General features: G+C 41.2%; 2 protein-coding genes across 4 annotated transcripts; both read right to left on the bottom strand.

The window, feature by feature from the left end:
• Positions 1-25,525: 25,525 nt before the first annotated feature.
• bnip1b (BCL2 interacting protein 1b) lies at positions 25,526-32,677 on the bottom strand. Of its 3 annotated transcripts, none has more exons than XM_014136717.3 (6): positions 32,541-32,677; positions 32,200-32,292; positions 32,011-32,102; positions 31,808-31,912; positions 31,342-31,460; positions 25,526-27,175 (listed from the first exon to the last, which is right to left on the bottom strand). In XM_014136717.3, exons 1-6 carry the CDS (start codon positions 32,622-32,624, stop codon positions 26,979-26,981), a joined length of 690 nt encoding a protein of 229 aa, XP_013992192.1. In that variant the 5' UTR covers positions 32,625-32,677; the 3' UTR covers positions 25,526-26,978. The 3 variants fall into 3 exon arrangements, with proteins under 3 accessions (XP_013992192.1, XP_013992193.1, XP_082816350.1); XM_082960224.1 differs by lacking the exon at positions 25,526-27,175 and adding an exon at positions 27,430-30,796; XM_014136718.3 differs by lacking the exon at positions 32,200-32,292 and having other exon boundaries at positions 32,541-32,676.
• Positions 32,678-41,528: 8,851 nt separating this feature from the next.
• crebrf (creb3 regulatory factor) lies at positions 41,529-71,680 on the bottom strand. Its single transcript, XM_014136715.3, is given in 10 exon segments — positions 41,529-49,663; positions 49,936-50,055; positions 54,600-54,673; positions 56,126-56,315; positions 58,921-59,115; positions 61,780-61,870; positions 61,872-63,002; positions 63,275-63,400; positions 63,972-64,161; positions 71,557-71,680. Coding segments are annotated over 9 exon segments (2,055 nt in total). The 5' UTR covers positions 63,981-64,161; positions 71,557-71,680; the 3' UTR covers positions 41,529-49,544.
• Between the last annotated feature and the right edge of the window lie 409 nt (positions 71,681-72,089).

Here is a 72,089-nt window from a genome sequence, read left to right as displayed (position 1 = left end):
CTGCTCATGCTAATTAAGATGCTTTGCCACAGTTCCTCCGTCTGGGGAAATCCGATCTTGTCCTGATTTTAACACTACAATTGTCAGCTGTCTGGCGTGAGTAATCAGAAATCAGGGCGAGGAATTGAATGACCTGGCTCCGTTGCACTCTAGCTGGAAGTCTCTCGTCCTCACTCCCTCCTGTCTGTACCTGTTATGCAGGTCATAGTATGTGGTTGGGATTATCGACTAACACTCTTTGTGTTTAGGCTAAGTCAAGTAAATCCACTTATTACACACGCATAATACCAGTAACTCAATTAAAAGCAACGGCAATTTACGACCAGATGGTCCGAACACAATACTTTCTTTCTGAATGGTAAAGGTCAAGTGGTGACCAAGTTGTGTTTCAGAACTCTCACGACAACTTCATCTTCCTCCCACACAATGGAGGAGTACTGTACAGTGTACAGGGCAACACAAGGCTGTGCTGAAGCAGATGCTTTGGCAGTATCTCAAATGTAAGACAAAACCCACAAAGGGGGCATAGTGATCCAAACTAGCTAAGGGACATCATCCTCTAGCCGTGTCTCTTGAGTCTGGCTTGACATAGCTGACAAAGTATGATGTATCATTTCTGGCGAAGAACAATGTACGCAACCAATATAACAGGAAGGGGTATTAATTGGGAGATAGCTGGTCGCCTGTGGGGTTACTTGTTGTGCCTCGGCTCTGGTACTGGCTACTACCACTATTTTGTCTATTCTTGGGCAACAAATCATGACATGGAATCATGACTCCCTAATTGGAATTGTTCATATTGCATAATGATAACGATGAATTCAAGTTTTTTTTTATCATATTTGTAGGACAGAGCAAGTAAATAATTTATCATCAAGTGTAAAAAACTCAAATCCACAGATGTACCCAATCACTCAGTGATGAGAGAGGACACCAGTACAAAGAAAAATGTATCCACTCACTACTGTAAGTCGCTCTGGATAAGAGTGTCTGCTAAATGACTAAAATGTCAAATGCAAATGACACACATGGTTGAACAGTGCATTGTGTAAGGAACCAAGTGACACAGCACTTTTGGCCTTAGAACTGCAGCAATTCAATTTGGGGTCCTTGGGGGGCACAGGTAATATAGTGTGAACTTGTGTGTTCACTGCACATCTTGGGTGGGGAAGTCTCAGTTGACGTTGCATTTGTCTTCTGGACATTTTAAATCACTAGAGTTATTATTGAAAGAGGACAGAGGGGAGATAAAGTCACCCCCCCACGCTCTCCCCTTACCCCCATTAGAGCACAGCTGCACGTTGGTCCCAGAGTTGGCTCTCAGAGGCCCAAGCCACAACAATTAAATCCCCGTTCCTCTGCAAAGCCTTAGTGCATCTGTTCATTTTATTGCCCCTCAGATTTTTATCACACATTAGTAGGGGGATTCATTACATAAAGTGGCAGACTGAGGTTGCCCGATCCAGGCAAGGTCACTTTTACCACTAGATACAAGTTCCTCAGTCTCTTCTCTCCACTTCAGCCAGGGAATATGCAGACATAATGTGTATTGAAATCTGTGGTGTAGTGATTAGGGCGGCCGATAGGTGCAATCCTCTTTTAAAAGTCTGATGGAGGACATACATACAAACATAAAGTTTGATAGGTCCAAAATTATTGGCACCCTTGATAAAGATGAGCAAAAAAACTGTAGAAAAATAAATAATACAAATACTGAGCTACAGTTAACTGACAAAGTAAAGGAAACACGTGAGTAAATGAGGGATACAAAGTATATTGAAAGCAGGTGCTTCCACACAGGTGTGGTCCATGAGTTAATTAACATCCCATCATGCTTAGGGTCATGTTTAAAAATGCTGGGCAGGCAATTATTTTGGCTACCATGGTAATGCCCCCATAGGATGACATTGTCCCCATCCACAGGGCACAAGTGGTCACTGAATGGTTTGATGAGCATGAAAACAATGTAAACCATATGCCAAGGCTGTCTCAGTTACCAGATCTCAACCCAATTGAACACTAGAGTGGTGCCTGAGACAGCGTTTTCCACCATCATCAACAAAACCCCAAATTATGGAATTTCTCATGGAAGAATGGTGTTGCATTCCTCCAATAGAGTTCCAGACACTTGCGGAGTATATGACAAGGTGCATTGAAGCTGCTCTGGCTTGTGGTGGCCCAACACCCAATGAATTAAGAAACTTTATATTGGTGTTTCCTGTATTTTGTCAGTTACCTGTATATTGCATTCACATTTATTTTGTTTAAATTGCATTATTTTATACTAATACAATTGCTCAGAGAAAGAGATTTTGTTTAACAGGTAATATACAAAATTATTGGCACCCCTGTTTTCAGTACTCAAGCACCCTCCCCTTGTGAGGATAAAAAAAAAAAAAAATTCTAAATAGTTTTATGAGTTGGAGAACACATTGGGAGGGATCTTAGACCATTGCTCCATACAGAATCTTTCCAGATCCTTGATATCTTTCGTCTGCGTTTATGGACTGCCCTCTTAAATTCAAACCACAGGTTTCTGAGATTGCCATTGCAAAATGTAGATTTTGTGGTCAATTAACCATGTCTTTATCGATTTTGATGTGTGCTTGAGGTTATTGTCTTGCTGGAAGATCCACTCGCAGCCAATTGTCAGCCTCCTGGCTAAAAGATGATGATGCCGTTGACCTTAAGGGCCCCAGGACCAGTAGAAGCAAAATAGCCCCATAACATCAAACATCCACCATCATATTTTACAGTAGGTATGAGACCCTTTTCTGCATATGCTTCCGTTTTTCAACACCAAACCCACCACTGGTGTGTGTTTTAGACATTTTAGAAAAAGGCTCAGTATCCTTATCCCCACAATGGGAGGGTGCTCTAGTACTGAAAACAGCGGTGCCAATCATTTTGATTGTTTTTATTACTTGTTAAACTAAACCTCTTTCTCTGAGCAAATGTATTAGCAGAAAAGAATATAATTTTCAATCTTTTTTTGCATACAATATAGCAGTATTCATTGTATTTATTTTACAGGCCTACAGTCTTTTTTGCACATCTTTATCAACGTTTCCAATCATTTTGGCCTGACTGTACACATGGTGAATATCTTAGCAAATTTTCTTAGCAAATTTGTGATTTATATCCTATTTGGAAAGTTATATTTTGAAGTAATTAGTTGCGGAATAAGGACAGAGTATAGCGGCTGGCTACAGTATATATGTCAAAAAAAAATGAAGGATCAATTCATTACACAGAGAGAATTATTAGCAGGCGTATATACATATTAGGCAATTGTATTCATTGTACATTTTATTAAAAAAATATTATGAATTTGGCCATTACAAGCACATTCTGCTGTTTTTCAGAGTGAGAAAGAAGAAAGTAAGTTCGTAAACATGAGCACAGCTTGGCTATTCTATTCATCTGCAGATGTCAGCGCTGATGTAATTTCATTGATTTATCCACTTGTTTTTGGCATGAGTCTGAAGCACAATGCCCTAACAGGGCAAAGTGTATACAACTCACATGTTTAATGTCAGGCAATGTGCAGATTTGAGTAGACGTTGTGTGTAGTGGGCCCTGTTGTCTTTTCCCACGTGCTTAGGGGCCGCTAGTAGGGGACAGGACAAATACTCTCTCTGTATGCATTGTCATGACCTACTGTATCACAGTGGAACACAAACCAGGTGCCTTCAACACTATTAGAAAGTTTTACTTCAGTGTCTCACAGAGTTCATTCTCAACCCACATCTTCCATCTATTCACTCCAATACTTTTGCTACCATTATTAGTTGATTTAGAATGGGGAAAATGTACCCAAATACATTTACATTTAAGTAAATTATTTCCAAAATGCCAATCCCAAATGCCACCGTAATTCAAGAATGACCCCGATATCAAAATACAGTCTCTGGGATGCTTATACTACACCTGCATTACCTTTTCTTTTGTGTTTAATCCATCTTCATTTAAAAGCTACTCAAATTGTGTTCATACAGCATGCACACACAAGACTTGCATTTTACAACTCTGACAGTTAGACAATACATAAAACCAGTTTTACGTTTTGCATTTTTCATAACATCATCATGTGAGAGACAGGGGGTACAAGAAAGCACATGAACATTGTGATTTGAGACAATGTGTAGGCATATGTTTCTAGGGCAGGGGTCATTCAGTGGGTGATCAACACAGAGGTTGCCTGAAGTTGGAACTGTTCTCTTTGGTTGTTTTGAAAGCTCTCTGCGAGGATGAAAGAGAACTGGACAGTCACCAGTCCGAACATGGGGCCCACTATGTGTAAACCCACCCACCCCCACACACACACACAAGACCTCTTCGCCCCCTTCCCAAAACAAAACAGCTCCCCCTCCCATCTTCAATCGCCCAGGGCCAGGGGGAGGAGATCAGAGATCGCCATGTCTGTGTGGCGCTACTCCACTGGGACCATGTGATGTCATCATGGCGTGCTGAACATGATCATGCTGCCCTTGGGCTTTACTAAACTGTCACAAAGTCCAGGGGGATCGTTCACAAAAACAGGGTATGCACCCTGGGACTTTCCTCCAATGTGCCAGTCTCTGCTTCAAGACAGCACGCCCATCTGAGTTTTCCCCATAACACACAAGAAGCTGTTCTGTTTGACGGACAGTTCTTGTCGCAGCAAGATAGGCACTCAATGCCCTAACAGGGCAAAGTGTATGCAACTCACGACTCTCCAGTGAGGAGTAGGGAGGCAGGTGAAATGCTGCTATGATTAAGGGCTGGTTAACATGTGATGATGAAAGGACCTTTGGTAAGAATACTGGATTTGGCCAATGCTGGATTTGCCTTAGATCCATCTTCTGCTAAAGTGAGGCATGAAGGATGGGTAGAAAGCGCATGTACTGTAATTCTCCAACACGCTTGGCTGACACCAAAGCCAATAGAACGTCAGTCTTGACTGAGAGCTCCTATAGCTCAAGTGAAGACGGGCTCAAATGGTGGACTCATAAATGATCGTAGGACAACATCTAACTCCCATGAGGGTACTGAAGGAGCCTTGGGTGGCCGTAGCCTGAGGGCACCTTTCATGAATTGCGATACTAGAGGGTGTGCCCGTAGTAATGCATCCGTAATCTAGTCATGATCCATAGAGATGGCTGCCGTACATACTTTCAATGTAGATGAAAGCCATAAACTCCTGGAGGAAGGTCAAAATGACAGAAATTGGGCAGGAAGTTAACAATTCTGCATGGTCGACACACCACTTCCTGAACACACTTCCCTTGTAGGAATACAGGGTTTGCGTAGAGGATGCCTTGGCTGCCTGAATTGTATCAATTACCAAAGAAAGCAACCCTGCAGCTACAAGGCGGTTACTTTCAGGGGCCACATCCACAACTTCAGTATGCTGGTTTGGGGTGCCAAAGCTTGCCGTTCGCTTGTGACATGAGGTCCGCTCGAAGCAGGAGTTCCCATGGTTGGGAGGTTGTCAGCTGTATAAGGTCTGAAAACCAGTGATGCTGTGGCCTATGTGAAGCAACAAGCATAACTTACACACTCTCAAGACTGATCTTCTTCAAGACCTGAGGGAACAAGGGAATTGGTGGAAACGCATACAGCAGCCCCCTTGGCCATCTGTGTGATAGGGCATCGCCCCAAGTGGGCCTGCAGGACCCTTGGAGAACTGCATAGGACAATGGGTTGAATCTTGCGATGCAAACAGATCGGTGACGTCCATTCTGAATCGCGCCAAGATCCTCTCCACTACAGAGGAAGAAGGCCTCCTCTGGAGAAGAAGTTCTGCTGCCTGATTCTCCACCCATGGCAGGTGTATTGCTTTGAGGGATGTAAGGTGTCTGTTTGCCCAAAGCAGTAGCTCCTTTGCTAGTGCAGTGTCATTGACCTCAATCCTTCCCGGGTGGTTGATGTGTGAAACCACGGTTGTGTGTATCAGTGCATGTTGTCTTCTCAATACTGGGAGGAAGTGCCGGAGTGCAAGGTGAACCACCTTGAGCTCCAGTATGTTGATGTGAGCCATTGTCCATGGTGCTGACCATACACCATGGACCCCAGACTGGTTCAAGACTACACCCCATCCCTGTAGGGAGGCTCTGTGGTCAAAGACCCGGTTGTGAACTGGGCGTAGGAGAACTCCACTGGGAGTTTGATGTGGCAGGCACCACCATTGTATTGCTCTCCAGTAACTCATTGAAATTGTCAGCTTTTTGTGTTTGTCCCTTTTGGGACATAGATTATGTCTGTTGTACCAGCATTGTATTGGCCGAATGTGGAGCAAGCCCAATGGTACAACATGGACTGCAGCAGCTAGGAGGCCTAGGAGCCTCTGACTCTATAGTGCTGACACCTGTTTTTTCAGTTTGAATGTTGAAAGACAATTTGTCAAAGATACCACTCTTTCTGGAGACTGTTGCTCGCATGATTTGAGTGTACAGTGTCAAGGCCAGGAAGTGCACACACTGAGTTGGGACCAGAGAACTCTTTTCCAAGTTCATTGTTAGTCCCAACTCGGAGAGGTCATGTGAGATCATGGATGTGTGTGCCAAAGCTTGGTTTTGTGACCCTGCAAATACACTATATATACACTGCTCAAAAAAATAAAGGGAACACTAAAATAACACATCCTAGATCTGAATGAATGAAATAATCTTATTAAATACTTTTTTCTTTACATAGTTGAATGTGCTGACAACAAAATCACACAAAAATAATCAATGGAAATCCAATTTATCAACCCATGGAGGTCTGGATTTGGAGTCACACTCAAAATTAAAGTGGAAAACCACACTACAGGCTAATCCAACTTTGATGTAATGTCCTTAAAACAAGTCAAAATGAGGCTCAGTAGTGTGTGTGGCCTCCACGTGCCTGTATGACCTCCCTACAACGCCTGGGCATGCTCCTGATGAGGTGGCGGATGGTCTCCTGAGGGATCTCCTCCCAGACCTGGACTAAAGCATTCGCCAACTCCTGGACAGTCTATGGTGCAACGTGGCGTTGGTGGATGGAGCGAGACATGATGTCCCAGATGTGCTCAATTGGATTCAGGTCTGGGGAACGGGCGGGCCAGTCTATAGCATCAATGCCTTCCTCTTGCAGGAACTGTTGACACACTCCAGCCACATGAGGTCTAGCATTGTCTTGCATTAGGAGGAACCCAGGGCCAACCGCACCAGCATATGGTCTCACAAGGGGTCTGAGGATCTCATCTCGGTACCTAATGGCAGTCAGGCTACCTCTGGCGAGTACATGGAGGACTGTGCGGCCCCCCAAAGAAATGCCACCCCACACCATGACTGACCCACCGCCAAACCGGTCATGCTGGAGGATGTTGCAGGCAGAAGAACGTTCTCCACGGCATCTCCAGACTGTCATGTCTGTCACATGTGCTCAGTGTGAACCTGCTTTCATCTGTGAAGAGCACAGGGCGCCAGTGGCGAATTTACCAATCTTGGTGTTCTCTGGCAAATGCCAAAAGTCCTGCACAGTGTTGGGCTGTAAGCACAACCCCCACCTATGGACGTCGGGCCCTCATACCACCCTCATGGAGTCTGTTTCTGACCGTTTGAGCAGGCACATGCACATTTGTGGCCTGCTGGAGGTCATTTTGCAGGGCTCTGGCAGTGCTCCTCCTGCTCCTCCTTGCACAAAGGCGGAGGTAGCGGTCCTGCTGCTGGGTTGTTGCCCTCCTACGGCCTCCTCCACATCTCCTGATGTACTGGCCTGTCTTCTGGTAGCGCCTCCATGCTCTGGACACTACGCTGAAGGACACAGCAAACCTTCTTGCCACAGCTCGCATTGATGTGCAACCCTGGATGAGCTGCACTACCTGAGCCACTTGTGTGGGTTGTAGACTCCGTCTCATGCTACCACTAGAGTGAAAGCACCGCCAGCATTCAAAAGTGACCAAAACATCAGCCAGGAAGCATAGGAACTGAGAAGTGGTCTGTGGTTACCACCTGCAGAACCACTCCTTTATTGGGGGTGTCTTGCTAATTGCCTATAATTTCCACCTGTTGTCTATTCCATTTGCACAACAGCATGTGACATTTATTGTCAATCAGTGTTGCTTCCTAAGTGGACAGTTTGATTTCACAGAAGTGTGATTGACTTGGAGTTACATTGTGTTGTTTAAGTGTTCCCTTTATTTTTTTGAGCAGTATACATAAGTCAGTTCATCAAATTTCTGCACTGCTAGAGCTGTCCCAGTCAACTGTAAGTGATTTTTATTGTGTAATGGAAATATCTAGGAGCAACAACGGCTCAGCCGCAAAGTGGTAGGAAACACAAGCTCACAGAATTGGACCGGCGTGTGCTGAAGCGCATAGCGTGTAAACATTGTCTGTTCTCAGTTGCTACACTCACTACCGAGTTCCAAACTGCCTCTGGAAGCAATGTCAGCACAACAACTGTTCGTCGGGAGCTTTATGAAATGGGTTTCCATGGCCAAGCAGCCGCACACAAACCTAAGATTACCATGCACAATGCAAGAGTCGGCTGGAGTGGTGTAAAGCTTGCTGCCATTGGACTCTGGAGCAGTGGAAACGCGTTCTCTGGAGTGATGAATCACGCTTCGTATGTGGCAGTCTGCCGGACGAATCTGGATTTGGCGGATGCCAAGAGAACGCTACCTGCCCCAATGCATACTGACAACTGTAACGTTTGGTGGAGGAGGAATAATGGTCTGGGGCTGTTTTTCATGGTTCGTGCTAGGCCCCTTAGTTCCAGTGAAGGGAAATCTTAACGCTGCAGCATACAATGACATTCTAGACGATTCTGTGCTTCCAACTTTGTGGCAACAGTTTGGAGAAGGCCCTTTCCTGCTTCAGCATGACAATACTGCCGTGTACAAAGCGAAGTCCATACAGAAATGGTTTGTCGAGATCGGTGTGGAAGAACTTGACTGGCCTGCACAGACCCCTGACCTCAACCCCGTGAATTGGAACGCCAACTGCGAGCCAGGCCTAACCGCCCAACATCAGTGCCGACCTCACTAATACTCATGTGCCTGAATGGAAGCAAGTCCCCGCAGCAATGTTCCAACATCTAGTGGAAGGCCTTCCCAGAAGAGTGGAGGCTGTTATTGCAGCAAAGGGGGGACCAACTCCACATTAATGCCCATGATTTTGGAATGAGATGTTCGACGAGCAGGTGTCCATATACTTTTGGTCATGTAGCGTATGATAGAAAAATGTGTTGAATTGCAGGAAAATTGCTTTAAAAGTGCAACATTGTCTCTAAGCCTCATGGACAAATGGGAAAAATAGAGCTTTAAAATAGCCCATTTTTCTCTCTGACCCATGGCAAAAAGTGTAGAATTGCAGGAAATTTGCTTTTACTGCAAAATTCTCTCAGCCTGATGACAAAATGTGTAGAATAGCAGGAAACTTACTTTAAAACTGCAACATTTTCTCATAGACTCGTGAGGAAATTTGAAGAATAGCATTATAAAACTGCACAGAAGGTGTGTTCAAATGTGTAAAAGAAAAAGAAAACAGTTTTCAGGGGGCCCAAATGCGATAGTCCTGCCCTGGGGAAGGCCTGCCTGGCCCTGCAGCCTGTACTCTTTTATCAGCTTGGTAAAGTGTGTTTATTTGAATAGCAGCAGCAACCCTCCTAAACCCAAACTTACTACCCTCCTGAGAAGCCTGCTCCTTTTCTTGGCAGCATGCGGGGCCTGTTAAATGTGTCCTGACATTAGAGGCTGAGACTATCGTTGCTTTCCTCTGACAGTTCAGATTCACTTTGCAGAGTCAGCATCTGCTGCCACCAGAGACCCGAGACCAGCTCCATTAGGCCCGCTGCCTGAGAGCAGCACACCCACAGCACACCCAGAAAACACCACCCCTTAACCACACCGTCAACAGTGTGGTTAATCCTATGTCATTGTGTTGCCACAGCTAATGAGGACATATGCGTGTAGGTCTGGAAAAGCAGGCTATTCAATACCTTCCACCAGTCAGCAATAGCCACTTTTATTGATGACAACTGTTTGCATGAAGTAATTTTGTTTAATCTGACTCCAGAGTGGTTACACAGGTTTTACATGTGGTGGTATCGGTATTACACAAGAGACATATGATGTAGACTGTTTTGAGGACCACATTCTTTGGATGTGTTGGTTGAGAGTCAGAAGGGTAAACAGTATAGATTTACTACTGAACAACAGAGTATGGCCAGTATCCCTGTATCGGTTACCTGCATATGGGAAAAATGGAATCGGACTATTTCACAATCATGATTGCACACAGAGAAATATTATTGTGGGAAAAACTGTGGCTGAGCAAAACCAGAGGTTTCAGATATTCTCTCTTCCAACACTTTAGATTAAAATCCCCTGATTTCAAGCAGAGGTCTTGGAAAAACAGAACACTATGGTAGTAATTAGCTACCAACATGGTCAATCGCTTTAGAACGTTACACCTTTTACTTGTTGATAAACCAAACATTGTATTCTTCCAACTCCCTGCTCATAACTCATCCATTGTAGGGTTCTATTGTCTCAAAGTAAGGAACAACCAACCACATTCCATGACAACGCATAGCTATAATGATGTGGTCCTTGTAGTCCACTTCATGGTTGATTGTCATCACCCCTGCCTGACATGCAGTAGATAGAGTGCATCCGCAAAGTATTCAGACCCTTTGATTTTTTCCACATTTTGTTACGTTATTTTAAAATTGATTAAATTGTTTTTCTCATCAATCTACACATAATACCCCATAATGACAAAACAAAACCAGAAATGTTTTCAAATGTAAAAATGAAATGTCACATTTACATAAGTATTCAGACCCTTTACTCATTACTTTGTTAAAGCACCTTTGGCAGCGATTACAGCATCAAGTCTTCTTGGGTAGGACGCAACAAGTTTGGCACACCTGTATTTGGGGAGTTTCTCCCATTCTTCTCTGCAGATCCTCTCAAGTTCTGTCAGGTTGGATGGGGAGTGTCGCTGCACAACAATTTTCAGGTCTCTCCAGAGATGTTCGATTGGGTTCATGTCCGGGCTCTGGCTGCGCCACTCAAGGACATTCAGAGACTTGTCCCGAAGCCACTCCTGCGTTGTCTTGGCTATGTGCTTAAGGTTGTTGTCCTGCTGGAAGGTGAACCTTCGCCCCAGTCTGAGGTCCTAAGCACTCTGGAGCAGGTTTTGATCAAGGATCTCTCTGTGCTTTGCTCCGTTCATCTTTCCCTCGATCCTGACTAGTCTCCCAGTCCCTACCGCTGAAAAACATCCCCACAGCATGATGCTGCCACCACCATGCCTCACCGTAGGGACAGTGCCAGGTTTCCTCCATTCTGGCCAAATAGTTTAATCTTGGTTTCATCAGACCAGTGAATCTTGTTTCTCATGGTCTGAGGCCTTTCTCCCCAGATTGCTCAGTTTGGCCGGGCAGCCAGCTCTAGGAAGAGTTTTGGTGGTTCCAAACTTCTTCCATTTAAGAATGATGGAGGCCACTGTGTTCTTGGGGACCTTCAATGCTCCAGAAATGTTTTGGTACCCTTTCCCAGATTTGTGCCTCGACACAATCCTGTCTCGGAGCTCTACAGGCAATTCCATCGACCTCATGGCTTGGTTTTTGCTCCGACATTATATAAACATGTGTGTGCCTTTCCAAATCATGTCCAATCAATTGAATTTACTACAACTCCAATAAATTTGTAGAAACATGTCAAGGATGATCAATGGAAACAGGATGCACCTGAGCTCAATTTTGAGTCTCATAGCAAAGGGTCTGAATACTTATGTAAATAAAATTTACAAAAAAAATGTTTATACATTTGCAAAACCTGTTTTCGCTTTGTCATTATGGGGTATTGTATGTAGAGTGATGATAATGTTTTTTTATTTAATCAATTTTATAATAAGGCAACAAAATGTGGAAAAAGTAATTGGGTCTGAATACTTTCCGAATGTACTGTATGTCCCGATTTGACTGTTCTTCAGTGTCACTTATGCTCCTGGCGCCGTTATGGCACTGAACACTTTCACTAAGGAAGTTTAGAGAGTGATATGTCTATGCTATGTAAACACTTGAGCTGTTGTTAATAAAGTAAATATCGGTATATTCAACAGCCTAAACATTCAGCACCCACGCTATTGAGGGAATGAATTAAACTCGGTTTAACTGGAGTTGTGCAATCAGCTCGCAAAATTCTTTCAACCCTAAACCATTTACAGCCATTTCAGAGGGCCATAATGTTATAGCACCATAACATTTGACCATATTTGGCAATGGAGGAACATACATCTTTGGAGAGAGGGTGAAAGCCGTTGCTGAACTTGCCTTCTGCTGGGAGACAGATAGCTTCTCATCCTATCCCATTACTGGATCTCACCCATTCTGTAACATTAATATTAGCCTAACTAAACACTGGGGCCATCCCTAGGGGCCTGCTACTACTGAGGGAAGTATGCCATTATTCCTAGACCTCAGTACACAGCCGTGAATGATATATACTTTGTAAACCTCAGACCCCCCCCCCCCAGGCCGCTGGGAGTAATGCTAATGATATTAACTAAGCCAATTGGACTTCTCAAAACAAACACAGGCCAACTACTCTATTGCTCAGAGGACTATTATAATATCTATTCTACACAATTATAGGATGATGGATGTAGGATGATGTGGAACCTCAATATATGCAATAATTTACAGAACACTTTGTGATTCACCATACAACTGATCTTAGTTCTCTTGGTTCTTGGAATCCATCCCCCCTTCCATTTTTCCAGAATTATATTTGGATGAGGTCAGTGTTGAGGTCATCAGCTTGTCCTACTCTGTTCTCTGTGACCTTCCCCTGACCTCCACCTTCTCTGACCACCAGACTCATATTTCAGCTGCGGTTTTGACATACTGAATCACTTGAATAAAAGGAAACCTCTCCCCACTGCCTCAGGTAATTGATCATCCAAAATTGAACCGCTTGGGCAAAGATTAGCATTCTTCTTTTCAAGTTGAGGTGCTGGTGCCTCTGAAAAGTTAACACATCTGGCACTGCACAAAAAGGATACGTTACACCTGTTTGCTTACAGATGAGTGTAGTTGATTCTTCTGGGAGTAGTGGTGCAATGGAGGCAGATGGCTGTGTTTCCTGAGAGAGGGGGGTAGTATGACCCAGCGATCAGTGTGTGACCCTGTTAACAAGTGCAGATCCTATATCAGCTAGAGTGATGGACGGTGCTTCGCGGGTTGGGTCAGCATTGCAAGGTCTAGGTTTGATTCCCCCCTATTTTCCAGTAATAATCATTAAATCTAATCTTCTATTAAGCACCTTACTACTGAAAGCAAAGACAAATTGTTTTGAAATGTAGCTATGACGTCTGAGTTGAAGATGTTGGTTGTGGGCATTTCTGTGGTCCTCTGTACCTCAGTTGGCAGCACCAAGATAATGTGTTCGATTCCCGGGACCACCCATAAATAAAATGTATGCATGAATGACTACGTCGCTTTGGATGAAAGCGTCTGCTGAATGTGAAAATATAAAAGCAACAATTTTTAAGATTTTACTGAGTTACAGTTCATGTATGGCAACCAGCCAATTGAAAACAATTAGTTAGGCCCTAATCTATGGATTTCACAACTCAGAATACAGATATGAATCTGGTGTTGGTCACAGATGAGTTTCCCTGAGACGGTTTCTGACAGTTTGTACAGAAATTCTTTGGTTGTGCAAGCCCACAGTTTCATCAGCTGCCCGGGTGGCTGGTCTCAGACCATCCCACAGGTGAAGAAGCCAGATGTGTAGGTCCTGGGCTGCCTTGGTTACAAGTTGTCTACGGTTGAGAGGCCGGTTGGACGTACTGCCAAATTCTCTAAAACAATGTTGGAGGTGGCTTATGGTAAAGAAATGAACATTCAATTACCTAGCAATAGCTCTGGTGAATATTCCTGCAGTCAGGATTCCAATTGCACACTCCCTCACAACTTGAGACATCTGTGGCATTGTGTTGTGTGTCAAAACTGCACATTTTAAAGTGGCCTTTAATTGCTCCCAGCACAAGGTGCACCTGTGTAATGATCATCCTGTCTAATCAGCTTCTTGATATGTCACACCTGTCAGGTGGATGGATTATCTTGGCAAAGCAGAAATGCTCACGAACAGGGTTGTAAACAAATTTGTGTACAAAATTTGAGAGAAATAAGCTTTTTGTGCATATGGACAATTTCTTTGATATTTTATTTTAGCTCATGAAACTTGGGACCAACACTTTACCTGTTGCCTTTATATTTTTATTCAGTATATACACATTTCTAAACTGTACCGGAAGAGAATGAATTGTCACTCAAGTGACTTCAAAAGTCCGCTTTAAGGTACAGTGGTTTCAGAAAGTATTCACACCCCTTGACTTAGATTGATATTTTTTGGTCTTTTGTCACTGGCCTACACACAATACCCTATAATGTCAAAGTGGAATTATGTTTTTCGAAAATGTTCCTAATTAATACCAAAAATAAAAAGCTGAAATGTTTTGAGTCAATAAGTATTCAACCCCGTTGTTATGGCAAGCCTAAATAAGTTCAGGAGTAAACATGTGCTTAACAACTCACATCATAAGTTGTAGGGACTCACTGTGTACAATAATAGTGTTTAACATTAATTTTGAATGACTACCTAATCTCTGTACACCCACACATACAATTATCTGTAAGGTCCCTCAGTCAAAGAGTGCATTTCAAGCACAGATTCAACCACAAAGACAAGTGAGGTTTTCCAGTGCTGGAAAGAAGGGCACCTATTGATTGATGGGTAAAAAAAAGCAGATATTGAATATCCCCTTGAGCATGGTGAAGTTATGAGTTACTTTTTGGATGGTGTATCGACACACCCAGTCACTACAAAGATACAGATACTCAGTTGCCAGAAAATAAGGAAATTGCTCAAGGATTTCACAATGAGGCTAATGGTGACTTTAAAACAGGTACAGAGTTTAACGGCTGTGATAAGAGAAAACTGAGGATGGATCCACAACATTGTAGTTACTCCACAATACTAACCTAATTGACAGCCTGAAAAGAAGGAAGCCTGTACAGAATAAAAATATTCCAAAACATGCATCCTGTTTGCAACAAGGCACTAAAGTAATACTGCAAAAGAAATTGCAAAGCAATTCCATTTTTGTCCTGAATACAAAGTGTTATGTTTGGGCAAATCCATTTCAACACATTGCCGAGTACCACTCTCCATATTTTCAAGCATAGTGGTGGCTGCATCATGTTATGGGTATGCTTGTAATTGTTAATGACTGGGGTGTTTTTCAGGATAAAAAAGAAACAGAATGCAGCTAAGCACAGATAAAATCCTAGAGTGAAAACTTGGTTCAGTCTGCTTTCCACCAGATAATGGGAGATTAATTCACCTTTCAGCAGGACAATAAGTACAAATGTTAGAATTGTTCTGCCACTGACAGAGTATTTTTTGGGGGTGTAAACCCATGTTAATCCCACTTTGTAACACAACAAAGGGGTGTGAATACTTTCTGATGGCCTCCTGAAGTGTGCCTCTGACACACAGTGCCAATATAAGGATGACAGGGGATATGTTTGGCTTGGCACTGAGCCCTGGTAAAGGCATCGGATTCTCTCTCACCTCATGTTCCTTTGGGATTCTTTGGCACTATAGGCCACTTTGACACATTCTGTTTTCCATGGTATGTACTATGCCTCTCATGCATTTGTAACCTTGAGGCAAGACAGCAGGATGTTTCCCACAAATCACTGCCCAGGCTATGGGAACTAAGGCTCCTGATTTCCACTCAACTATTTTGAATAGCACCACTTCACAGTACACACCCCCTCATTGACTATCTCCGCGTTAAAGACTCAAAACTAAGTTACATTTTTCTGGGGTATTGCAAAACTGATCCCTCGAGCATGTCCCTCATGAAGGCTACTACTTTGCAGCTGCCTACCGCCACACTGGCTGTCACGGCACGCTGACATTCTCTCACCCCTGTTAGCTGCCTTAATTGAGGCTGGAAGTGATAATCCCATCAGTGTAACTGATTTACAATGTGCTTAGGTTCTTTGGGAGTAAGGGACATTGCTTTCCTGTGCCACTGTAAACATTCAGGCAATGGCAATATCATGTGTCCTAGTAGTCCACAAGCCTTTGTTATCCATGTCTATGTGCATGCACACTCTTCAAGAAACTACATTTCAACATTTTATTCTGTCTTTTTCAAATGTCACCTCAACAGCAGTAATTACTAGCCTCCATTGTTATAGCAAACAGCTCAGAATCCGAAAAACATAACTCCACCCTTACTTTGTAGTTTTACATCACATAATTCAAAACCATAAATGCATCACTGCGTTGTAATATGAAATATATTACAGCCTTTGACTTCAATACTTCCAATTCTTTAGTACAGTATGGCGAAATATTATTGAACGCAGGCCATTTAAACTTTGGCCGTGGATGCCTGACATGTGATTGGTCGGCAGCCACAAACGACAGCACCTGTTTAGCGCCTTCATTAAAACAGACATAAGAGTTGAGGGGACTATAGGCAGCATCCATTCCCCAGCAATGCTCGTTTCGATTCACGGCTCTCCTGGAAAGTTATCCATTTAGTTGAATTTAATACAAAAAATATATATATATTCCAAATGCTGTTTTTTTCTTGGAGTGTATTAGTGCGAATGGAGATGCTACTTAAATGTTCTTTGGCGGTCTTTCTTTGTATAGCCTTTCAGCAAGTAAAGGCGACCGATCCAAACGAATTTCACGAAAGTCCTCAAGAGAAACAATTGAACCAGCAGAAAAGACGACTCTCACTGCAAAACACAGGTATGTCGGCTAAATGCTGCTTGTGGGCTATAGCTACTGCCTCATACTTGTATGTCTGAAATGCGGATTATACGTTCACCAGATAAAGTCTAATAAATACCCTGCTTTAAACGTTTCACACGTTTTCATAAAATGGTCTGCACAATGCCCTTGTGACTCTCAGGTCGTATTCTTTGTAGGCCACATTTTAAACTATTTCACTGTGGAAGTGTTTACAAAATGATGTCCCCGAAATGACCTGTGGTAGAACTTGGTTTTATAGTGTCGTCCTACGCAGGTACGCAGTGATCTCTAGTTCTGTCACTTCACTGTAATTCAATGCGCCAAGTGACCAACTCTTATCCAAGCACATTCCCGTTGAAATGCCAACACAAGCTCTGACAGCAAGCTGTTCTTACCCCCGGCGCAGCCACACACCACTGAATATGTTGACGACATTTTTTTTTTAAACTTTTTTTTTAATGCCCTGGGTTTATGTAATCCATCAATGTAATGCCACATGGACGCGGGACCGTGCATAACTCGCGAATCATGGTCTCAGCGTTCCATGTGCCTTGTCTCAGCAGAGTTTTTTTTCTTTCTTTTGCTGCGGGGTATAGGCGCAGTGGCGATTTTAGCATGTAAATCTTGGTGCTCCTATTTTCTGCTGGCCTGCCCCACCACGACAAAGCAATGAGCTAGGCTGAAACACCTGCATTTTGGAGCTGCCTGTTTGGTAAGCAGCTTTAACAAAATGACATTTTTTTTACATTGCATGTCACATCAGTTTGTAAACATTCAAAAAAGTAGTACTAAGAACAAGTATAGCCCTTGGTTCACCCCAGACTTGACTGCCCTTGACCAGCACAAACATCCTCTGGCGTTCTGCATTAGCATTGAATAGCCCCCACGATATGCAACTTTTCAGGCAAGTCGGGGACCAATATACACTGTCAGTCTGAAAAAGCTAGCCTTAACTTTCCTAACAAATTTGCATCCTGTAGCACTAATTCTAAAAAGTTTTGGGACACTGAAAGTCCATGGAGAATAAGGGCACCTCCTCCCAGCTGCCCACTGCACTGAGGCTAGGAGACACTGTCACCACTGATAACTCTACGATAATCGATCATTTCAATAAGCATTTTTCTACGGCTGGCCATACTTGCTACCCCTACCCCGGCCAACAGCTCTGCACCCCCTACAGCAACTTGACCTCTTTCATATCGTCTGAGATCCCCAAAAATTAGAAAGCTGCCGTGGGCATTCCCCTCTTCAAAGGGGAGACACTCTAGGCCCACTGTTATATACCTAAATCTATCCTGCCCTGTCTTTCTAAAATCTTCGAAACCAAGTTAACAGATCACCGACCATTTCGAATCCCACCGTACCTTCTCCACTATGCAATCTGGTTTCTGAGCTGGTCATGGGTGCACCTCAGCCACGCTCAAGGTCCTAAAGGAAATCATAACCGCCATCGATAAAAGACCGTACTTACTGTGCAGCTGTCTTCATCGACCTGGCCAAGGCTTTCGACACTGTCAATCACTGCATTCTTATCGGCAGACTGAATAGCCTTGGTTTCTCAAATGACTGCCTCCCCTGGTTCACCAACTACTTCTCAGACAGAGTTCAGTGTGAAATCGGAGGGCCTGTTGTCTGGACCTCTGGCATTCTCTATGGGGGTGCTACAGGGTTCAATTCTCGGGCCGACTCTTTTCTCTGTATATCAATGTCGCTCTTGCTGCTGGTGGTTCTCTGATCCACCTCTACGCAGACGACACCGTTCTGTATACATCTGGCCCTTTGGACACTGTTTACAAACCTCCAAACTAGCTTCAATGCCATACAACACTCCTTCCGTGGCCTCCAACTGCTCTTAAATGCAAGTAAAACTAAATGCATGCTCTTCAACCGATTGCTGCCTGCCTGACTAGCATCACTACTCTGGACGGTTCTGACTTTAATATGTGGACAACTACAAATACCTAGGTGTCTGGTTAGACTGTAAACACTCCTTCCAGACTCTCATAGCATCTCCAATCCAAAATTAAATCTAGAATCGGCTTCCTATTTCACAACAAAGCCTCCTACACTCATGCTGTCAAACATACCCTCGTAAAACTGACTATCCTACCGATACATGACTTTGGCGATGTAATTTACAAAATAGCCTCCAACACTCTACTCAGCAAATTGTATGTAGTCTATCCCAGTGCCATCTGCTTTGTCACCAAAGCCCCATATACTACCCACCACTTCGACCTGTGTGCTCTCGTTGGCTGGCCCTCGCTACATATTCGTCGTCAAACCCACTGGCTCCAGGTCATCTATAAGTCTTTGCCAGGTAAAGCTCTGCCTTATCGCAGCTCACTGGTCACCATAGCAACACCCACCCGTAGCACACGCACCAGCAGGTATATTTCAATGGTCATCCCCAAAGCCAATTCCTCCTTTGGCTGCCTTTCCTTCCAGTTATCTACTGCCAATGACATGGAACGAATTGCAAAAACACAGCCCATCTGTAAATGGCACACCCAACTACCTCATCCCCCATATTGTTTATCTTCTTGGTCTTTCGCACCCCAGTATCTCTACTTGCACATCTATCACTTCAGTGTTTAATTGCTAAATTGTAATTATTTTCCACTATGGCCTATTTATTGCCTTACCTCCCTGATCTTACTACATTTGCACACAGTCTATATAGATTTTGTTTATTTGTTTACATTTTGTTTATCCCATGTGACTGTTTGCCACGCTGCTTTGCGGCATCTTGGCCAGGTTGCAGTTGTAAATGAACTTGTTCTGGCCAACCTGGTTAAATAAAGGTGAAATAATTGTTTTAATAAAATGTATTAATACCAAAATTACATGCAAAACAGGCAAGCCCCACCTTTTTTGGGAGGGCAAAAAATGTGCCGGCCCTGAATGACGTGTCGCCACTGTATAGGAGGGACGCATTTTTCTTTGTCTCTAGGGCGGCAGAAAGACCAGGACCAGTCCTGACAGCACTAGTCTAATCCTATAATATTGTGAAAGTATTTTAGTTGGCTACTAAGGATCACATATTTAAAGTGTTTCATCTCTACAGTTGGCTGTATATTTCGTAAGAGGATTATTCTTTACTGAAAAAGCAGCAGTCATATTTGGAGGACTTTTCAATTATTCCCTAGGAACCAGCACATTGACACAAGATCGACTGTTGCATTATTATTAACAAGCTACTGGTCTCTGAAGAGACCACAAACATGTTTGCCACCCTCATATTAAGTAACACGTTCCCTCCATCAGCGGAGATCCAGCACTGTCTGGTGAATGCTGGGGATGTGGGCTGTGGCATGTTCGAATGCTTCAACAACAACTCCTGTGAAATACAAGGCCTACATGAGATCTGCGTGACATTTCTGCACAACGCTGGAAAGTTTGACTCCCAGGTATTCCACTTCTCCTAAACATATGATCTAACCTTCTGAAGTGTGCTGCTGTCAGAGTGCCAGTATCTATTCCACAAATGCTCTCCACTCTCAGATAAAGGGGTCCAAAAGTTTGTCTGTCCCCCGTTTAAAAAAAAAAAAAAAAAAAAAAAAAAAAAAATACCTTTGGGGTTGATGTTGAACCCGCTGTAGAAAGGGTTCTACATTCAGCAAAGGGTTCTCCTATGGGGACAGCTGAAGAACCTCTTAAGATTCTAGATAGAAAACAGGTGCTAAGAGTGTTCTGCAGCCTACATGCAGTACATCCTTTATGTAACTTTATGAACATGTTTAGTATGTTATAGAACAACAACTTGGAAAATGACACCTATGATGTGACTATTCTGGAATTTGGTGTAACAATTGAATTTTTGTAAAACTATTGAGCTTATCATAATGCATCTTTGCAAATTAGCTACAACATGCAGTTGAAGTCGGAAGTTTACATACTCCTTAGCCAATTACATTTAAACTCCGTTTTTACAATTCCTGACATTTAATCCTAGTAAAAAATTCCCTGTCTTAGGTGAATTAGGATCACCACTTTATTTTATGAATGTGAAGTGTCAGAATAATAGTGGAGAATTATTTCGGCTTTTATTTCTTTCATCACATTCCCAGTGGGTCAGAAGTTTACATGCACTCAATTAGTATTTGGTAGCATTGCCTTTAACTTTAACTTGGATGAAATGTTTCTGGTAGCCTTCCACAAGCTTCGCACAATAAGTTGGGTGAATTTTGGCCTATTCCTCCTGACAGATGGTGTAACTGAGTCGCCTCCTTGCTCGCACACGCTTTCAGTTCTGCTCACAAATGTTCTATGGGATTGAGATCAGGGCTTTGTGATGGCCACTCCAATACCTTGACTTTATGGTCCTTAAGCCATTTTGCCACAACATTGGAAGTATGCTTGGGGTCATTGTCCATTTGGAAGACCCATTTGCGACCAAGCTTTAATTTCCTGACTGATGTCTTGATGTTGCTTCAATATAGCCACAATTTTCCTTATTATCCCATCTATTTTGTGAAATGCACCTGTCCCTCCTGCAGCAAAGCACACCAAACAACATGATGCTGCCACCCCGTGCTTCACGGTTGGGATGGTGTTCTTTGGCTTGCAAGCCTCCCCTTTTCCTCCAAACATAACGATGGTCATTATGGCTAAACCTTTCTATTTGTTTCATCAGACCAGAGGCCATTTCTCCAAAAAGTACGATCTCTGTCCCCATGTGCAATTGCAAACCGTAGTCTGACTTTTTTATGGTGGTTTTGGAGCAGTGGCTTCTTTGCTGTGCGGCCTTTCAGGTTGTCGATATCCACAGTAAAACAAGTCCTATATCGATGCCTTTGTACCCGTTTCTTCCAGCATCTTCACAAGGGCCTTTGCTGTTCTGGGATTGATTTGCTCTTTTCGCACCATCTCTAGGAGACAGAACATGTCTCCTTCCTGAATGGTATGATGGCTGCATGGTCTCATGGTGTTTATACTTCTGTACTATTGTTAGTACAGATGAATGTGGTACCTTCAGGTGTATGGAAATTGCTCCTAAGGATGAACTAGACTTGTGTAGGTCTAAAATGTATTTTTCTGAGGTCTTGGCTGATTTTCTTTTGATTTTCTGATGTCAAGCAGAGGCACAGTTTGAAGGTAGGCCTTAAAATGCATACACAGGTACACCTCCAATTGACTCAAATTATGTCAATTAGCATATCAGAAGCTTCTAAAGCCATGACATCATTTTCTGGAATTTTCCAAGCTGTTTAAAAGCACAGTCAACTTAGTGTATGTAAACGTCTGACCCACTGGAATTGTGATAAGTGAGTTATAAGTGAAATAATCTGTCTGTAAACAATTGTTGGAAAATTACCTGTCATGCACGAAGTAGATGTCCTAACCGACTTGCCGAAACTATAGGTTGTTAACAAGAAATTTGTGGAGTGGTTGAAAAACGAGTTTTAATGACTCCAACCTAAGTGTTTGTAAGCTTCCGACTTCAACTGTATGTAATTAGTAGGGGTGTCGCCAAAGCTCTGTTCGGCCTCAAACAGTTTTGACTGCTTGGAACTTTTGGAAATTAAGATTCTCCTCCCGAACCTTCTGCTCGTAAAATGATTACCTACTTTACCATCTTCATGTAGGAATGAAACTGCTATTGGGTAAACTATATCGACTCAAATGACGTTGAACCCCTCAAATGTAGTATGACTTTTTGTCCATTATTGTAGGTTACATGATTATACAATTATTGTGCCAGCCCTGAGGTGACGTGTCAGCTGTTATGTTGAACTCTGTAGGGGAAGTCCTTCATCAAGAATGCCCTGAAGTGCATGGCCCACAGCCTGAGGCACCGGTTCAGCTGTGTGAGCCGGAAGTGCCTGGCAGTGAAGGAGATGATAATCCACCTGCAGAGAGAGTGCTACGTCAAACACAACCTTTGTTCCGCCATCCAGGAGAACATCAACGTCATGGTGGAGATGATCCACTTCCAGGACCTCTTCCCCAAAGGGTGAGCATAAAAGGCCTTTTTCCATTTCATGCTAAACTCAGTAGGTTTCCAGGGTCCAGACTTCACATGATCCGAAATGCAATTACTGTAGTCTGCATTCAGAAATATATTTTTTTTCCTCCTACCTCAGGACTCATGTGGAGCTGGTGAACATCCTGCTGGGTTGTGGTGAGGAGGTGAGGACGGCCATAGCACAGAGAGTGAGGATGCAGTGTGAGCAGAACTGGGGGGCCCTGTGTGACAGCCTGAGCCCGTGCTCCCTTGGTCGTTCAGATAACCACCAACACATCACTGTCCCTCCCGCTGGACAGCTCTTCCTTCCAGACATTGAACAGAAGAAACCTAAGACGGGGGCTACCTCCACCCCTCTGTGAGTTTCAGTCAGGAGCCCCTGGACAACGCCACAGACCTTGGGCTCGCTGTGGCCAGTCACCCACCCAATACCGCCATCCAGGGGTGAAACACTGAGTGCAATGTCTTTAGCCTGTAGACACACAACAGAGCAGCCACTAACCTCTAACCCCTTTTCCCCCTCAAACAGCCCTACTACTGATAACGTCAGTGGTTACAAACAATGACAGAAAGGAAGAGTAATGGTCCTGTACCATGCTCAATTCATACTCTCCTAAATTGTGAAGGTGACAGGGTATGTGTGGTCAAATGTAGATTTGAGACATGCACTTGTTTTTCAGTAGTTCCTTTTTGATTTGTTAATTACAGGTGCAATGCAAAACATTGTATTGTAAAATGGCTTTCATTTGATTCCTTTTAAAAGTAAATAGGCATATACAATTTACAGTATGACCATTTTTATAAAGAGCCAGTTATCAATATTAGTTCAGTGAAGATGTACGAGTGCTTGTCATAGCAAGGATTCTTGCAGAAAGTTTTCCATTTCTTAATTGTGGCTGTAATCTAGTTTTAGCTGGACACTTAACTTGGTACACACAATGTATTGAGACCGCGAGCGATTGATTTTTCTAGATGCTATGATGTCTCTTAAAAGTACATTTCCTAATATACTTAAACACCCACATCTTGGATGGCTGACTCCAGGTCAAAGATTTCTAGGTATTCAGAAGATGAGGTAAATATAATTAAAGTACACTGTCCCGTTGATACTACGCTTTACATTCTGTAAAATAGCTAATACTGCATTTGCTCTACCTATTTATACTGTCACTACTGAAAAACATGTGTATAGAGGTTAGTGCTTTTGCAAGCTCAACGTTTTTGTGGAAACATTTCTTTTCTACTTTTATTTGCAGCACAAAAGTGAACCACAAGGATTATTTTCATTTGTAGGTCTAAGACAGGTTTACGTTCTCTTCCAACTCCGTAATTGCACATCAACTCTGCAAAGAGAAGTCCATCTCTGGCACATGATGCATTGTGCATGATCACTCGTTACAAGGAACAAGTGGGCTTCTACCACAATCAGGAAACTTCGTAACGACTGCAATCATGGTTATGTATGTTCACTCAAAGACAAACCTCTGGTCTCGTAACAAAACAATGAGACCCATCATTTCTTGGTTAAAATATTATGGGCCTTAGACTATTCTCACTGAGGTCTTTGATAATACGCATGTATCAAATAGTGTCTACTGCAATGTGTTTTTCAACTACAAAGTGTTTGTCACAGGATGACTACATAGTGTCTTGCCAGAACATTTTGCCACTGACAGTTCAACATTTTACTAGCTTTTGATGCAAATGGTTAGCTGCAGTACTTCACAAATGCTTGTTCTAACTTCATTAGTACTCCAAGGAACCTACCTCACGCCATGCCAGCTTTAGAGATGTTTCATACTGAACACATTGAACTGGTATGAATACAACTCAGCTATCTCACTCATTTTTACATGCATTTTGTACAGTTGGCTTGTATGACAGTACTGACAACTTCTGTGTCAGTACTATCACCTAATTGTAATCAAATGAATGACTTCATTTACTTTTACTATCGGGAAATGAAGGTCTGTACTTGAAAAGGCAACTTATTTCTTATGAAGTTTGTACTCTGACTCAATGTCTGTATTTAAACCTTTTTTATTTAGATTTTTCTTAAGCTACGCATAACAGGCCTTGATGCAAGGAAACCATTTTATACATCTCTTTTTTTTTCTGTACTTTTGGACATTAAACATTTTTAGATACTTTGCTGTTTTGACTGCATTTATTGAACATTTTATAAGCAGTATAATAAAATGCTACTTGTTTGAGTGCAATTTGTCTAATTGAGACTAGTTAAAAAAGTAACACACACGCACAATTTTGAAGTGGGAGCAGTCAACAAAACTGACTGCGCAAAAGTTGTAGTGTCAATTACATCGTAACACCAGAGGAAGGCGAAGGGAGGGCAGACTCCGCTCAAATGTCAGCGTGAAAATAAAGCGTTGTGACTGCCAAATTAGACAAGCCATTTCCAAATATCTATATGACGAGACAGGACTCGATGCCCTAACAATCTAAATATATTTCCAAAGGTGGGAACATTCCAGCCAACCTAAACATTACAAAACTTAGTCAATTAAGTAAGCCTCACATAGCGAATTATAAATATTATTTTGAAACTCCCATACCAAAAAAAAAAAGTTTTCAGGATCGGTGGGTCCCCTGAGGTACACAAGCTAACGTGGGCTAATGCGATTAGCATGAGGTGTAAGTAACAATTTCCCAGGACAGACATCTGATATTGGCAAAGCTTAACTGCACTGTCCAACTTTCAGTAGCTATTACAGTGAAAGAATACCATGCTATTGTTTGAGAGCGCAGTTTAACAAAAGTTATTAAACAAATTAGGCAGTCTTCATACACAATTAAGATGCAATTGGTTCATTGCCTAAAACTTTGCACATACACTGCCATCTAGTGGCCACCTGGGCTGGAATAATACATTATGGCCTTTCTCTTGCATTTCAAAGATGATGGTACAAAACATGTTTTTCTTTGATTTGGTAAAAGTTACTATGTTACATTCCTACATGGTACCAAGAAAATGCATATCCTTGCTTCAGGGCCCGAGTTACGTCAATTTAAGTAAAACATTGAAAAAAAGGGTCCGCTCCTTAAGACATTTAACTGGCAAATCTGGCCATAATACCTTGGTTGCTTACTGCCATCTACTGGTAATATGTAGAACACGTATTGGAGGAATGTAAGACTATCTCGAAGTCTTATGGAAAGCAAGCTATTTCCGCTACCAAGCAATAACAGACACAGGAAACATTTGTTTATTCAATACATTTTGAAGTTGAAAAACTAAACTCAATATCCTACACTAATGCGAATAACTTACCAGAACCAGGTGGAGCAAGCAGAGCGAGACGGGTGGAAAGGACAGGAACTATTGTTAGCAGGATTGCAATGTTTCCATAAGTGGATGAATTGGTCTAATTTACCATGTATGGTGCTACCTCTTCCAAAAAAAGTGAATAATTGGCCACATTTTTGTTGTGACTAACAGCACCAGCGATTAAAACTTTACAATGGAGACTTAATTGAGCGAGGCGTCAAAGTGGAAAACCCGCCCGCTCGGCTTCAGTTGAGTCATAATTCAAATTACACACACTTTGGTGAGTTTAGGCCATATGTAATGTTTTCTATCCAAAAACAATTTTTAGATATTACGTCCAAACTTTATTATTCTGTTTCGGGTGTACAGTAACCATTGTCATTTCCTCCTTGTATGGACTAACACCAGGTTGTACATTTGAGGTATACTATACAGTAAGAATAAGGTAATGGAATAAAAAAAAGTATTCCTGCCAGTAAATACTCAGCGAGATGACGTTGCATGCACGAAGTTAACACACAGTGGATCAATTTCCGCAACTAAGAGCGTTGAAGCGCGAGGCTAAAGTTATGTTTTGGTCCTGTAGCTACCACGTCGTAGCAGCGTGAAGTGCACATGCTCAAGATACTCTCGACTATTTCATCACGCTCATCTCAACATCTGCGGTGCAATGTCATCTCATTGAGTTTACCATTAAAGGTCATTCCTCTGTGGTATAGATAGATAATACATGTCAAACAGACAGTTTTGAAGATGCAAAATGGCCATGCACAAGACAATAGGGCACAAGGCTGTAGTAGGGCAAGAAAGGCATTGAAAGGTTAGAAATGCAGCATGACTGCAGTGACATTACAGATGTAGTTTTGGGGAGTAATATCAAAGGACAAAAAAAAACTGGCAATTGCTTACAATTTCCTCTAAATGAATGGGAACAGCCTTTTTTTCAAAATGTACAAGACAGTTGCTAAAAACAAAGCTACTGCTAGAAAGATTAGTAGTTTGTCAGTCAATTCTCGTCGATTATACTTCGAGATCAGTTTCCTTCCCAAATGTATGGTTCCTGTCATGGATTTGAACTCTTCATCCGTTTCCAGGACTGTTCTTGAAGATGTAGCTACATAGAGGACAAGTACTGTATGAGTGAATGTGCATTTCTACAAAACATGACTACTGTAAAATGTCAATAACAGCTCGGGCGTTTATTTGCTGAAATCACTGAACACAACAGGTTCTTATTTGAGCCAGGCGTCTATTTCCTTAATGCACACAGCTTTTGCTCATTTGTATAGTTAATTGTTTCATTCCAGCATTCACTTCCAGCATATTAATACATTTCCTGCAGTAATGTGTTATCGTTTACACACTGCGTCACGTTTATTTATTGTTTTATTAATTCATCCACCTCTTCGGAGTACATCTTTATTTTTACAGCGCACATTTTTACAGCTTTTCTGCTACATACATGGTACTTTTATATAAAGCAATCACATAATACATTATCAAACAAACTCTTTAATCCCACCCCTTAGGCACTCTCCGCCCATCAACATAGACCACCCTCGTTTGGTTTCCATGTGCCATATATTTTCAAATTGTGCTGTGATGTTTTACATGAATTTTGAACCTTTCTAATCACATAGTATCCATAGGCTTTTTTAGCTTCCCACAATAAGTTGGGTGAATTTTGGCCCATTCCTCCTGACAGAGCTGGAGTAACTGAGTCAGGTTTGTAGGCCTCCTTGCTCGAACACGCTTTCAGTTCTGCCCACAAATGTTCTATGGGATTGAGGTCAGGGCTTTGTGATGGCCACTCCAATACCTTGACTTTATGGTCCTTAAGCCATTTTGCCACAACTTTGGAAGTATGCTTGGGGTCATTGTCCATTTGGAAGACCCATTTGTGACCAAGCTTTAACTTCCTGACTGATGTGTTGAGATGTTGCTTCAATGTATCCACATAATTTTCCTCCCTCATGATGCCATCTATTTTGTGAAGTGCACCAGTCCCTCCTGCAGCAAAGCACCCCCAAAACATGATGCTGCCACCCCCGTGCTTCACGGTTGGGATGCTGTTCTTCGGCTTGCAAGCCTCCCCCTTTTTCCTCCAAACATAACAATGGTCATTATGGCCAAACAGTTCTATTTTTGTTTCATCAGACCAGAGGACATTTCTCCAAAAAGTACGATCTTTGTCCCCATGTGCAGTTGCAAACCGTAGTCTGGCTTTTTTATGGCGGTTTTGGAGCAGTGGCTTCTTCCTTGCTGAGCGGCCTTTCAGGTTATGTCAATATAGGACTCATTTTACTGTGGATATAGATACTTTTGTACCCGTTTCCTCCAGCATCTTCACGTCATTTGCTGTTGTTCTGGGATTAATTTGCACTTTTCGCACCAAAGTACGTTCATCTCTAGGAGACAGAACACGTCTCCTTCTTGAGCGGTATGACGGCTGCCTGGTCCCATGGTGTTTATACTTGCATACTATTGTTTGTACAGATGAACGGGGTACCTTCAGGCGTTTGGAAATTGCTCCCAAGGATGAACCAGACTTGTGGAGGTCCACCATTTTTTTTCTGGGGTCTGGCCTGATTTTGGATTTTCCCATGATGTCAAGCAAAGAGGCACTGAGTTTGACTCAAATGATGTCAATTAGCCTATCAGAAGCTTCTAAAGCCATGACATAATTTAATTTTTTTTTTTACAAGGTGTTTAAAGGCAGAGTCAACTTAGTGTATGTAAACTTCTGACCCAATGGAATTGTGATACAGTGAATTATAAGTGAAATAATCTATCTGTAAACAATTGTTGGAAAAATTACTTGTCATGCACAAAGTAGATGTCCTAACAGACTTGCCAAAACTATTGTTTGTTAACAAGAAATTTGTGGAGTGGTTGAAAAACTAGTTTTAATGACTCCAACCTAAGTGTATGTAAACTTCTGACTTCAACTGTACATACATACACACACATAAACATTCATACATACATAGACTTTTTTTTTTATCTACCTTCATTATTCCCTGGAAACCCTACCACCCCTCCCCCAATTGGAGTAAACTAATAAACAATAACACTTAGGCTTCTACCTTCAGTTTATACACATTTTACAGACACAATCTATTTTACAATAGTTATATTTTGTTTGTTTTTAGTCCTTCCTCTATTTCTGATGTCCATCCAGTTTGATTTCTATTTGTAACTGTGCTATTTAACATTTCTGAACCTATATACATTTTAAAGACCCCGTATGTTTTACATTGGTTATCTTGTTATTAGTCCCACTCTTCAGCTCCATTCAACCCCTCCCATCTATCTCTTAACACCATCCATTTTGGATTTATATTTGCCATATATGTTTCAACTGTGCTGTGATGCTTCACAGAAGTACTAAACCTTTCTATTCTCATAGCTTATACAAATTCTTTGCTAAAATAATTATTATATTATAGATTGATTGACTATGACTTTTCAAATCACCCAGTATTGCTATCTGCAGCATTAGTTCTAGGCAAATGTTGCCATTCTTGGACCTGTGACCAAAAACAAGCTACATATGGACAGTACCAAAATAAATAAATGATATAACATTCTATTCATTACAAAAATGTTGTATAATCATTTAAATTGAAAAATGTGAAGTTTTGAATCCGGCATTGTTTTGCGTGTCAATTCATAAACCATGTGCCATGGAATAGGTACATCGAAAATCTCTTCCCAACTATTTTGCAATTTATATGCCACAGCTGTCAACTTTTTGGTCCTTAAATTAAATTGGTATATGTTTTTATTTATCACAATTTTCTTTAACCATTTATGGTCTTTAAGCAGGGCCGACAGACAAGTTCCTTACTTTTTCGCTCTTCCACTTGCCTCTTCCTTTTTTGTGGTAATGCTAGGTTGTAATTTTGGGTAGAGCAGACAATTCTATATGTCTGTGTTAGCTGCATATGTGACATAACTCCAGCAGTCCTATTTATGATATACTTTACAAAAATGATCCTTTAAAAAAATAATTTTTATCGAAAAAGTTATTTTTATCAATTAGTATATTTGAGTTTAACCACAATATTTGTAATATTTGTTCAGTTTTTTTCAGGTGGATTAAACTAAAATTGCAACCAACTTTCTAAGGCTTGTTTAAAAAAGAACTATATTTTGGAGATGATTCCGTTTTCAAACAACCGAAAGTGAGAAGTTGTAATCTGAATAAAGGGAAAAAGGCAATTCTTGAACATGGGGTGAGACATTCCTACCAATTTACTAAAGAACCATTTCGGATTTAAATATTACTTTTGTATGACTGATGCCTTTTAGTGAGAGGTCTAATGCTTTAATAATTTCTGCCCCACAAATTCATATTCGTTATATAAATAGGCCCTTTTAATTTTGTCTGGCTTGCCATTCCAAATAAAATTGAATATTTTTTGTTCATATAATTTAAAAAGTTTACCATAATATTTGTTCTATCTTTTCTGGAGGATGAAATTGTAACCAGCTTTGTATGGCTTGTTTAAGAAAGGGTGATACTTTAAACAAAGTTTCATTTTCAATTAGTCGGAAATGAAAAGTTGTAATCTGTATAAAGGCAAAAAGGCCTCGATGGAAAAAAAATATTCTCCTCGACTGCATTTTCGGCGATTCTTACCTTCGCCGCTAGAGGGCGATCTGCCGATTTCTGGGGGTCTGTACCCCCGAAGTTCTGTTTTGTGCTTGCCACTTAGCTAGCAGTTTCTTACTGCCAATAAAAACAGATTCAATAATTCAGTAGTGACTCAAATTATGGCAATGTAACAAATCAAAGATTAAACCTCGGAAACAATTCATGTTAATTCATAGTAACCTCGTAAACAAGTAATTTATAATACATTTATTTGAAACCGGCGTTTATTAGCTGAAATGTGTGCCGTTGCCTGAGACTCAGCGTTTAATTAAAGTTTTACAGTAATTTATCGTAGCTTAATAAGAGAGTGGCTTGCATGAATTAGAATAGGTGCTGGAAATGCAAAGTGTTGTAGCCTAATGGACGAAGTCTGGAACCACCCAGGGACACTGAGGACAGTATGCCAAAGGGACTAGGCTATGTGAATGTGTTCTCACTTTCCAGCCATTTTTGTATTGCATTTTTTGTATTATAGTGTATTGATTGTGTATTTTGTATGCTAACTTTTTTATTCTTCTTGTGAATGGACAAAGTTATCGTATCTTATATTTGTCTTCAAGCCCTAACCACTGGCACCCATTTCGTGACTGTTCTCCCTTCCTGAATGAGTAGTCTCTTACCCAGAGTGCCGATGGTCTCCTCGATCTGAGAGACCGACTGGGCCATCATACGACTGATGCTCATCAGGCTCTCTGTGATGTCACCAGACGTCTGGACCAGACTCTCCTTAGTTGCCTTCCTGAGAACACACACACACACACACACACACACACACACACACACACACACACACACACACACACACACACACACACACACACACACACACACACACACACACACACACACACACACACACACACACACAGAGAGAGGGGATGACACACTAGAACTAAATTCAATGCAATCTCAACTTTCCGTCCCTGTCACCCTGTTAGAGAGGCATCTTTCAGCCTGTACATTAGGGTGTGTTGAAAATGTGATTTTTCAGGCTGTGAAGAATAATGATTGTAGGAATAAGAAACTGGACATAGAGCATTAATAAAATAGCTAACTGCTGTGCTTGATGAGAAGAGCACAACTCACCGCTGTCTCACAGTTGAGTCTCCACCATTCAGAAGTTGATCTTTCTCAAGGTTGTCAATGGACAGTTTACATGCCAAGTTTGCCTTCCTCCAAGCTGTCTGGTTACTGTAGATGGACATATTATGAAAATATTCAGTCAGGGAATTCCAAAAGGCGTGAGGTCAATGGCATGTTAAATAGGAATCTGGATCCCAATCTCTCACCTCAGATTCTGTCTGCGATGACTCTCTGTCTCACTCAGGATGGCTTGTTTGTCTGTCTCTCTGTCTTGTTCCTTAGCCATTTGTTCCATATTCTGTGAATGTAAATGTATAGTTCAGATGAGTTTTTCCTAGCTAGCTAATCACAATAAATGCGATCTAAACTAAATTAGCATTGATTTACATAACTACCTGGATTCTCAGTCGCAGTTGATTTAATTTCTCTTTTACTTTGGAGTTGAAATCCATCAGCACACTTTGTGGCCCCGGACATTCTCTAATGTCCTAATCAAGAGAATATAGTATGTTTTTTTTATGTAACTGTCCATTCAATATAATCCACATTCGTGAAACAGGCTATATTGCATCGCTTGCTCTCCGCATTTAGCTAGTTAGCTAGCCAGCCAAAATGACCTAGATTAGACAGCTGGCCAAATGTACACTTGGCCATCTTGGCTCACAACCGCAAATTGAAATGACACAAGGTAAACCTAATACATAAAATAAGTTCAAAGTTGTTAAGATGGAGGTACCTGAATGAGAGCTTTAATTTCGAGATCATATTTGATTATTTCTTGTCCACAAATACGGACGTGGACATCCTGGGAAGACGCCATTTCTGTTGTTGTTGTTGTTGTACGTCAACTAAACCACTAATCCAAAAAGCGCGCGATGCTTGAAGCGCGTTGTTTTATGAAAACGTTGACCGTGTTCATTCACTATACATCGGACAAAATAACTAATGGACACATCTAATAAATAATATATAGCATACATATAGCATAATATAGTGCATAGCCTATATATGAAAAGGTACTTATTTGAGTGATCACAAATAACGTTAGAAAACTAGACACAGTGATCCTATTAAAATTGTTCTATAGGCCAGTGTTTCAGGTAGGGTACTCCCATGTAATTAGCCTATCTTTGGCGTCATCCTAAACAAACTACTGACACTGTCGTTTCAACAAACGTTTTCAGCAGCCTCACGTGTCTTTATTAACATACTTGGCTCTCACAACAACAAATGATTTGCATGATACATATTTCTGCCACTAATGTGTTACCCGACCTGCTAACACTGACAGTAATGCTGTGTTCAAAACAACTGGGAATTCAGAAAAATAGGTCAAATCATGACGTACAGTACCAGTCAAAAGTTTGGACACACCTACTCATTCAAGGGTTTTTCTTTATTTTTACTATTTTCTACATTGTAGAATAATAGTGAAGACATCAACACTATGAAATAACACATATGGAAGCATGTAGTAACAGAAAAGTAATTAAACAAATCAGAATATATTTTTATATTTGAGATTATTAAAAGTAGCCAACTCCCTTCAAGATGCGGAGATGATCCGTTCACCTACTCTGCATCTCACAAAGACATGGCGGTTGGAACCAAAAATCTCAAATTTGAAATGCATTCCAGGTGACTACCTCCTGAAGCTGGTTGAGAGAATGCCAAGAGTGTGCAAAGCTGTCAAGGCAAAGGGTGGCTACTTTTAATAATCTCAAATATAAAAAATATATTCTGATTTGTTTAATTACTTTTCTGTTACTACTGTAAATGATTCCATGTGTGTTATTTCATAGTTTTGATGTCTTCACTATTATTCCACAATGTAGAAAATAGTCCAAATAAAGAAAAACCCTTGCTTGAGTAGGTGTGTCCAAACTTTTGACTGGTACAGTAAGTGATCTTCAAGTCGGAGCTCTAGAAAGAGTCCTGAGTTTGAATTCCGAGTTGGACATCCATTTGGAAGCTTGTTTTATTCCCGAGTTCCCAGTTTTGAAAAAAAGGAAGTCGGAGATTTCCCAGTTCCGAGTTGTTACGAATGCGCCATAAAGCTAGTAAAGCTGTTACATTATACTTATGTCACTGTTTGTTAACCCTAAGCTTTTTCCTAGTTAGCTGGCTGGCTAGCGAGATAAATTAATACATTTATTAAGATAATACATTCGCTAGTCTTAGATATGCCACATAACTACTTCCAGTCTTTGCCTACCCTTGAACGGTCTAGGTATTTAGAAAAGTTGATTCTTGTTCACTTGCCTATATGTCCTTTCAACTTGCTTGAGACCAGCTGTGCCGACAACCCTACCAAATGGCCCAATGTAGCCTGTGGCAATATCTACACCTACTTCAAATTGTATTAGTCACGTACACATATTTAGCTGATGTTATTGCAGGTCTAGCGAAATTATTGTGTTCCTAGCTCCAACAATGCAGTAGTATCTAACAATTCACAACAATACACACAAATCAAGGTAAAATAATAAAATGAAGAAATATATGAATATTAGGACAAGCAATGTCGGAGTGGCATTGACTATAATACAGTAGAATACAGTATATTCATGTGCAATTGGTTAAACAGTATGTAAACATGATTAAAGTGACCAGTGATTCCATGTCTATGTACATAGGGCAGCAGCCTCTAAGGTGCATGGATGAGTAACCAGGTGGTAGCCGGCTAGTGACAGTGACTAAATTCAGGGCAGGGTACTGGGTGGAGGCCGGCTAGTGATGGCTATTTAAGAGTCTGATGGCCTTGAGATAAAAGCTGTTTTTCAGTCTCTTGGTCCCCGTACCCTGACCTGTACTGACCTCGCCTTCTGGATGATAGTGGGGTGAACAGCCCTTGGCTCGGGTGGTTGATGTCCTTGATGATCTTTTCCTGTGACATCGGGAGCTGTAGGTGTCCTAGAGGAAAGGCAGTGTGCCAACGGTAATGCTTTGGGCAGACCACACCACCCTCTGGAGAGCCCTGCGGATGCAGGCGGTGCATTTGCCGTACCAGGTGGTGATACAGCCCGACAGGATGCTCTCAATGGTGTATCTGTAAAAGTGTGTGAGGGTCTTAGGGACCAAGCCAAATTTCTTCAGCCTCCTGAGGTTGAAGAGGCGCTGTTGCACCTTCTTCACAACACTGTGAGGGTGGAACATTTCAGATTGTCAGTGATGTGTACACCGAGGAACATGAAGCTTTTCACCTTCCCCAATGCAGTCCTGTTGATGTGGATGGGGGCGTGCTCTCTCTGCTGTCTCCTGAAGTCCACTAACAGCTCCTTCATTTTGTTGATGTTGAGGGAGAGGTTATTTTCCTGGCACCACTTCGCCAAGGAACCTCACCTCCTCCCTGTAGGCTGTCTCGTCATTGTTGGTAATTAGGCCTACTACTGTTGGGTCGTCTGCAAACTTGATGATTGAGTTGCAAGTGTGCGTGGCCACACAGTTATTGGATAACAGGGAGTACAGGAGGGGGCTGAGCACGCACCCTTGTGGGGCCCCTGTGTTGAGGATGAGCGTAGTGGAGGTGTTGCATCCTACCTTCACCACCTGGGGGCGGCCCGTCAGGAAGTCCAGGACCCAGTTGCAAAGGGTGGGGTTTAGACCCAGGGTCCCTAGCTTAATGATGAGCTTGTAGGGTACTATAGTTTTGAAGGCATAGCTATAGTCAATGAACAGCCTTCTTACATACTCAACTAGTCTAAAGGACAGTAGTGTATCTGGAGCGTCATCATTTGTGGGTTCGATTACAGGCTCAAAATGGCCAGAAACAAAGCCTTTCTTCTGAAACTCATCAGTCTATTCTTGTTCTGAGAAATGAAGGCTATTCCATGTGAGGAATTGCCAAGAAACTGGAGATCTCGTACAACGCTGTGTACTACTCCCTTCACAGAACAGCGCAAACAGGCTCTAACCAGAATAGAAAGAGGAGTGGGAGGCCCTGGTGCACAACTGAGCAAGAGGACAAGTACATTAGAGTGTCTAGTTTGAGAAACAGACACCTCACAAGTCCTCAACTGGCAGCTTCATTAAATAGTACCCACAAAACACCAGTCTCAACGTCAACAGTGAAGAGGCGACTCCGGGATGCTGGCCTTCTAGGCATAGTTGCAAAGAAAAAGCCATATCTCAGACTGGCCAATAAAAAGAAAAGATTAAGATGGGCAAAAGAACACAGACACTGGACAGAGGAACTCTGCCTAGAAGGATCTATTTAGGCGGTATGCAGATTGAAGTGGGTCTAGGGTGTCAGGTAAGGTGGAGCTGATATGATCCTTAACTAGCCTCTCAAAGCACTCCATGATGACAGACGTGAGTGCTATGGGGCGTTAGTCAATTACCTTTGCTTTCTTGGGTACAGGAAAAATAGTGGACACCTTGAAGCAAGCGTGGACTTGGATAGGGAGAGATTTTAAATGTCCGTGACAACTTGTCTGCGCATGCCCTGAGGACGTGGCTAGGGATGTCTTCTTGGTGGAATCTCCAGGTTTACACAGGCAATATACAGCTAGTTTGCCGCGCGGGTACAAACAAAGATTGGAAAAGATCCCAAAGATTGGAAAACTGCCGCAGTCATCCCCCTCTTCAAAGGGGGAGACACTCTAGACCCAAACTGCTACAGACCTATATCTAACCTACCCTGCCTTTCTAAGATCTTCGAAAGCCAAGTTAACAAACAGATTACCGACCATTTCGAATCCCACCATACCTTCTCCGCTATGCAATCTGGTTTCAGAGCTGGTCATGGGTGCACCTCAGCCACGCTCAAGGTCCTAAATGATATCATAACCGCCATCGAAAGGATACATTACTGTGCAGCCGTATTCATCGACCTGGCCAAGGCTTTCGACTCTGTCAATCACAACATTCTTATCGGCAGACTCAACAGCCTTGATTTCTCAAATGATTGCCTCACCTGGTTCACCAACTACTTCTCTGATAGAGTTCAGTGTGTCAAATCAGAGGGCCTGTGGTCCAGACCTCTGGCAGTCTATGGGGTGGCCACAGAGTTCAATTTTCAGGCTGACTCTCTTCTCTGTATACATCAATGATGTCGCTCTTGCTGCTGGTGTTTCTCTGATCCACCTCTATGCAGACGACACCATTCTGTATACCTCTGGCCCTTCTTTGGACACTGTGTTAACACACCTCCAGACGAGCTTCAATACCATACAACTCTCCTTCCGTGGCCTCCAACTGCTCTTAAATGCAAGCAAAACTCAATGCATGCTCTTCAACCGATCACTGCCCGCACCTGCCCGCCCGTCCAGCATCACTACTCTGGACCAGGGGCGGAAATCGCGGGGGGGACGGGGGGGACACGACCCCCCCATCCTGGGAAAAATATGATTTGTCCCCCCCAATATATCACTGAAACATAACTATGTAATTTAAATAATATTAATAATACGCAATGAAAGCAATTGTGCTGATTATAGACACTTAATAGCGCGTTTTTAAGTTTCAAAAGATTGCGACCCCCCCCCCCCCCCACCCTTTTCCTCACAATGGTTTAATCCACTGGCAAGGTAACAGAGGGGTCGTAGCCACTGTCTGAAAGTAACTGACGTGAGGTTAATCCAGTCAATCGCGCACACACACTAGCTGAATATGCAGAGCTAGCGCGCAAATATTAACTATTAAGCAAGCTAGTACCTATTCCATTTATGTGGCCTCGTCAAAGATGGAATCTTTGCAATCGTAAATTTATTCCGAGATCAGCATGCAGATGATGTAAGTTAGTGCTTCAAAGTCCCTGTGATAAGGTTAGCGATAAACTGAAGTCCAAACTGAACAGAACTACACTCTCTTCTACCATTGTCTTAAATATATTTAATGGTCTCGTTGCAAAAGCTAAATTGTTGCAAGGGAACTTTTATTTATTTATTTTATTTAACCCGGGTAGCAAAGATTATAGCAAACACCACTGAAACTGAATTGGTGCTCGCTAGCTTTGCAAATTCAGCTATTGTTGGAAGCCAGCCAATATGAAACAAACTATTAAAATTACAAAAGGTTGCAGCATATGTTGTGTAAATGGTGAACTCATACAGCTGTCAACTCTTGTCATTTTAATCCGTTTCACATTTGCTAGCTACCTTTTAGATCGAAGCCCAAATAGAATGATAAAAGATAAGATGATAGAAGCCCATCTCCTACTGTAAATAACCTACACACTGTGTGTGTGTGTAGCCAGCCAGCCAGGTAGAAAAATGGCAGAAAAATAAAAGACGGACATCAGAGTATTTTTCAGTACACCAAAACGCAAAGTAAGAACCCTAGTAGCCTAATATCTCAAAGACTAGTTGATAAAATGTTCATAAGAAAGAAATGAAATTCTAATGGAAATGTTTCACAATGATGTCATTAGGCAGAGCAGGCAACAGATGGCACACAGACAGCAGAGTTGGGGACAGATATGCAGGGACAGACTGGCAGAGACAGGGAGTCTCAGGTAAGTTTGTTGAGTCTTTGTTTGGCAACATTATGAAAGGTTCTCCATTTTTTTTACTTGTAAAATAGGAACATAATTGGAAAATGCCATGGATACCCCCACTCTCGACTTTAACAAATCTTAGTTCAGTCACCAGTTTAAGGCAATGGTATTGCTGTTGTGAGTAGTTAGCCTTCCCTCTAGCTCAGTTGGTAGAGCATGGTGTTTGCAACGCCAGGGTTGTGGGTTCGGTTCCCACGGGGGGCCAGCACAGAAAAAAAAATAATAATGAAATGTATGCATTCACTACTGTAAGTTGCTCTGGATAAGAGCATCTGCTAAATGACTAAAATGTGTAAATGTAGTTGTGTAGTTTTGGGTACCGGTCGTTAGGAGTACGGCAAACACCTTATTTCTTTGGTTCCTCAATATACATTTACCATATTACAATGTAGGCTATGTGTTACAGCACTACTTTTGGTGTCCCCCTCAGGAATTGCTCTTGAGAAAATTTCATGTAATTGTCCCCTCCAAAGTTGATATCAGATTTTCGCCCCTGCTCTGGACGGTTCTGACTTAGAATATGTGAACAACTACAAATACCTAGGTGTCTGGTTAGACTGTAAACTCTCCTTCCAGACTCACATTAAGCATCTCTAATCCAAAATGAAATCTAGAATCGGCTTCCTATTTCGCAACAAAGCATCCTTCACTCATGCTGCCAAACATACCCTCGTAAAACTGACCATCCTACCGATCCTTGACTTTGGCGATGTCATTTACAAAATAGCCTCCAACACTCGACTCAACAAATTGGATGCAGTCTGTCACAGTGCCATCCGTTTTGTCACCAAAGCCCCATATACTACCCACCACTGCGACCTGTACGCTCTCGTTGGCTGGCCCTCGCTTCATATTCATGGCCAAACCTACTGGCTCCAGGTCATCTATAAGTCTCTGCTAGGTAAAGCCCTGCCTTATCTCAGCTCACTGGTCACCATAGCAGCACCCACCCATAGCACGCGCTCCAGCAGGTATATTTCACTGGTCACCCCCAAAGCCAATTCTTCCTTTGGCCGCCTTTCCTTCCAGTTCTCTGCTGCCAATGACTGGAACGAACTGCAAAAATCACTGAAGCTGGAGACTCATATCTCCCTCACTAGCTTTAAGCACCAGCTGTCAGAGCAGCCCACAGATCACTGCACATAGCCCATCTGTAAATAGCCCATCCAACTACCTCATCCCCATACTGTATTTATTTATCTTGCTCCTATGCACCCCAGTATCTCTACTTGCACATTCATCATTCCAGTGTTTAATTGCTGTATTGTAATTACTTTGCCACCATGGCCTATTTATTGCCTTATCTCTCTTATCCTACCTCATTTGCACATACTGTATAGACTTTTTTCTGCTGTATTATTGACTGTATGTTTGTTTATTCCATGTGTAACTCTGTGTTGTTGTATGTGTCGAACTGCTTTGCTTTATCTTGGCCAGGTCGCAGTTGCAAATGAGAACTTGTTCTCAACTAGCCTACTTGGTTAAATAAAGGTGAAATAAAAATAAATAAATGTGTTAGCTAGCCACTTACAGTGAATGAAGTGCTTGAAATGTAGAGTAACCGGTGCCCACAGATTTCCATCAATGGCGGTGTATAGCCTGAAACCATGAGAGGTTCGTCTAACCTGGTCATTGGGCAGTTGATGAAACTTGATTTGGTGGTCTTTTTTCTTACCATTGTTCAAACAAAACGGTATGCAACAGGTTTTTTCCATTTTAGCTATAAAAGCAGGGTTAGTTAGCTAACGTTTGCTATCTGAAGAAAGTAATTTGGGATCGTCTCGTTGGCTGATAGTGACGTAGCTACATTCCATGCGACAGTCTCTGTTCATACTAACATTTTTACATTTAGAATCAGTGTTTTTAGGTATGATGTAGTTTGTCATTTAAGACATGGAAATGTTAAAAATGACTAACCAAGCATATCCAAAATGTATATAGACTAAAATAAAGAATACAGCCGTTGTCTGGTTGAGTAAAGTAGGCAATTTAACATAGGAGTAAGGGGAGTGCCCCACGTCTGCACCCTACTCGGGGCCGTGGTCACGTTAAGTCACGCCTCGTCGTGTGTCTATGTAATTCCATGAAATAAGAAATTCATTGAAAATTTAGAGTTGTAGTAAGATGACCATAAATCAAGTCTAATACAATTACCTAAGTCAGTGGTTCCCAAACTGTGAGGCGCGCCCCCTAGGAAACTAAGTCCGGCTTTAAACGTACTCTTGAAAGTTTAATAGTAGAATGCACAAGGTGCAATTTCTAAATTGGGTAGTGCATCATCAGTTCCTCTTGTCATGTTTGTCATTGTATACATTAGAGAGCTATTTATAACTTGTCAGACATGTCCAGATCAACTAGCCCACAACCGCTAACTTTTTTTTGAACGTAGGTTTGTGTCACTCCTATCAAATTAATACACATTAGACATGGAAAAATGTAAAGAATTGCAAGAAAAGTAGCTTTACAACTGCAACATTTACTTTTCACCCCATTTTCTTTCCACCCACCCCAGCAAGATCTGAGATGATACTGGAATTCATCCAAGACAAGAAATACGAAAAAATAAATATACAGGAGGCGACAGAACAGTTAGTGGCAGAAAAAGGAAATGTGAATCACAATGCAAAGTGAAGCTGACAGGCTATTTGATCTTGTTTGTCAGTACAGTAGGTCAGTCAGCCCACAGAACTAGAATGCGATTATATTTCTATGATTCAGCCTCTAACATCAATGCTTATGCAATAACATGTTATGGCAGATATGTCTGGACTGAATTTCAACTATGCAAGACATACTGTAGGTCATGAATGTGCATCAGTGTCAATCATACAATTAAACTAATATCCTACACAAATAAAACAATTGTAAACATGAGGCAAATTGTGATTTGTAAATGTTTTTTTATTATTTTTATATTAAAATCAATTGCAGATTTAGACTATCATGGTTACAAGCCAAACTGGGTTGTTGCTAGTTGGAGTATAGCTACGGACAAAAAGTGACATGTTTGAGTCACAATGAGAACTGTAGCATTTTAGCTAACCCTTACCCTAACCGAATTCTCCTCACCTGCTACGTAACGTCACTTCTGTCCGTAGCTGTACTCTATCTGACCAAAACCGCAAAACTGTGGTACAAACTCTGAGCTGAGTTGGTACCTGTGAGAAAAAGGAGGATAAATGTTTTTTTTTTTTTTTATTAAAAAAGAGGCACAATTTCACAAGCAGACCCATTTTCCAAATCAATTTTATTTTTTTTAAACTAGGCAAGTCAGTTAAGAACAAATTCTTATTTACAATGACGGCCTACTAGGGAACACTGCCTTGTTCAGGGGCAGAACAACAGATTTTTTACCTTGTCAGCTCGGGGATTCGATCCAGCAACCTTTCGGTTACTGGCCCGACACTAAATACTAGGCTACCTGCCAGTTCACAACTGAACCTAGCCTAAATCACATCTGTACAGTTTCAAGGCGCATTATCCATAACAGTTCTCCAACTAATTGTGCCTCCAAAAAAAAAAAAAAAAAGAGTACAACAAAAGTATAAACCCAGCACAACATTTAAAACACATATGACAACTGTCAAGATAATGTATTTGAACAAGCATTTGAACTACAAATATACATTGCTAATAGGATCAAGTTACTGTTAGTTTCAGCAAGATATACTTCTGCAGATTTTCTTATGAATATCACCAAGAGATCTATTACAGAGAACTTAGCAATGACATACAGCCTTCCTACTGTGACAAATATTCTACACTTGGGGAGTACACACACTACTACATGCTAAACGATCAATTTAAATACCATACATCAGAAGCATTACATCAAGGGCAGGAATTGTGTCGTTTTTAGAATGGGTTTTCAATAGAACTCGTCGAGAGTTGTAAGGATTTTCCAAAATAATTTGGAGTTAACCTTACAAAAAACACAAATAAATGTTAGGTACATTTCCCTCTCACTCCATGCATTTGGCAAGTTTGGAAGGAAATGTATATCATTGCAGTGTGAATATGATGTGTTTATGGTGTTTGGAAAGAGGGTTATACCCATTTTCTCAGCGGCATTGGTAATCATTGAATTGGTCTGCATGCGTCACATGCAGGAGTACATACCTCAACACTTCAGTGCAGGGATGAGAGATCTCTGCCCAGCAGCCCTAGCGACTCTAACCGATCTCTATGCCTTTCCTGAAGTAAAAATAATCCTATTAAAAGCACCACCACTGGCCAATCCACTTCAATCAAATTCAAACATGGTCGTCGGTGACCATTACTGAGGACAAGGCCTTATTGGCACTGATACCTCAGTGGCTAGTGCAGGTCTTAAAGCAAATCAGTCACTGTCCAAAGAAGTTCTCTGGGAACTGGTAAAGAGTTGCAACGCTCCCACGCAGCGTGCAAACATGGCAACAGGAGCCGAGTGGCAGCTCTTGAGTGAGCTCAAGTACGTCTGAGATTCAGCACCATGGCTGGTGAGTGGTGACTCCTATCAGCTGTTTGCATTGTTTGTTTAAAACTCACTCTCCAATTAGTGCTCCCTTCAACCTTAGGTGATATAAAAGGGAACTGTGCAGTGGCACCACTTTGGAGAAAATTGGGGGGAAAAAAAATCAAGGAAACTGATTATGTGCAGAGGCCCACCACGTCACGATTATCATCGCTTTAAGTGTTATACAGGGGTTGCCATGTTTAAGACCTTGCCTACCTCGGTCTCTAGTGAAAAATATTTATGCAGAGGTTTGTTTCCTGGAGCTCCATGGTTAATATAGATCTAAAGTTGAACAATGCAAACCTCAGTGTGTCATTAAGAGTTATTTCAAACCGTATTTGTTCAGAACGGCTGCTAAAGGCCACCTGCTTGTATGCGCCACTGCTCCAGGTAAAGTGCAACCCAGCCGTTTGTGGAACAGTAGAAAATGATGAACAAAGAGGCACAATTATCTTCATAATTTGTGAGGGGACACAATAGGTTAGAAAAGGTTGGACATCGTCTTTGCAAAGCAGATCTACTGGTTCTATATAAAAAAATAAATCATTGGTGCTCTGGGTCTGCTAAATGTATTTCAGCAAGAACGTATAGCTCGCTCCAGTATCATGAATATCTAAAATAATTCCTGTACGTAATTTCTTTAGGTTAAAAGTAAATATAATAAAATAAAATGGTATGGCAAGTCGGAAAGTACAAAAGGCACAAAAAAATCTACAAATTCAAACATGTGCAACAACTTACAGATTTAAAGCATAAATACCAAAGAAATAATAAAAGGTTGACAGAAATAAGGACGACAAAGTTCCTCCGACTCATGATTGCAGCACTCTTTGGATAGTCTCTCTCACCCAGTGTTACACTAGGATATTTTTGAGTATGAACACATCCTTATATTGAATTGAATCCTTCGCAGGAAGACTACATTCAACTTATAAGAAAACTGTCTGAGGCAAAGCAGCAACAATTTTCATAAGTACATGAGATCACCACTCTACACTGTTAAAACACCAGACAGAGTAAATGTCAGAATTCTTAGCATCGTGGGCAGAAAGATAGTAAATCTTGTATCCATACAAAACTTCCAAGACTTTGAAGGGTGTAGATCAAGTTTGGATTATTTATTTTTTTGTAAGGCACCTGGTTTAGCAGGCATTGTATTAAAAATAATGTTTGACATTTTGTAAAACCAAGTGCAATGTGGGTATGCTTCTGTTTGTACTATTTGTTGTCATAACAGTGGGTAAGCAATGGAAAATAGTTTGGTCTGAATATATTGATCAACATCCAAAACAAAATCTCTTTGCGCTCATTCTTTTATGTTGAAATATCTTGAATATAGTCCGAGACTTACAAAATCCTTGGACTCAGGGTGAAGACGCACCCATTGCTAGTAAATGTTTTACCAATAAACAAATACATTAGATGAGTGAGATTTTCATGCACGATGTTCATTCCCTATGAAATATTCGCTGCATGTATTTATCAAACAATATATTACATGAAAATGGTTATACTACAAATAAAGCATAGAACCTTGGAGTATGAGGATTTCTACAAGCAATAGGGGAAGTTGAGCAAGTTATGACATGAAACGAGGCTTTTCGAAATGCTTCTGCAATACTTAAGCATTGAAGAAAAGTTAAAATACAGCCCATGACAATTTGCTATAAAAGTGTTGAATTTCTATAGACACTGTGGGTGTAGGGGAAAAGGTATATGTAATGGCAGAATGCATTTTACAGGGTCCTTTAAAATGACAGTTTAAAACAAAAAACACAAAAGCATTCCACTGGTTAGATAAGATGGAAAGAAGCACATGTCAATTTAGCAGTGTTGGACAAGACAGGCCTTTCTCCGTTACACACGCACGGCTCCTCCATTTCAGAGGAAATACCTCCAATCCCCACCTGCCTTTCACCACTAGGAACAACTCCATCGGGTTATGGAGACAGAGTAAATGTCTTTGTAGAACATCAAATAAAATGGTCTGCTCAGACACGAAACAGCAGAAAACTAAAGAAACACTGTCTTACTGACACAAGTAAGACCTGCATAGTGCACCATTTATAAACATTGTCATCACACACTACAAACCACTACATACAAAAGCAAGCCAAAATCATATCAGGAACTGAAGAAAAAAGTGGACAAGACACGCTTGCCGCCTCCTCTCTAGTCTACTGTAGCCATTTGGAACAAATCGAGTATGGTCACATTCACATTGTGATCTAACTGTTGGGTAACGCTGCCATTAGACATCTATAGACTTAGCAGAAGGTCTAAGACTATAGCATAAGGTTGACTCAAATGTGACCACTTGTTAGAAAATAAAAAAGGTCTATGTAATGTATCATAAACGATAATATTTCAGACATTAAACATTTAGGAATTACCAACCATAGATGACCAGCAGCATGGTAAAACCCAGGTTGGATCAAAACTATAAAGCAAAATTATTTCCCTTTTGAAAAATACATTTTTGTATGTTTAAACATGTTAAGAGTATAAAGAAAAGCAAATCTAGGAAAAATATTTCTACTTACAAGTCCATTGGCCGTTGACTATTCTTATCCATCGCACCATTTTGTTTTACATCGATTCTCCATTAACGCACACAATATTATTGAACTGCAGAAATAAATCGCAACAATTTGATTACATAAATATATTTTCCTTTGATTTAATATTTCGTTACATATATTTCTGATAGAAGAATGGTAGTTACCCTGATTCGCTGCAGAAAAGACCATAATGGATTCAATTATCAGACGAGAGTAGCACATAATTACACTATCTATTAGCTTAATATCTGTTTATATATGTTTGATGTCAATAGAGCAGAAGGAATATTTACTGGCTTTGAATGACAACCACTTCCTTGAATGTTAAAATGCCACAGAGTCTCCTGGCTAGAATGTAAAGTTGCACAGCTTGCGCCCATCATGTTAAATGTGAAAACCTGCGTGGAAACACCTCTGATGCTGGAATCAGCTACTCACAGCACTCTTTCTAGATAGAGGTTTTACTAGCATCTTACATAACATCAATTCCCCTAACTCAACCTCACTTGCCATCAATGATCCCAATGGAGAGGCCATCATTAATTTGAGCATATCACCAGGTTGAAGATCTTGGTTGTAGACTGTACAATGTTGGCTGAGATCGGTTTCCACAGCAACACTGCTGTGCAATTGAACCAACTATTGGCCATCTTACGTGAATGGATGGGTGTTTGAAAAGGCAAAAAGTATCCGGATTACATTTCCACCACAAATTACTTGCCATACAGTACATTGATAGTTTTCCTTCTGAGGCACTCACAAAAGGACATGGGCCTTTGTGAGTACCTCAGTCTCCCCCTCCCCATTAAGTTACAAGTACAAATTACTAAAAAAATTATAACAATATAACTCTGGCAAATGCCCAGAAGAAATGAGTCTACACTGTACATCAACCTGAAGAAAAACCCAAAGCAGAATTTGTTTTTCCATAGGAAATCTCTACTGAAGGCAAATTAATTCATGACGTTAGACTCAGAGTCATTCAAAACATAGGGCCTTATAACCAAAATGTTAATTGCCCTCTTAAGACCTCCCCAACACACTGTCCTGATCAGGTTACAGAAGTCAAGCACTCACTGCAGCATTCAAACAAGGTCGGTTTAGCAGCAAATGGAAGGAAAAAAATATTTACTTTATGTTTGTATTTTCCACTTTTTCTTTTAACAAAGTGCTTTCTTTTTCCATAGACGTAATATATAATATACAAATATAATATTTAGAAGATACATTTCAGCTTAATCTATTTACAAAATGAAACACTACAAAAAAACAAACCATGGATGGTATATAGAGAATCTTGACTACACTAACAAAGTAGAATAAGATATTTTATTATAAACATAAAGTATCATTCTAGTTTCAGAGAAAGTATATTTTCTCCCTTTTTAATTCAAATCATGAGTTAATCAGTCTATGGCGTGCAGTGTGGGAGACCTGCTTTGCAGAACAATAACATTGTCCCTCTACAGCAAACGAAAGGCATGTTCAGATAATGTAACTAAAATAAGATGCTCACTGGATAAAATAAAACATTTTCAATTAAACATGCCTTTTTTTCAGCATAGGGACAATGGTACTGTTCCACAGGGAGGGTTTGCAGCTGTGCCAGTTTGATTAAATCCAACCTTAAGTCACCATATTCTCTTGGAATTAGAAAACCTAGTCTTTCAAATTGAGAAGATCGACAAGTTGCAGCAGCAAAGAGAGATGCTTGAGCTAAAAGCATTCTCTCTCTAAAAGCTGCTCGTCTCATTTCGTCTGGGCTGAGATTGTAACAGGTTAAGACTACAATTGCAAGTACTCAATTGAGAATCCTCATCCATACATTTTCTACCAATCTTCCCCATGACAGTGCAACGGAGCAGCTTTGTGTCAAAAAACCAAGGCTGAGGGCACAAAGAAACCATAACAATATCCATGATATTCAACCACTTACTTTCAGAACGCCTAAAAAACTATACCGTCTTCACAAAAAACAGAGGAACCCTTCCTTATCTTATGCAGAGTCACACTCCAGAAATGTACATCTCTCTCAAATGAAATACCTGCACATCAACAGAAAAAGGTCAAGGCAAATATTACAAAAATATTTTTTCTTTCTTTGTCCCCCCCTCTCCAAAGTTTCTCTGAATGTGAGGATAGACCTTAGAAATGTGTCATGCTTATTAAACCTATCAATTTGAAAAAAAGTGGCAATTCATAATAGATAGATATACATGTACTGTATGCATGAATGGAAAGTACTATAAATACGCAACATAAATCACGTAATGTCAATGATGTATGTGTATCCATCTCACCTACATAAATGATACAAGTTATATACCTTTTGGTTATTTGTGATTGACTGTTTTGACAGGCAAAAAAAAACAAAAAAACATCCAAATTGCGCTCCATCCCTTTTCTACTTTGTGCCAAAGCACAATAAAAAGAGGTGGGAGTAGTAACTTCAGGAATCTATCAATGTTTCCAAGTAATCTACTTGAGAAGCCAACTGACAGAGCAAGAGCCTTTTAGAAAAATGTGAATGAATGCTTCTTTCAGGACATAATTGGACCCAAGCGAATTGCACAGTTCAATGAAACTCCCTGACCCTACCACATTTCCTACATTCAATACGGTGTCAGGTAAGCTGTGCAAAACCTTACTTTATCTAGTCACCGTTTTTGTTGCATGTGTCTTTGGTACAAAAAAAAAAAAAAAAAAAAAAAAAAGGTAAATATAGTGTGCAATATTTTGAAATTCTATACGAATATTTTTTTTTTTTTAAACCCTCCCATTCCCAAAGTCCAAGTACTGATAACCAAAGTAAATGTTTGTCAGAGCCATCTTATAATACAATGCACAGACTCTGTGGCATATATCTACATGTTCCAAGTTCATATGTACATTCAGAATATTTTTAAAGAGCAGAAATACATTACAAACCCACACCTTGACGTTCCCTGCACCATGTTCTGCTCTTCCTCATTGTAAAATGGTCCACTATCCTTCAACCTCTGGGAGTTTTTGTAATCATCTCACTTTAAATACAAGGCACAATGAATAGTACTCTTATCAAATACAAATATGAACACCCCAAACTAAGGAATTTTGAACTTTTAGCGCTCTCATCCCTACTTCGCAAGAAGCCAATGGCATTTTCATTTGAAGACACTTCAAACAAAGTGTATATAGAAAGAGAAAATTGATTGTTGTAATCACATCATCTAGCTTATAGTCAGACGACTTAGGATCTTAGCCATGAATATAGTGGCCTTCTGCTCAAGTCCATTTGAAATATCTTCTCAACTGCAAAAACACAGGACATTGGAACAGAACGATCAGGCTAAATCGCAAACCAACCTTCCTCACTGCATTCATGTCCTAAATGTGTAACCCCCAAACATTAACTTTTTTTTTTAATCATTCCGTCAAAATATACTATTTATTTTCTTAATATTAGTAGTATTTCAGGTGCTTCTGTGTTTTTGTTGCCTTATGATGTGGTTTGCAGGTTGACATGTATAGGGTTACATTTTCTCCTCCTATGTAAATACCGTGGTACAAGAATGGGAAAGCAGACAACTGGCATCAATAGGTATTAGGTGTTCCTAACAGTATACACTATGGAATACACAGTGGCTGTTCTTCACTGGGAACACAGCTCAGTAAGGTGACATAATAACAAGGCAGTTGATTAAAGGACATGGGATTGACAGGAGACTATTTATATTGAATATCTCCTGTCGGCTCACTCTAAATAGAACTGCATCCTGTGTTGGCGTTCCCACTCTGGTACGCAGACATGAAACGGGTCGTTTGAACGCTACAGGAAATGGCTACAGCAAGAACTGATGATCATTCTGTTTTGCTTCACTTCTCAACATAAAACATTTCAGGAGGTATCGTTTCATATATTGGCTTTGAATTCGCAACGCTGTGGCTCGTGAAGGTCACTAGCCACTTGCACAAATGGCAAGTAACAGACTACTAAGTGCAGAGATAGCTACTAGTTTCATTTCTGTACATGCGCATTGTGTGAATACATACATTTGAAGCTATGGTATATGTATGTCTTCCCACTCAGCATTGGGAATGCGTTTCTGGATGGAATGGGCATGCAGAGGGTGTGCCGTTACAGTGTGGGACAAGAATGGTGCGGATGGCTTGGAGTGTGCCATCACCAGGCCTCTCTACAGGGCCTGTCTACACTCTAGATGTGGGTACGCGCAGCCCGACCAGACCTCCGGTGGGATCCCCCTTGCCAGTGTTCTCCAGGATCTGGTTCACAAAGTCAGAAGTCTCCCCGGCAACTGGGGACTTCACTGCAGAAAGAAACGTTTATCGTGTGCTGGTTATTTAGCTGCTTTTAACAGGCATTGTTAAAACTGTGTTTGAACTCAAAACTGTGTTTGGGCTCAAAACTCTCTGCAAACTTGATCAAATGCTGACTCTCCAAAATATACTCAATAAGCTCAGGTTAGCTAAGGACAAGAGAGACTGTCTGTACCTCATTTCATAGCCATTTACTGAAGACAATCTACTGCACACTATATTTCTGTTGCTACTTACGAAATACAAATCATCCTCATCTTACCAAGGGTTTCTTCGATGAGTTTATCCAACGTTTCAGTCATGCTTGTTCCCTTGTCACAGATATCCTGCACTCTGATCACCATCTCTTCCTTTATGGCGTTGATGACAAACAGAAGCCGATCTGAAAAAATAAAAATAAATAACAGCAATTACATGTTTCATTTTAAAAGAGAGGGGTTGGCAAAAAGCCTTCCTTCCCTAAACCTCAAGGACATATTCCAGCCTACCAATCACACAATGTACAAAACTGAAGAGGGAAATTGACAATGAGAAAAGTGTATTATTCAACATAACTGGTAAACCTATAAGGCGTTCACTCACTGCTCTAGAATTTAGTGAAAAGCGGGTAAATTCAAGAGGGTGCTACGAAATTAATGTCTAAACCTAATTTCCTCTAGCCCATGTCATTATGAGTCACACAATGAATCATTAGATATTTCCCTACAATATTACAACCTTAATAGGCTTGTAGTTAACAGTGTTGATTAAATAAGAAAGTTTGTTTATTGTGACCATTGCTGATTTAGACGGTGCAGCTCTTGGTTTTATCTCCTACATATTTCGGCGTTGGGAGGTGGTAAAATTAGCATGCGTTTCCGCGCTTTGTACCAATCAAAATCAGCTTGATACTCTAGTAATTTCATCTCAAGATCCGTGGATTTCTATTCCTCTAACTCTGGTCAATCAATGTTGAGAGGGGTCGTTTTTATGGCAATTAAAAAAAGGGAAAGAGTCAGAAATTCACAATGAACCTCAACTACCCTGTACCCCCGCACACTGACTCTGTACCGGTGCCCCCTGTATATAGCCTCATTAATGTTATTCTTATTGTGTTACTTTTTATTTTAGTCTACTTGGTAAATCATTTCTTCTTCTTGAACTGCACTGTTGGTTAAGGGCTTGTAAGTAAGCATTTCACAGTAAAGTCTACACATGTTGTATTTGGCGCATGTGACAAAAAGTTTGCTTTGAAAATCTGGATCAGATTTTTTCGCGGAGGGTAGATATTGAAATTCAGTCTGTTAGCTTTGTTTATTTGTAGATATATAGTACCAGTCAAAAGTTTGGACACCTACTCAATCAAGGGTTTTTATTTTATTTATTCTACATTGTAGAATAATAGTGAAGACATAAAAACTATGAAATAACACATATGAAATCACGTAGTTACCAAAAAAAATAAAAAATAAAAATAAAAAAAGTGTTAAACAAATCAAAATATATTTTAGATTTGACATTCTTCAAAGAAGATACCCTTTGCCTTGATGAAAGCTTTGCACACTCTTGGCATTCTCTCAACCAGCTACATTAGATGGTCACCTGGAATGCATGTCAATTAAAAGGTGTGCCTTGTTAAAAGTTAAGTTGTGGAATATCTTTCCTTCTTAATGCGTTTGAGCCAATCTGTTGTGTTGTGAAAAGGTAGGGGTGGTATACAGAAGATGGTCTTTTACCAAATAGGGCGAAGTCCATATTATGGCAAGAACAGCTCAAATAAGCAAAGAGAAATGACCGTCCTCCATTACTTTAAGACATGAAGGTCAGTCAATCTGAAAAATGTCAAGAACTTTGAAAGGTTCTTCAAGTACAGTCGCAAAGAAACCATCAAGCGCTATGATGAAACTGGCTCTCATGAGGACCGCCACAGGAAAGGAAGACCCAGAGTTACCTCTGCTGTAGAGGATAAGTTCATTAGAGAGTTACCAGCCTCATAAATTGCAGCCTAAATAGACCTCAAATTACAGCCCAAGAGTTCAAGTAACAGACATTTCAACATCAACTGTTCAGAGGAGACTGCGTGAAATCAGGCCTTCATGGTCAAATTGCTGCAAAGAAACCACTACTAAAAGACACCAATAAGCATAAGAGACTTGCTTGGGCCAAGAAACACGAGCAATGGAATTTAGACCGGTGGAAATCAGTCCTTTGGTCTGATGAGTCCAAATTTGAGATGTTTGGTTCCAACCGCTGAGTCTTTTTGAGAAGCAGATTGGATGAATGGATGATCTCCGCATGTGTGGTTACCACTGTGAAGCATTGAGGTGGTGTGATGGTGCTTTGCTGGTGACACTGTCTGTGATTTATTTAGAATTAAAAAAGGCACAGTTAACCAGCATGGCTATCACAGCATTCTTCAGCGATACGCCATCCCATCTGGTTTGTGCTTAGTGAGACTATCATTTGTTTTTCAACAGGACAATGACCCAACACACCTCCAGGCTGTGTAAGGGCTATTTGACCAAGAAGGAGAGTGATGGAGTGCTACATCAGATGACCTGGCATCCACAATCACCCGACCTCAACCCAATTGAGATGGTTTGGGAGGAGTTGGACAGCTGAGTGAAGGAAAAGCAGCTAACAAGTGCTTAGCATATGTGGGAACTCCTTCAAGACTGTTGGAAAAGCATTCCAGGTGGAGCTGGTTGTGAGAATGCCAAGAGTATGCAAAGCTGTCATCAAGGAAAAGAGTGGCTACTTTGAAGAATCTAAAATATATTTTGATTTGTTTAACACTTTTTTGGTTACTACATGATTCCATGTGTTACTTCATAGTTTTGATGTCTTCACTATTATTATACAAATGTAGAAAATAGTATTTTTTTTTTTTTAAACCCGTGAATGAGTAGGTGTGTCCAAAATTTGACTGGTACTGTAAGTTTCACCAGCAAATTTAACTTTTCTGGAAAAACATTGATAAGGAATAATAGTTATTAATAGCTCGTCCAAACTTGACAGGTACTGTACACACACACACACACACACACACACACACACACACACACACACACACACACACACACACACACACAGCAGTCTGAAAATATTCCGACCCCTTCCCTTTTTACACATTGCTACGTTACAGCCTAATCCTAAAATGGATGTAATAAAAAAAAAAAATGGAATCCTCAAATCCACACACAATACCCCATAACGAAAAATGTAAAACAGGTTTAGACATTTTGGCCATTTTATTCCAAATAAAACAGAATTAACTTATTTATAAGTAATCAGACCCGTTGCTATGAGACTCGAAATTGAGCTCAGGTACATCCTGTTTCCATGAATCATTATTGAGATGTTTCTACAACTTGATTGGACATGATTTGGAAAGGCACACAACACCTGTCTATATTAAGGTCCCACAGTTGACAGTGCATGTCAGAGCAAAAACCAAGCACGAGGTCGAATTTCTGCAGCATTGAAGGTCCCCAAGAACACAGTGGCTTCCATCATTCTTAAATGGAAGAAGTTTGGAACCATCAAGACTCTTCCTAGAGCTGGCCGCCTGGCCAAACTGAGCTATCAGGGGAGAAGGGCCTTGGTCAGGAAGGTGACCAATAACCAGATTGGAGCTCTGTCAGAGCTCCAGAGTTGCTCTGTGGAGATGGGAGAACCTTCCAGAAGGACAACCATCTCTGCAGCACTCCACCAATCAGGCCTTTATGGTAGAGTGGTCCAGATGGAAGCCACTCCTCAGTAAAAAGGCACAGGACAGCCTGTTTGGAGTTTGCCAAAAGGTTTTCAAGGACACTCAGACCATGAGAAACAAGACTCTCTGGTCTGATAAAAGATTGAACTCTTTGGCCTGAATACCAAGCGTCACGTCTGGAGGAAACCTGGCACCATCCCTACGGCAAAGCATGGTGGTGGCAGCATCATGCTGTGGGCGCCAAGAACTGGGAGAATAGTCAGGATCGAGAGCTCCTTGATTAAATTCTGCTCCAGAGTGCTCAGGACCTCAGACTGGGGCGAAGGTTCACCTTCCAACAGGACAATGACCCTAAGCACACAGCCAAGACAATGCAGGAATGGCTTCGGGACAAGTCTCTGAATGTCCTGGAGCAGCCCAGCCAGAGCCCGGACTTGAACCCGACCCTATTTTCAGGTCTCTGGAGAGACCTGAAAATAGCTATGCAGCAACGCTCCCCATACAACCAGACAGAGCTTGAGAGGATCTGCAGAGAATGGGGGAAACTCCGCAAATACAAGTGTGCTACGCTTGTAGCGTCATACCAAAGACGACTCTAGGCTGTAATCACTGCAAAAGACGCTTCAACAAAGTACTGAGTAAACAGTCTGAATACTTATGAAAATGTGATACTTCAGTTTCTTTTTATTATAAAATTTGCTAACATTTCTAAAAACCTGTTTTTTTTCTCTTTTGTGATTATGGGGTATCGTGTAGATTGATGAGAGAAAAAAAACAATTTAATGCATTTCAAAATAATCCTGTAACGTGTGGAAAAGGTCAATGGGTCTGAGAACTTTCCAAACACCCTCACTATCTATCAGCTTAATTTAGTTTTGCATTTCAATTAGAAAAAGCCCATGTTATCACACACGAATCTGCAGCCACTAGATCGAATGTCAACTGACAAGCTAAGTTAGCGCTGTTCTTCCCAAAAGCAGTGACCGAGTTCTATTGAGCAGCAACCACTTTTTGTCCGCAATTACATTCTATTCACTCTAATCGCGTTAAATTCTCTGAGTATATAGTCTAAGTTTTGAAATATATATATATATATATATATATATATATATATATATATATAGTAGAGACATAGGGTTTGGACTATCATTTTCTGATGCAATTCTTTACTGAATTGCATTTTCATAAACATTGAATTAAATAATAATTTTATGGACGAACACCCTAAAACATACCATATTCTGTGCCCAGACCCCACAGCTTGACTTTATTGGCCTCATACTGAGCCTTCTTCTTCAGCCGACAGGCCCTGAAAAGAAAGACAAACAAGTGGTTTAAAGGCGTAGTAGCATTAGTGGTGGTAGTTAGTGGTCGTGGTGGTAGTTAGTGGTTGTGGATCAAAGTTAACAAAGCAGAAAGGGACGGTTCTTGAGAGTGAGCATTGAACATATATAGTGGAGTCTGAAATTATTGATACCCTTGATAGAGATGAGCAAAAATGACTGTACATAAAAAAAATATTCAAATACAGATATTGTATGTTAAAACAATTGGGAAATGATTTTATACTAATACAATTGCTCAGAAAAAACATGTATTTTTTAACAAGTGATAATTTACTTTCTCAAAGTTAGACACCCTTTAATTCAATAACTTTCAATATCTACACCTCACGAGAATAACGGCACTGAGCCTTTTAAATATATGTTTTATGAGTTGGAAAACACATTGGCAGGGATCTTAGACCATTCCTCCATACAGAATCTTTCCAGATCCTTGATGGCACAACATATGTTCGCTAACAGATCACGTGACTTCCATCTGCTCAGAGATCGGACAATACAGACTCTTTGAAATGGAAACTGACAGAAACACAATTTCTCAACACAGAGGTTGAAATATTCATAACCGATGAGCACTACAACATACGAATTGATTTGCAATCTCGTTAGAAAATAGAACATATAGGTTGCACAGTAATATCGCTATCGCTAATATTTGATATCACCACTGGTTTTCAAGGATTGAGAATCCACCTCAGGAAGCCCCTGTTGGAGCCCTATTGCAAAATGTTGATGTTATGGCCAATTAACCATTTCTTGATGTGCGTTTGGGGTTATGGTCTTGCTGGAAGATCCACTTGTGGCAAAGTTTCAGACTCCTGGCTGAAACTTTACCATGTACCAGGATATTTTAGCCAAAAACCTGCTTGCCTCTGCCAGGAGGCCGCAATCGGTTCTTCCAGCAAGACAACTCCAAGCACAATCAAAATCCACAAAGAAATTGTTAATAGGCCACAAAAATCAACATTTTGCAATGGCCATCTCAGTCTCCGGACTAGAACCCCATTGAAAACATGTGGTTTGAATTGAGGAGGGCAGTCCATAAGCGCAAACAAAGGATCTGGAAAGATTCTGTATGGAGCAATGGTCTAAGATTCCTCCCATGTGTTCTCCAACTCATAAAACATTATGCTCACGAGGTGAGGTATTGAAAACAGGTGTCAATTTTTATACCTACCTTTGAGAAAGAAAAAAAATAGCGTACCTATTAAACTAATTGTCTTTGTCTAAGCAATTGTATTAGTATAAAATAATATAATTTCCCCCCCCAAAATGTACATACAATATAGCTCGGTAGTTGAATGTTTTAGACAGACAGACATTTTTGCTCATCTTCATCAAGGGTGTCAATAATTTCAGACCCCGCTGTAACTACTGAGTGTTGAACATATGGAGGTTGAAAGGTGAGAATCCAGTACCTGGAGGCCAGTTTGTTCTTCTCCTTGCGGGAGCGAGGGCGGGCTGTGATGGGCAGCTCGCTGACCGGGGTCAGGTCACTGATCACCTTGTTGAGCTTACGCAACTCATTACCGATCTGCAGCAGCTTCCGAGGGTTAGGGGTTAAGTCCTCCACGTCCGTCCGTCGAGACTTCTTCAGATTGTACTTCCCTGTTCACACAGCCAATCACCGAGCCGGTTAACCACTGAGACATTTCCCCTTTGTCAGCAGGGACAGTCAGATGCATTTGTATCCAAAATGGATTCATCCAAAACCCATGAATGTACATTATGAATAATCGAACAGCCATGTTAAATGTATAACCTGTGATCAATTAATTAACTATGAAGCATGTGGCTTTGATCAGGTACAACTGTAAATGTAAGAATTCATACTTCAACAGGTAGTATATGGTGTGTGCTTCTATACTGAACCAAAATATAAGCGCAACATGTAAAGTGTTGGTGCGATGTTTCATGAGCTGAAATAAAAGTTCCCTGAAAATGTTTCATACGCATAAAAAAAAACGTTTTAAAATTTTGTGCACACATTCTTTTACATCTCTGTGAGCATTTCTCCTTTGCCTAGATTATCCATGTACCTGACAGGTGTAGCATATCAAGAAGCTGATTAAACAGCACGATTATTACACAGGTGCACCTTGCGCTGTGGACAATAAAAAGCCCCTAAAAATGTGCAGTTGTCACACAACACAATGCCACAGACATCTCAAGTTCTGAGGGAGTGTGAAATTGGCATGCTGACTGAAGGAATGTTCACCAGTGCTGTTGCCAGAGAATTTAATGTTAATTTCTCTGCCATAGGCCGCCTCCAACATCATTTTAGAGAATTTGGCAGTACGTCCAACTGGCCTCACAACCGCAGACCACTTGTAACCGTGCCAGCCCAGGACCTCCACATCCGGCTTCTTCATCTGCGGGATGGTCTGAGACCAGCCACCCGGACAGCTGATGAAACTTCTGTACAAACTGTCAGAAACCGTCTCAGGAAAGCACATCAGCATGCTCGTCGTCCTCACCAGAGTCTTGACCGGACTGCAGTTCAGCATCGTAACCAACTTCAGTTGGCAAATGCTCACCTTCGATGGCTCACCTGGAGAAGTGTGCGCTTCATGCCAATAGGCTGAAAAAAGGCCTCGATGATATAAAAATCAGTGAAACTCAATCAGCCATTAAAGGAAGGAGTATTCATAACCATATACGATGAGTTTTAGATATATTAGATTACAGTGAGTTCATAGAAGATGATGGCTTTATATTGTTTTTAGATTTTTTAAGACTTTTGACACTTTAGAGCACAACTTTGTATTTAGAACTCTACTTTTGGGTTCGGGAGTAATGGAACATGAGTAATGGAACATCCCCTCGTTTTCTCTATTGCTAGAGGAATTATACAGAGTTGTCCAATATCCCCTCTTACTTATTTTAGTCAGATTTACTAGCCGTATTTCTTAACAAATTTAAAAAGGGATCCGCTGTGTTTTTTTGAGGTGCAGAGTGGGTGAACGGATGCTCTCCGCATGTGTGGTTCCCACCGTGAAACATGGAGAGGGTGGTGTGATGGTGCCATGATTCCATGTGTTATTTCATAGTTTTGAAGTCTTCACTATTATTCTACAATGTAGAAAATAGTAAAAATAAAGAAAAAGCCCTTGAATGAGTGGGTGTGTCCAAACCTTTGACCGGTACTGTAAGTGTCACCAGCAAATTTAACTTTTCTGGAAAAACATTGATTTGGAATAATAGTTATTAAAATTAATAGGAAATCAATTTTCAAAAGGCCTTTGGTTTGACAAGGGTTTTCATTTTGTATGTGATTTGTTAGACAACACTGGGGAGTTTCTGCCATTTGAGGAGTTCATTGGTAAATTTCAGGTTAATATTACTCAGAGAATATATGAAGGTTTGCAAAGCAATTCCACTTCCTTTACATGGACTTATTAAGACCACTTTGTTATATTATGAGGTTGTTCCTACTTTTCCAAGTTTACAAATTAATGACTTGAACCTTTTGGATAAAAAAAACTTCAACAATAAGTGGATACGATTGGCAGTTAAGTAATTTTTGGTGATTATAATTCAATATATTGCTATGGAAGTTACCAACCCATGCTATGGCCAAAAGTGACTACCTTTTACCTTAATTGACCAGTTATCCCAAAAGTTAGACACTCATTTTAAAATATACCGTTAATGATTTCTAGCAACGGAAAACAAACACAATTTTATCAATGGCAATTTTAATGCACAAAGATACCATGACGAAATCCTGAGGTCCATTGTCGTGCCATTCATCACCTCATGTTTCAGCATGATAATGCATGGCCCCATGTCGCAAGGATCTGTACACAATTCCTAGAAGCTGAAAATGTCACAGTTCTTCCGTGGCCTGCATACTCACCAGACATGTCACCCATTTAGCATGTTTGGGATGCTCTGGTTTGACGTGTACGTCAGTGTGTTCCAGTTCCGGACAATATCCAGCAACTTCGCACAGCCATTGAAGAGGAGTGGAACAACATTCCACAATCAACAGCCTGATCAACTCTACGCAAAAGAGGAGTGTCGCGCTGCATCTGGTCACACCAGATATCGACTGGTTTTCTGATTCACACCTCTTTCCTTATATGAACTGTAACTTTGTCAAATCTTTGAAATTGGTGCATGTTGCATTTATATTTTTTTTCAGTGCACATGTTACCACTGACCAGTATGAGTGTGTGTGTTTATGAGAGAGATAAAGTGGGTGTCTCACCGTGGTGTGGGCCGTTCCTCTGGTAGAGGTTGCTGGGCAGGGTCTGTCTGTCCCACTCAGAGGGCTTGAGCATGCGCTCCTGCTTGGAGGGGGTGAGCTGCTCGCTGTACTCCCAGAAGTAGCGGCGTTTGCCCCTCTTCCTGGAGATCCCTGCTGTCAGCCCCTTCACGTCCCCCACCGTGTCATTGTCACATCCTTATCACAACAGACAGGCCAGGGACAGGGATGAGGGAGAGAGAGGCGAGGGAACAACACAAGAAAGAAAGATCAGAAAGAAAACATTAGAGGGAGATAAGGGTGAGGAGAAGAGATGAAGAGTGAGGATGAGAATAGTGCATAGAGGTTCAGTTGATCAGAGACCCCCCCCCCCACACACACTTATAACAGTATAAATAAACCATTGAGCCTGATGATCATACTGTCCCAATCGCATAGGGGGGATTCCGACTCAAGTTAAGCATGCACTTTTCTTTCTATGCGTATTCTGATCCTGAACTTAAGCAGAAGAATAGCATGATATTCACCCGCTATACGTTTTGGGGTGGAGATCAAAGAAATTAAAGGTGTGTCTACAAATATGCCGTATTCTGACAGACTTAATTCCTATTCTGACTTTGACTTAATTCCTACATAATCCCACCACCTTTACGCGCAATGAAATTATGAACTTGTCAGTTCCAAGTGGAACAACCTTTTTTTTCTCCCTCTGATATAAATAACACCATTCACTTTTGGTAAGAGCTAGGTAAATGAGTAAGCCATTTGGATAAGGGGATTGTAAATATACAGTAAATTACAATTGTTTTAGATCTAATTTACCCTATGGCACTAATGGCAGAAAACTGAAGCATATCAACATATTAACTTTTCCACAGTGAAGTTTATGAAATGCTGGCTTTATAATTTGCAGGGATGAAATGTGGAGACCCAAGCTATAGGCTTCTGTAGCCATGCGCAAATGACAGTATAGCGGCAAACGTACCGGGTTGATTTCTAGAATGTTTTATTATATGCCCGGACTTTTCACTATATTTATCATCATTTGTATCGTGTTAAATATCAGCCACTATCGGTAGCCACCGTCAGTTATACCCACATATATTTATAACTGTCACTTCATTGTTAGTTTCCTTACATTTAGCGTCATTCCATTACATAGTTTACCTTTATTTCCTCTGTCACGTTTGTGTTGTTGTTCCTGAGGATCGCTAGAAAAAGTGGATCATATTAGGCTAACGTATTACAAGTTGTGCAATAATTTGGGACATGTAGCCTATTTGAATCATTATGGAAGGCAGACCATACAGAGCAGTTTAAACCTGGAGCCTGGCACACAGTTGACGAAGACTGGACCGTTGTCATCGCAGTTCCATGATTAGTGAGGATTTATAGACTACTATATAGACTACTGTTCAACCCCTATTGTACACTTTTTTTGCCTTACAATATTTCATGGATTGAACAATTGAATATGGCAACTTTCAGGGTGAATCAAACCGCTATTTTTGATTCACAAATATATTTTGTGTGTAAAGGCTCTCCAAACCTGTGTTTTAATTATTCACAAACACTTTCCTAACCCTAAATAATATTACAAGATCAGAGTATTTTTATCTGCCAAATTGGTGCTGAAAAGGAGAGAAATTTGAGTGTATTTACATGGCTTTCTTTCATTGATCCCTCATATTCTGAACCGTTCTCTCCATATATTCTGGGGAGTCTGTTGAGAAAAGTCTAATTAAAAAAAGGTACACCAAATTTAAAGGGAATGCTTCAGATAAATCGACGAGAAAACCTGTTTGCCAGCAAGTGGGAAGGTTCTCAGCGGTTGAATGAAATGGTATTCAGCACTCGCAAGGGAAGCATGCATGCAAAGCCCGCGCCCTGCAAAGACATCGGAATACCAACTACTGAGAAGTGCGTAGGAAAGGCATACATTTCTTAAGTCTGAATCAGGCCCATAGAGAACGGCAAGGCTCACAAAGACACCCAAAACATGACCCCATTCTCCAGATCCCTTTACAACAGGGGTATTCAACCAGGGGTCCGAGGTACTGCTGGGGGTTTGCGAAAATATGTTAGGAATATTGATATCAACAGAATATAAAAAAATATATATACATATCTACAGTAGAGCAAATGACACTCATTGTAGCAAATTACTCTCACTGCAGTATCTAAAAGGTTTTGAAAAAGCACCCGCGAATAGACTGATGGCAAGCTTCCTTGACTTGGACATTTTTGCCAACACATGGCTAACATTTGTTTAACCAGCTAAATAGCAGCTCATACCGAAAATGTGTTTTGAGTCACCCTTGTAGCTAAAAGGCTGTTAGAGTTTACACTTCCTCTTCCAATTATAATCTGGGGAGGTCAAAATAATGAAAAACTATCTACCAAATCTATTCATTTAAAAATGTTCATTACTTCTCCTTGCCATTATCATTCACAAGACGTGAAAAAAAAAATAAACGTTTGCTAACGTACAATGGGGGTCCCTGGGTCGCCAGTCTGCCTGGGAGGGGGGGGGGTCCCTGGACACGAAAAGGTTGAAATCCCCTGCTTTACAATACAGAATGACTCACTAACACAATGGGCCAGATCAAGGATTTCCAACAGGGAACAAGTGAACCTATCACAAATGTTACTTTAATTACATTTTCCAGGCCTTCAGCTACAAAGAGATTCCCCATCTAGAAATATAGGTGACGTTTTCTTTACAGGGAGCTGACAATAATATACCCGCCGTTCTGAAGTGGGAACCTTCAGCGACTAACTTTAATTCACATGAAAAACCAAAAATGGTTACTATAATTCAAGGTGCATGGACATTGAAATGACTACCTGATACATGGCTACCTGGCTCGGAGAAGGTGTCACTCATGTCGTCATCTTTATCCCCCTCATAATCATCATCCTCCTCATCATCATCATCCTCATCATCATCATCCGTTCTCAGAGAGCTCATGCTCGCTGCCGAAACCCTCATCATGATCTTCATCCAGCTCCACCCCCTCAGCATCTTCTTCATCCTCCATCTCCATCTCCCCCACCTCTTCTTCTTCTTCCTCCTCCATCTCAGTGAGGGTTTTCCCAGCCAGCCTGGCTCGGGTTAGGAACAGGGAGTAGTTGTGCTCCTCTTCCTTCTTCTTGTCAGAGACCGGGTCAGGTCCCAGGGCACTCCCACTGGCAGTCAGCAGAGTCTCGCTGGCCTTGGCCCCAGCCACAGGATAGTGGAGGATGGGGGGCACAGCTCCAGATGTGCCCACTGAGGCGGGGGGCATCTCCCGGCAAGGCAGCTCTTCTCTCTTCTCATAGGCCAGGATGCTGGCAGAGGCTGCAGTAGCAGGAGCAGCCACAGGGGCAGCACAGCCAGACGTGGTGGCCACCTCAGGGGGCTTGCTGGGGTACGGGGAGCGGTCTTCAGACTCAATCTGATGGGAGGCCAGGGGCATGTCAACTAGGGGCCGGCGAGGCATGCTGACGCGAACCGTGGCCTTGCGCACATAATCGTTGCAGTGGTGGCCCAGAGCAGCCATCTTGCTGGGACCCTGGGCCTTGGACATAGTCTCTGTGCTGGAGGGGACAGGCCAAGTGGCGCTCAGGGAACCCTCTGCAAAGTCGCCCAGGGGGTCCCTGACCAGGTTGGAGCAGGAGGCGGAGAACGAGGGGCCAGGACGGGCGGCCATCTTCTTGCCCAGGGAGAGTGGGGGGAGGGAGGTGTGCTGCTTCTGGCCCCCCATCAGCAGATCAGGGTGGTAAAGCGTGTCACACACAGGTGGTTGCGAGTCCTCGCTGTTGAGCTGGGCCAGGGTGGGGGTCTGGCCAATCACCTCCTCGTCCTGGTAGGGGCTGGAGAAGTCATCCAGGCCTGCCTCCTTGGTGCCCCAGATGTCACAGCTGGTAAAGCGGGTGTACTTGGTCATGTCCTCCCAGTACGTGTCCCACTGCTCAAAGTTAGAGCTGTAGTCCGGGTCACTGTCCACCAGCTCCAAGAGGTACTCCCCACACTCCATCTCCTTGCAGTCCCCCACTGTGAAGTGATCACCTTTAGGGCTTTGGCGATTGGTCATATCTCTATCCTGGGGAGGAAAGGGAAGTATAGAGATTTTAAAAAAACGACATTAAATGTATGTTATTGTCTTATCCTTTGACAGATGTGTGATAAGGCTAAGTACGCAACCATATTCCACTCAACAATATTGTATGCGTAAATAAAGAGATGTTACATCTTTATAATTGTATTGCCATAGCGGGTTGTGTTCTCTACTAGGCCACCTGTCTATCCTGATTCTCTGTGAGCTCTGTAAACTGTGATCGTGCCCGGAGGCCGCTTTGCACGGAGAACACTTACCAGTTCGTACATGAAGTCTGGGTCTGTGTTACTCGCCAACAGGTCCGTGCTGGTTAGTGCCTGGTCAGCAAAAGTATAATTTTGAAAGAAATCCCCAAAGGGAAGATCCATTCCACTGATGCTGGGCTAAGGAGAAATAAACATTCCAAACTTTTGAAACGGTGAACAGAGATGATTAGTCGTAGTTTAAAGAGGCAATCTGTTTTTAGGCTTTACAAACGACGGAGTAACACAAGCTTATATTTTAGGTACTGATGGGGTATGACAGTTCATGAGGCATTTATAAATGTATATTCTTCAAGAATCAGTGGGCATGTAAATAGTACCACTTGAAACATTTAGTTAAGCATGGAGATTAACAATGAACATACAACATTTATGGTGTTGTGTAAGCCAGGATGAATGTGGGAATGTTCCCATGAACGTTCCCATGACCAACGTGGGAACTCGCCATATATCATCCACGGTGTAATTGCAGGGCAACTAGGCGGAGGTCTGTCAGTTTTAAGCTACAGACTCAGGAAAACAATGTGTGAACATTTGTGATACATCGTTATGGATAATGGTAATCAACTGTCCAGCAACCTAGTTGTTTTGCTGAAGAGGTTATTTGTGCTTAAAGATGGTCAATTGTAAGATAATGGCGAGACCAGTGACTAAAGTTGGACCACTTCTAAAGAACCCTCCCTTCCATTACCTGAGGCATCGCCGAGCACCGATCTCTGTTCCTTATGGTGAATTATTCTTCCACCTCGTGTCCCAGTCGTCTTTGGATGATATCAACCACCAGTAGAAAAATAGATGGGTTAAGCAACAAAGTCTTCTTTATTGTGGAAAACTCAGTGACTCATGTAAGTCTCGCCGCCTTCTCTTCTGATCCCTGGTGTCTGGAGCGAGATGAGAACACAGGGGGAATGGAAGGGTTAAATTGGTAAGATATGACATATGTTTGCACATTTCACTACTTCACACTAGGTACACTTGACAGCATATGGCACTCCTACAATCTTATACGCAATAATGTAACTTCACCTACAAGCTGAGATTCTGTGCAGATCGTCAAACACTGCTTCTAAAAGTGCCTGTCAAGACCGGCTGTTCATTTAAATCAGAACACAGCCTACTTCTATCAACTCTAGTGTGAGCGAGCTTAACTCAGGACAGCGTTGGTGACGCTCAGTGCAAACTGGGGGCCCTTCCATGCTTGTCCATGTAAAAAAAAGAGACCTTGTCGAAGCCGAGTGAAGTTGCAGCCTTTCGAACCTGAAAATGAGTTTGATGCGAAACAGAATGAGCGTTGAACCAACACTGTGTCTAGGCTATTTTTAAATGATTCTAGCTAGCTACCTTTCCCCACTGCCTACTAAGAGTCACAAACAGAGGGAGCAGAGAAACTGGGTGCCGTTTGCATAACAAATCATAAGAAATATGCTGGGGAGAGCGGGCACTGTGCTGGCCAGCTGCAACACCAAGCAAAACAATCCAGCTCCTTAAAAAATGTTTTGATTCAAATTAAGCAACAAAATGTTTTGCCAACATATCCAGGAGAAGATTGAATGTCTCTGCTGTAACCAAGAAGCTTGATCTTGACATCTAGCAAGTTAGCAAACCAAATGCATAGCTGAAGCCCTGAGCTGGATATCATTTATTTGACATACATCATAAGATTTCTTATAGTTATAATTAAGCACGCAGGTGCCCCAACCCCCAAAATACCCCGGTATAAACGGTATATCGCCCAAGCCTAGCGGATGACGTCATTTCCTCCTGGTGTGCGTATCACCTCAGTCTGCTTTTGCATACATCTCAGCCTGCAAAATAATACAAATGTTTTTTAAACTCTCCCCCCTCCCCAAGCCAGCTAGCACACTTTAGGAGTTAACAGAGTCGTGATATGCCACGCAAAGGAAAACTTTTGAGCCATCCGTATGAGTGCAGTCCTGGTCCTGCGAAAATCCACCCACCTGTTAGAGCAACTCAAATGACGACTATTGTGTTTTGGGAGGCACTGTGGGGAAGCCCTTGCTGCAATCGGCTGATGCCATGCAAAACTGCCTGCCTGGCTACTGCACTTGAACTGCCATTTTAAATATCTTTGTCCTCTCTACACAGGCATCCCCCTGGAAGTTAAACACACTGCATGATGTATTGCCTTCTGCAACCATTTCTAAAATCCACGCTACAGAGTAGGTCTCTCTCTTATGTTTATGATTGACCACTCACTTCCTAGTCAGATTTCTGATGATCGGTTTCTGTTGACGGCCGAATAAGGAACTGAAAGGAAGGCGAAAGGGCAGAAATAATAGCAGAATTCAGACAAACTATGTGCCACACACCCTGTATTGACAGCAGTGTATTCTATTCAGATTAGGGTAGGCTACATGTTTTAGCCTTTTGGGTGCATGAACTAACATTTAGAAACTAGATATCACCAGAGACTAAAGCACAATGGCTTCTTCATTATGCTAAGCACACAGGCGGACAGGTTAAGTCAGTTTACTATGGGCACTAAACTGATATGGGTCACAATGGATGTCACCAGCTGATCCTGATGAACACAACTTCACTCTGCATTGGCTGGCTTCAAAAGGTCTCTCAACACAATTGGAAAGGCATTAAGCCCTTCAAGGCCTTAGGAAACATGAGCCCACCTTTACAATCTGATTGTGTGGGATAAAAGAGACAGCCACACTCCTGAAACCAACTACAAGGTGGAAGGATCTCACTCACAGGCACACAAATATCAACATCAGCGTTTTCCCTATATTAATTTTGCAGCAACAGGCAAAAAAGAACATTGAGATTGTAAAATGTTTTCAGAATAAAATTTAAATGACTATAACGACAAAAAGTATGTAGAAAATCAATTTTTAAATAAGATCATATTTGAGAACTAAACTGAACAAAAATATAAACGGAACTTGTAAAGCGTTGGTCCCATGTTTCACGAGCTGAAATAAAAGATCCCTGAAAATGTTCCATATGCACAAAAAGCTTTTCTCAAAAATGCTGTGTACACATTTGTTTACATCCCTGTTTGTGAATCTTTCTCCTTTGCCAAGATAATCCATCCACCTGACTGGTGTGGCACATCAAGAAGATGATTAAACAGCATGATCATTACATAGGTACACCCTGTGCTGAGGACAATTAAATGCCACTCTAAAATGTGAAGTTGTGTCACAACACAATACCACAGATGTCTCAAGTTGAGGGAGTGAGCGTTTGGCATGCTGACTGCAAGAACGTCCACCAGAGCTGTTGCCAGAGAATTTAATGTTCATTTCTCTACGATAAGCCGTCTCCAATATCATTTTAGAGAATTTGGCAGTACGTCCAACCGGCCTCACAACCGCAGACCATGTGTATAGTGTCGTGTGGGTAAGCGGTTTGCTGATGTCAACGTTGTGAAAAGAGTGCCCCATGGTGGTGGTGGGGTTAAGGTGTGGGAAGGCATAACCTACGGAAAACAAACGCAATTGCATTTTATCAATGGAAATTGGAATGCACAGAGATATCTTGATGAGATCCTGAGGCCCATTGTCATGACATTCATCTGCCGTCATCACCTCATGTTACAGCATTATAATGCCTGTACACAAATCCTGGAAGCTGAAAATGTCCCAGTTCTTCCATGTCCTGCATACTCACTAGACATGTCACCCATTGAGCATGTGTGGGACGCTCTGGATTAGAGGTCAACCGATTAATCGGAATGGCCGATTAATTAGGGCCGATTTCACGTTTTCATAAGAACCGGTAATCTGCATTTTTGGACATCGATTGTGGCCGATTACATTGCACTCCACGAGGAGACTGCGTGGCAGGCTGACTACCTGTTACACGAGTGCAGCAAGAAGCCAAGGTAAGTTGCTAGCTAGCATTAAACTTATCTTATAAAAAAACAATCAAACATAATCACTAGTTAACAACACATGGTTGATGTTATTACTAGTTTATCTAGCTTGTCCTGCGTTGCATATAATCGATGCGGTGCCTGTTAATTTCTCAACGAATCACAGCCTACTTTGCCAAAAGGGTGATGATTTAACAAGCGCATTCGTGAAAAAAGCACTGTCGTTGCACCAATGTGTACCTAGCCATAAACATCAATGCCTTTCTCTAAAATCAATACACAAGTATATATTTTTAAACCTGCATATTTAGTTAATATTGCCTGCTAACATGAATTTCTTTTAACTAGGGAAATTGTGTCACTTCTCTTGCGTTCTGTGCAAGCAGAGTCAGGGTATATGCAGCAGTTTGGACTGCCTGGCTCGTTGCGAACTGTGTGAAGACCATTTATTCCTAACAAAGACCGTAATTAATTTGCCAGAATTGTACATAATTATGACATAACATTGAAGGTTGTGCAATGTAACAGCAATATTTATACTTTGGGATGCCACCCGTTAGGTAAAATACATAAAGGTTCCATATTTCACTGAAAGAATAAACGTTTTGTTTTCGAAAATATAGTTTCCGGATTTGCCCATATTAATGACCGAAGGCTCGTATTTCTGTGTTATTTTGTTATAATTAAGTCTATGATTTGATATTTGATAGAGCAGTCTGACTGAGCGGTGGTAGGCAGCAGCCGGCTCTTAAGCATTCATTTAAACAGCACTTTCGTGTGTTTGCCAGCAGCTCTTCGCTGTGCTTCAATCATTGAGCTGTTTATGACTTCAAGCCTATCAACTCCCGAGATTAGGCTGGTGTAACTGATGTGAAATGGCTAGCTAGTTAGCGGGGTGCGCGCTAATAGCGTTTCAATCGGTGACGTCACTCGCTCTGAGACCTTGAAGTAGTTCTTCCCCTTGCTCTGCAAGGGCCGCGGCTTTTGCGGAGCGATGGGTAACGATGCATCGAGGGTGGCTGTTGTCGATGTGTTCCTGGTTCGAGCCCAGGTAGGGGCGAGGAGAGGGACGGAAGCTATACTGTTACACTGGCAATACTATAGTGCCTGTAAGGACATCCAATAGTCAAAGGTATATGAAATACAAATGGTATAGAGAGAAATAGTCCTATAATTCCAATAATAACTACAACCTAAAACTTCTTACCTGGGAATATTGAAGACTCATGTTAAAAGGAACCACCAGCTTTCATATGTTCTCATTTTCTGAGCAAGAAACTTAAACATTTGCTTTTTTACATGGCACATAATGCACTTTTACTTTCTTCTCCAACACTTTGTTTTTGCATTATTTAAATCAAATTGAACATGTTTCATTATTTATTTATTAAGTTAAAATAAAAGTATTCATTAAAATAATTGTTATTATTACAAATAAAATGTTATATATATATATATATTTTTTTTAAAAAATTTTTTTAAATCGGCATCGGCTTTTTTTGGTCCTCCAATAAATCGGTATTGGCGTAGAAAAATCATAATCGGTCGACCTCTACTCTGGATCGACAGCATGTTCCAGTTCCCGCCAATATCCAGAAACTTCACACAGCCATTGAAAGGGAATGGGACAACATTCCACAATCAACAGCCTGATCAACTCTACACCAATGAGATATGGTGACACCAGATACTGACTGGTTCTGATCCACGCACCTACCTTCTTTTTTTTAAGTATCTTAAAATCTATCCATTTGGGCCTAATTAATTTATTTCACTTGACTGATTTCCTTATACGAACTGTAACTCAGTAAAATCTTATAAATTCTGGCATGTTGCGTTAAAATTTTTGTTCAGTATAACAACCAAAATAAAAACTAGACAGTAAGGGAAAATATTAAATTCCCAAAATGTTATGGTATTGGGCCCCTGTTGATTTTTTTATCACGTTTGAGTCACTAATTGCAGGAAATTAGTTTTAAAAACAGCAACATTTTGTTCAAGAAAAAGGCCTCTAAAATTGTAAGTGTTAGACCACGCCACTGGCCACGTCCATTAACCCCCACACTCTAACTTTGCCACCTATGTCGATAAAAGACATCTAGGGGAAACACTAAACATAACACCATTCTCAGAAAGGGCAAATCATAGAGCACGTCAAATCAAATCAAATCTTATTTGTCAAATGCCCTGAATAAAACAGGTGTAGACCTTAGAGTGAAATGCATGTGATGTGATATATGAATGCGCTCTCATATTTCACCCTGTTTTGGACTGATAGATACCACAGTTTGATACCTGCCTACAAAACCAACTCAGGCATGCTGCAATGTTTCATTGCCTGCTTTCATACCAGTATCCAGTAATATGACACCACATAAAACAACCAATATGTACTATACTACCTAGACCATGTTAAGAATACCTCACATTCGGTTCTTGATGGCCATGCCATTTTCAGAACTGACATGTCACAGGATGAATCTTACTGTAAAGCAGACAGGCTGTTATCTCTGTGGCCTCAACGTGAAACCTGGTCGTACTCTGTGGCTTTGCTTGTCAACAGGAAGAACCGATCATATATACCCAGACTATTTGCATTGCTGCCCCCCCCCCCCCCCCCTTCTTACACCTATGGTACTCTGTGTTGTCATCATCATCTATGCATAGTCACTTTAATAACTACCTACATGTACATATTACCTCACCTAACCAGTGCCCCCACACATTGACACTGTACCGGTACCCCCCTGTATATAGTCTTGCTATTGTTATTTTACTGCTGCTCTTTAATTAATCGTTATTTTATTTCTTATACATATATTTTTTAACTGTATTGTTGGTTAGGGGCTCGTAAGTAACCATTTCACTGTAAGGTCATACCTGTTGTATTCGGTGCATGTGACTAATAAAAGTGTATTTGATATAGGCATATTGAAATATGCTTTAAAAAAAGGCCAGGATAGGAGTATTCTAGAAACACAGGGTCTTCCCCTGTGCCCCTTTGCAGTGCACAAAAAAATATAGAACTAGCACTGTCCAAGTTTCATATTATTCTGCTAATATTAAAGGTGAGCAAAGATCTAAGGCAAAAATTCTGCATCAAATTTGTAACGCTGGCAAATCGATCACATACGCAGAAATTGGCTAAAAGTATTCACATCTATCACCTATAAACTAGATTTAGGCCCCGATTGCTGTTTAGCGTTACAGGCTATGAGGACCTAGCTACACAGCATAATGAATACCTCGGCAAAATCTGACTTTCAGAGAGACATATGTCCAAAAATAAATAAAATATATATTTTATTTATTTTTGCTGTATATATATATAGATAGTAGATAAATAAACCGTAAAAACTACAAAAACTAATCAACTGAATTAATATTTTTTTAGGCTGACCCACTAACTCTACACGCACCCTGACACAAACAAACACAACGTCAAACCAACGTACTACTTGGGCCAACGCCCACGCAATCCTACAGTCCGATTGGTCAAAACGCAGTCATAGCCCGCCTTAAAATATGCGCGAATGGTCGACATTGATGTCAATCGTAGGAAATACTTCAGTGAAAAACACAGGCCATCTCAATAGAACTAGGTTGAGACAGAAAACAAACAATTCAAAGGATTGTTTGTGTGGCCTAAATAGCTAATTCAATACATGCAAAATGACCCCATGACACGTAGAATTCGCATAGGGGATAATTTTACAGAAGTCTATGTTATCCTCTTATTATAATCTTACAGAAGACAGGCATGTCTAGCTTTGTCATATAGTCAATATAACAAACACGACACGGAGATATCGGTAACTGAACAAAAGTAGCTCGCTAAGCATTGACGACTGTCCGGACTAGTTGACGCCTTCAAATCCCCGAAATGCCAATCTGTCAACTGTTGTATTTTTTCTCTACTCAGTTTACCTAGAATGTTCTCGATCTCTCTCTAGCGGCATACTGGTTGTGGTTGGGGAGGGGGTGTGTACCCTGAGAGGATTTTGATGAGTGTTGATTTTAGTTGACCAATACATATATTAATTGGGGAATGCCTGATTGGCAGCACCTGGCTTCAACATCGTCATGATTAATCAAGTTTACACTTTTAATCTTGTAAACACCCAAAAATATTTTTTTGTAAAATAAAGCTCTTGTAACGAGCTACAATGCTCCTGCACATATAGTACCTATTCGTGATTAAAAAAAAAAAACTAACATCAAATAGTTACGCGGTTTTAGTTCACCAGGATTTCGCACGAAACAAGCTAAATCTTGTTCCCTACCAACTACAGTATGGCCTCCGTCCCGCCCCTCTCACAGCAGCAGATACAACTAGCTAACGTTAGCTTACCAAGAGGTGAGAAGCATCCAGCGAAAAAACATGATGCACAAAGTTTTCAAATGGTTTGAAAAACGTTCAACTCACCGTTAGAAACCCCATGTGAAAGTTTGGTATCGTGTTTCGCTTCGTGTTTAATCCTATCTGAGCAATAATAAAGCCATTTCAATGGAGTCCACGCTGCCTTCCTCTTGCATTTGTTTTGTTTATCTTCTTCCTGACGGGTTCCTGGAAAGCGCGTGACTTGCTAGTCATGTGGTGATTCACGGACCAATCGCAGCTAGGCTTTAGGATTGACCCAAAACGTTGTACATACATTACAGTAGGCTACTGCACACCATAGATAGCATAGCACACACTTCAGATGCTATAATACAGTTATCCAGAAATGTCAATTATATTTTTTTCCAAAAGCCCTAGGTTACAGTTATTTGGCAAGAAACCGAAGTCTTGTTTCCTAAGGGTTCACAAATGAAAGACTAGAAATACCATCTCTGATTAGATCTGCCATAATACTATCTCTTATGTACTGTGATTTGACTATTGTTACCTCTTGGGGAAAATCACACAGACTAGGTTAACTTCACATAAAACATGCAAATACATGACAAAGAAGAACA

This window comes from Salmo salar, chromosome 13 (genome assembly GCF_965601325.2).
Source record: "Salmo salar chromosome 13, fSalSal1, whole genome shotgun sequence".
Taxonomy (NCBI): Eukaryota; Metazoa; Chordata; class Actinopteri; order Salmoniformes; family Salmonidae; genus Salmo; species Salmo salar.
The sequence above is the reverse complement of the archived record's forward strand: the minus strand, read 5'-3'. Positions and strand labels throughout refer to the sequence as shown.

Bases quoted from the DNA above. Each gene is read 5' to 3' on its own strand.
- bnip1b (XM_014136717.3), bottom strand. From the start codon at position 32,624: ATGGCGTCTTCCCAGGATGTCCACGTCCGTATTTGTGGACAAGAAATA. The intron at 32,103-32,199 runs GTAGTTATGTAA...TTACATTCACAG, and splicing joins AACTGCGACTGAGAATCCAG to AATATGGAACAAATGGCTAA. The intron at 27,176-31,341 runs GTAAGAGACTAC...TCCTCTATGTAG, and splicing joins GGAGACCATCGGCACTCTGG to CTACATCTTCAAGAACAGTC.